The sequence below is a fragment of the Lutra lutra genome, unplaced genomic scaffold, assembly GCF_902655055.1.
Source record: "Lutra lutra unplaced genomic scaffold, mLutLut1.2, whole genome shotgun sequence".
Taxonomy (NCBI): domain Eukaryota; kingdom Metazoa; phylum Chordata; class Mammalia; order Carnivora; family Mustelidae; genus Lutra; species Lutra lutra.
The window spans coordinates 72,757-144,845 of NW_025923841.1; the positions used below are offsets into that span (position 1 = coordinate 72,757).

The 72,089-nt window shown below is 41.0% G+C and overlaps 1 protein-coding gene across 2 annotated transcripts; it reads right to left on the reverse strand.

Moving 5' to 3' along the window:
• Positions 1 to 2,211: 2,211 nt before the first annotated feature.
• Positions 2,212 to 37,269, reverse strand: LOC125092680 (cilia- and flagella-associated protein 251-like). 2 transcript variants are annotated; one of them, XM_047717040.1, is made up of 5 exons: positions 36,942 to 37,269; positions 30,582 to 30,662; positions 24,344 to 24,421; positions 18,384 to 18,434; positions 2,212 to 2,291 (listed from the first exon to the last, which is right to left on the reverse strand). In XM_047717040.1, the coding sequence occupies exons 1-5, from the start codon at positions 36,957 to 36,959 to the stop codon at positions 2,274 to 2,276; spliced, it is 246 nt and encodes an 81-aa protein (XP_047572996.1). In that variant the 5' UTR covers positions 36,960 to 37,269; the 3' UTR covers positions 2,212 to 2,273. The 2 variants fall into 2 exon arrangements, with proteins under 2 accessions (XP_047572996.1, XP_047572995.1); XM_047717039.1 differs by lacking the exon at positions 2,212 to 2,291 and having other exon boundaries at positions 18,315 to 18,434.
• Between the last annotated feature and the right edge of the window lie 34,820 nt (positions 37,270 to 72,089).

Below are 72,089 nucleotides of genomic sequence, written 5' to 3' on the forward strand. Positions count from 1 at the left end.
CGAGTTCTCACCACTGACTGCGGCAACTGCCGTGCCAAGTTCTTCATGTCTGTTCATCCCTATCCAGTCCTCAGAGGCACATTAAGAAGGAGGGAGTCTTCTCTTCCCTGTTCTGTAGTTGGGGATGCTGAGACACACAGATGATTCACCGCCTGTCCCAGGTCACCCAGCTGGTAGGCTGGTGCCAGCCTGAGTCCATGCTGAGAGCTGGGTCCTAGAGGCTTGTAGGTCTGGCTAGAACTCAGCCCTGACATTCCCTCATCCGTATAGGTCTTAGAGCTTGCTGGAGAAGGGTGGGAATGGGGAGAAGGTCCTGACCAGTCCCCACACTGGGACTGGGGCCTGAGCGGGGCCTGTTCCCTGTACCCTGGCCCTGACCCCGAGAGCTATATTTGCAGTGCGGCCCATAGGCCAGGTGGACCCCTGTCCCCCACAGGGACCCCTTTGCCACTCTCCCAGGAAGTATGGCTTGGGCTTTAATGATGCTGGCCTGAGCATGCAAGAAAGGTGGCCTGGGGGCTGAGAGATGACGCTGACTGCTGTGGACACAGGGGCAGGTAGTTGGGAAAAATGGGGCAGCAAGCAGACAGAGAAGCAGAGAAGGGGCAGCACTGCAGAAGGAGGTGGGAGGGGAGAGGAACAGAGGAGACTGACAACACACACACACACACACACACACGCACATGCACATGCACACACAGAGATACAGGGCAGATAGGAAAGAGGGGACGAGCAGCGACCCAGGGATACAGTGACGCCATCTAGATCCTGCCCTTCCTCCTTGCTGCATGTCAGGTCCCCAGTGGGCAGGTCACCCCCGCTGTGTCCTAGTCAGTCTCTTTCTCATCTGCATAGCAGTTTGGTGGGACCCTGTTCCTGCTTGCATGAGTAGGTGGCATCTACCATCCCCTGTGTCCAGTGGGCTGGCCTAGTACCAGAGTTTTCATCTGTTCAGGGCCCAACCCACACCAGGGGCACACAGAGAAACTTCAAGCAATCACAGCTCCTGAGGCCACAGACATGCTGCTGGGGGCTCAGGAGCCTGAAATCTTGGCCTGGGAAGAGAATTTCTTTCCCTGGCGGTTTGCTGCTGAAAACGATTCCCCCCCAGGCCAGGAGCCAGCTGTGTTCTTGGATAGTCTGTGGTCATGGAGCAGCAGGACAACCCCCCACCCCATTTGGGAAGCCTGGGAGGTGGGTTTCTGAAATACTGAACTGTAATCCCATCAGTAATAGTCCAACCATTTGCTTTGACCAAAGATCCTCTGTATTTGAACATGCTTTCCAATTGTTCAGTAATGGGAGTCCCAAGATAACATTGCTCACATATCTTTATATGTGGGTATAGATTTTTATTTATCCGTAAAGAAAAATGACAAAATTCTTTGTTTTTAGAGGTTATTTCTCATACCTGAATTCATCTCTACACCCAGGGTGGGACTCAAACTCACAACCCTGAGACTAAGCATCACACACACCACCAAATGAGCCATCCAGGCAGCTCATCTTTTTAAAGGTTATTTCTAAAATTCTGCCTTAAAATTTTTTAAAGATTTTATTTACATATTTGTCAGAGAGAGATGGAGAACACAAGCAGGAGGGAGGGACCGAGGCAGAGGGAGAAGCAGACTCCCATTTAAGCAGCGAGCCCAATGCGGAACTCCATTCCAGGACGCCGGCCTCATGACCTGAGAAGGCAGATGCTTAACACACTGTACCAGTCAGGTGTCCTGAAAATTCTGCTTTGAAATGTAACCTGGGCATTATCAATTAATTAATTATTATTATTATTAATTTTAATATTTTATTTACAAATTATTTTATTTTATTAATTTTATTTTTAAATTTATTTATTTCATCATTCATTTTTATTATTTATTTATTTATTTAAGATTTTTGAAATTTATTTGACACACAGAGAGGGAGCGGTCACAGTAGGCAAAGAGGCAGGCAGAGGGAGACAGGAAGCAGGCTGCCTGCTGAGCAGGGAGCCCAATGTGGGGCTCGATCCCAGGATCCTTGGATCACGACCTGAGCCGAAGGCAGAGGAATAACCCACTGAGCCACCCAGGTGCCCTACATTCATTAACAAGTTACCTTACAATAAAAAGGTCACCTTTTAGAGTGCAGTCTGGAGGATAGTTTGATTTTTCGGTGGGGATGCTGTTGGGGCCTTGGAAAATGACAGGGTCCTTATGGAGCTCAGTCTGAAGTTGCTTTATCAGGTAACAATGGACAGGGTCCAATTGTAGAACTTAATGTTACCTCTATTATCACCTGTGACAATATAGCTGAAATGGAGAAAAAACATCTGTTTGGGAATGAACAGTAGTAAGTACCATCTCTTGAACATTTTGTGTCCGGCTCTGGACTCCAGCTGTTGTACAAATTTCACTTTAATACTGTCCTATGAGGCTGATTTTACAGTTGTTCCACTTTACATCTGGGAAACCAAGGCTCAGAGAAGTTGAGAAATTTGCTCAAGACCGGGGGTTGCCAGATTTAGCAAATAAAAAATGCAGGATGCCCAATGAAATTTGAATTTCAGTGAAACAAGCAGTAAGTATAAGTATACTTTCAGTATACTTTCAGTAGAAGTATATCCCAAATACCGCTGGGGACCGACTTACACATGGCAGCCCCATCAGGCCCCGTGGCTACACTGTGCAGGGACCCAGGTGTACCTAATGCAAGGCACACGTTCTGTCTTGCTCTCCTCTCCCCGCCCTCTCCCATCAGCCACATGCAGTGGCAATGGACGTTGATTGACATTCTCTGCCACAAGACCACAGAGGACACCAGAGTCCATCCACCAGCCCTCTGAAATCACACAGCTTGGCAAAAGCACACAATCCACTTTACAGGAGGGCACTGCTCTCAGAGCCATATAAAACCCTGTCCAGTGGTCACAGCCAAAGGTAGTGTCATGTGACATAATGGCTTTTATTTCCAGTTCTCAGATCCATCCCAAATGGGTTTTTTTTTAAGCTCTGGCATAAGTCTAATCACGGTGTGTGTGTGTGGGGGGGGGCAGAATGGGAGGTGAATTTCCTCTTATAGGTGCAAGTGATTAAATGCAGTTTCTGATTGATGAGCAAGGCAGGTGGGCAGAGTAATTGGCGAGAACATCTTTCACTGCCCTCTGCTGGAAAGAAATGGCAAAACAGGCCAAGTGTTTTCAAGATCCTTGGTGGGCTCCCTGGACCTGGCTGGGTTTTATTTACCATGGAGAGAGGGGAGTATAGGCCTGGTCTTCACTGGGCCCTAGCCCCCCAACTAATTATAGGCTGATTCATCATCAGCTGTAATTATTCTACTGTATTTTCCACACCCCTGAGTGAGGACAATTTGCATTTCTCTTTGTAAAGACATGCCAGGACCTCACCGCTCTCTGTATTAAAAGAAATGAAAAAAAAAAAAAAAAAAGCAGGGCTTTTGGAAAACAGATGGCACAGTGACTCCAAAAACATGCGCATGGTCCCTGTCATGGGGCAGAGTCCTCCGTCCCTGTTGGGAACTTCTCAAGCATACTAATAACGATGATTTCATCTAGAGCTCCCCTGTGCCAGACAAAGTGCTAGAGTTTTACGTGGCTTGTCTCACAAAAATTCTCATAAAATCACTCTGAGGGAGAGTGTTGTCATGCTCACTTTGCACGTGGAAAAATGGAGGCTCAGCCAAGTTAAGTCCCTTGCCCCAAGTCATTCAGCAAGGCAGGGATATGTCTGGGACTTGAACCCCTTTCTGTCTGAGACTAAGGCCTTTAATGACCCTCTCTGAGCCCCCACAGTCTCTTCAGTCCGCAAACTTTATAAAATTCTGTTTTATTTCATCTTTTCATAATGGGTAAGTGTTGTTTTGTAATCAGAAGAAACAATATAGTTATTTATGTCATTTCTTTAAAATTAAAGTACATAATATTTAGGGTTAAAAGGACTCTAATTAGTGTGGAAGGAAAAAACCAAGTTTTTGTTTCACCAACACAAAGGGGTTCTTTAAAAGTAATACATGGCCATGATTAAAAAAAAAAAAAAAAGGCAAACCAGGGAGGAGTCAAGATGGCAGAGAAGTAGCAGGTTGAGGCAACATCAGATAGCAGGAGATCAGCAAGATAGCTGATCAAACCATCCCAAACACCTACAAATCCAACAGGAGACCAAATAGAAGAAGAACAGCCATTCTAGAAACAGAAAATCGACCACTTTCTGAAAGGTAGGACCAGGGGAGAAGTGAATCCAAAGCGATGGGAAGATAGACCACAGGGGGAGGAGCCGGCTCCTGGCAAGTGGCAGAGCAATGGAGCACAAAATCAGAACTTTTAAAAGTCTGCTCCACTAGTGACATCTCTCCAGAGGCTAAGCCAGGGTGAAGCCCATGCCAGGAGAGCGTGGCCTCAGGTCCCTCAGGCTCACAGAAGGATCAGGGCTGTCTGAGTGTTGCAGAGTTCATAGGTATTAGAGTGGGGAAGCCGGCTACAGAGATGGAGTTGAGGAGCGAGCCCTCAATTCGGGATTTCCTTATCGTGATCTGTGGTACAGGCCACTGCTCTGTGAGCAGGGACCCCACAGTATCCGGGGAGACCCCCCTAGAAGAACTCAAGGATCAGCGAGGTTCAGAGACTCCAGGCAGGGCTGTGTGCCAGAGACAGAGAAGCTTGGTCACAGGTTGGAGGCCAGGGAGACAGGAGTGATTGAGCGCTATTCTCCAATGGTGCACTGAGGAGTAGGGCCCTGAGCTCTCGGCTCCTCTGGGCCAGAGATTGGGAGGCCGCCATTTTCATTCCTGACCTCTGGAACTCTATGGAAAGCATTCAGGGGTAGTGAACCCGAGCGGATTACTTAGCCTTGCCCCTGGTAAGGGCGGTGCATTTCCACCTTGGGCAAAGACACTTGAGAATCACTATAATATGCCCATCCCCCAGAAGGCCAAAAAGAAATCCAGCCAAGACTAAGTTCATGTACCAAGAGAACAGCGGAATTCCAGAGGAGGAGAAAGCAAAGCATGGAATTCATGACATTCTCCCCATGATTCTTTAGTATTGCAAAGTTAATAAGTTTTTTTTTAATTTTATTTTTTTCTTCTGCTAATTTTTTTTAAATTTTTTTTATTTTTTCAGCATAACAGTATTCATTATTTTTGCACCACACCCAGTGCTCCATGCAATCCGTGCCCTCTCTAATACCCACCACCCAGTGCCCCCAACCTCCCACCCCCCACCCCTTCAAAATTCTCAGATCGTTTTTCAGAGTCCATAGTCTCTCATGGTTCACCTCCCCTTCCAATTTCCCTCAACTCCCTTCTCCTCTCCATCTCCCCTTGTCCTCCATGCTATTTGTTATGCTCCACAAATAAGTGAAACCATATGATAATTGACTCTTCTTCTAATTTTTTTTAACTTTTACCCTTTCCCTTTCCTCTTTTAACGTTTTTAACTAGTTTCTCTTAACAATACCTTTCATAAAAAAATTTTTTTGGACCTTCTTTATTAAAGTCATATTTTATCCTTCATTGTATCTAACTTTATTTTTTGTTTACACATAGGGTTTTTTCTTCTAAAAAAATTTGGATTACAACTTCTTCTAATAGATCAAAATACACCCTAAATCTAGCACAGGGCTTTGTTATAGTCTCCAGCCTGAGCAAATTGTCTCCAATTTCTTTTTCTTTATTCTCCCAACCAATTTATCCTTATCAACTCGTTTTATAGAAATTAAAAAAAAAATTCATCTTTATAATCATATTCCATCCCTTCATTGTGTTTACCCTTATATATGTTTTTCATTCTTTAAAATTTTGGGAGGTAATTTCTTCTAAGAGACCAAAATACTCCCCAAATTAAGTGGGTGACCCTGTTCTATTCAACAGTCTATTTTTTTTCTTTATTTGTTTACTGTTTAAATTTTTTTTTCTGAACTTCTTTTTACCCCCTTTCTTCCCCCCATGATTTGGGGTCTCTTCTGATTTGGTTAAAGCACATTTTCCTGGGGTCTTTGCCACCCTTTTAGTATTTTATTCGCTCCTTCATATATTCTTATCTGGATAAAATGACAAGGTGGAAAAACTCACCACACAAAAAAAATAACAAGAGGCAGTACCAAAGGCTAGGGACCTAATCAATACAGACATTGGTAATATGTCAGATCTAGAGTTCAGAATGATGATTCCCAAGGTGCTAGCCAGGCTTGAAAAAGGCATGGAAGATATTAGAGAAACACTGTCTGAAGAAATAAAAGCCCTTTCTGGAGATATAAAATAACTAAAATCTAACCAAGTTGAACTCAAAAACGCTGTTAATGAGGTGCAATAAAATAATGGAGGCTCTCACTGCTAGGATAAATGAGGCAGAAGAGAGAATTAGTGATATAGAAGACCAAATGACAGAGAATAAAGAAGCTGAGCAAAAGAGAGACAAACAACTACTGGACCATGAGGGGAGAAATCGAGAGATAAGTGATACCATAAGATGAAACAACGTCAGAATAATTGGGATTCCAGAAGAAGAAGAAAGAGAGGGGGAGCAAAAGGTATATTGGAGAGAATTATTGTAGAGAATTTCCCTAATATAGAAAAAAGGAACAATCATCAAAGTCCAGGAGGTGCAGAGAACCCCCCTCAAAATCAACAAGAATAGGTCCACACCCTGTCATCTAATAGTAAAATTTACAAGTCTTAGAGACAAAGAGAAAATCCTTAAAGCATCACAGGATAAGAAGTCTGTAACATACAATGGTAAAAACATTAGATTGTCAGCAGACTTATTTACAGAGACCTGGCAGGCCAGAAAGGACTGGTATATTCAGAGCACTAAATGACAAAAACATGAAGCCAAGAATCCTATATCCAGCTAGGCTATCATTGAAAATAGAAGGAGAGATAAAAAACCTTCCAGGACAAACAAAAACAAAGAATTTGTAAACACCAAACCAGCTCTACAGAAAATATTGAAAGGGGTCCTCTAAGCACTGAGAGAACCTAAAAATAGTAGACCAGAAAGTAACAGAGACAATATATAGTAATAGTCATTGTAGAGGCAATAAAATGGCATTAAATTCATATCTCCAGATAGTTACCTGGAATGTAAATGGGCTAAATGCCCTAATCAAAAGACACAGGGTATCAGAATGGATTAAAAAAAATCAATAGGTTGTCTATGAGAAACTCATTTTAGACCCAAAGTCACCACCAGATTTAAAGTGAGGGGTGGAAAACAATTTACCATGCTAATGGACATCAAAAGAAAGCTGGGGTGGCAATTCTTATATCAGATCAATTAGATTTTAAGGCAAAGACTATAGTAAGAGATGAGGAAGGACACTATATCATACTCAAAGGGTCTGTCCAGGAAGAAGATCTAACAATTTTAAATATCTATGCCCCTATCATGGGAGCAGCCAACTATATAAACCAATTAAGAACAAAATCAAAGAAACACATCGACCATAATACAAAAAGAGTAGGGGACTTTAACACTCCCCTCACTGAAATGGGCAGATCATTCAAGCAAAAGATCAACAAGGAAATAAAGGCCTTAATGACACACTGGACCAGATAGATATCACGGATCTATTCAGAACATTCCATCCCAAAGCAACAGAATACACATTCTTCTCTAGTGCACGTGGAACATTCTCCAGAATAGATGACATCCTGGCCCATACATCAGGTCTCAACTGTTATCAAAAGATTGGGATCATTCCCTGCATATTTTCAGACCACTGCTCTGAAGCTAGAACTCAATCACAAGAGGAAATCTGGAAAGAACCCAAATACATGGAGACTAAACAGCATCCTTCCAAAGAATGAATGGGTCAACCAGGAAATTAAAGGAGAATTGAAAAAACTCATGGAAACAAATGATAATGAAAACACAATGGTTCAAAATATGTGCGACAGGTGCGCCTGGGTGGCTTAGTGGGTTAAAGCCTCTGCCTTCGGCTCAGGTCATGATCCCAGAGTCCTGGGATCGAGCCCCACATCGGGCTCTCTGCTCAGCAGGGAGCCCGCTTCCTCCTCTCTCTCTCTGCCTGCCTCTCTGCCTACTTGTGATCTCTTGTCTGTCAAATAAATAAATAAAAATCTTTAAAAAAAAATCTGGGCGACACAGCAAAGGCAGTCCTGAGAGGAAAATATATAGCGATAAAAGCCTTTCTCAAGAAACAAGAAAGTTCTCCAATGAACAACCTAACCCTATACCTAAAGGAGCTGGAGAAAAAACAGCAGAGAAAGCCTAAACCCATCAGGAGAAGAGAAATCACAAAGAGCAGAGCAAAAATCAATGAAATAGAAACCAGAAAAACAATAGAACAAATCAATGAAACTAGGAGCTGGTTCTTTGAAAGAATTAGTATCAATTCTAGTAATTAACTATTAATATTAATTAATATCAATAAATATTGATAGGTCTCAACTGGTATCATATCAATAAATATTGATATTAATTAATATCAATAAAACCCTGGCCAGACTTGTCAAAAAGAAAAGAGAAAGGACCCAAATAAATGAAATCATGAATGAAAGAGGAGAGATCACAACCAACACCAAAGTTATACAAACAATTATAAGAACATATTATGAGCAACTCTACGCCAACAATTTGACAATCTGGAAGAAATGGATGCATTCCTAGAGATATATAAACTACCACAACTGAACCAGGAAGAAATAGTAATCCTGAACAGACACATAACCAGTAAGGATTTAAACAGTCATCAAAAATCTCCAAAGAAACAGATAGGAGTCAAGATGGCGGAGAAGTAGCAGGCTGAGACTACTACAGGTAGCGGGAGATCAGCTAAATAGCTTATCTAAAGATTGCAAACACCTAGAAATCCAACGGGAGATTGAAGAGAAGAAGAAAAGCAATTCTAGAAACAGAAAATCAACCACTATCTGAAAGGTAGGACTGGCGGAGAAGTGAATCCAAAGCGAAGGGAAGATAGACCGTGGTGGGGAGGGGCCGGCTCCTGACGAGCGGGGAGCAACGGAGCACAAAATCAGGACTTTTAAAAGTCTGTTCCGCTGAGGGACATCGCTCCAGAGGCTTAACTGGAGTGAAGCCCAGGCGGGGTCAGCGTGGCCTCAGGTCCCGCAGGGTCGCAGAAGGATTGGGGGTGTCTTGAGTGTCGCAGAGCTTGCCGGTATTAGAATGGGGAAGCTGGCTACAGAGACAGAGCCGAGGAGTGACTCTCAGCTCGGGGTTGCCTTGAACCGGTCGCAGGCTCGGGCAGCTCGGAGCGTGGCCAGAGGCCAGGGTGAAGGGAGTCATTGGGCGCTGTTCTCTGAGGGCGCACTGAGGAGTGGGGCCCCGGGCTCTCGGCTCCTCCGGCCCGAAACCGGGAGGCTGCCATCTTCACTCCCGCCCCCCGGAACTCTACGGAAAGCGCTCAGGGAACAAAAGCTCCCGATAGCAAACCCAGCAAACCCGAGCGGATTACTCAGCCCGGCCCCGGGTAACTCTGCCTGGGGCAAAGACGCTTGAGAATCACTACAAGAGGCCCCTCCCCCAGAAGATCAATGAGAAACCCAGCCAGGACCAAGTTCACCTACCAAGGAGTGCAGTTTCAATACCAAGGAGAGCGGCGGATTTCCAGAGGAGAAGAAAGCAAAGCACGGAACTCATGGCTTTCTCCCCATGATTTTTTAGCCTTGCAGTTAAATTAATTTTTTTTTCTTTTTAAATTATTTTTCTCTTCTTCCTCTAAATTTTTTTTAACTTTTACCGTTTTCTTTTTAAATGTTTTTTATTTATTTTTATTTTTTTTAAAGATTTTATTTATTTATTTGACAGACAGAGATCACAAGTAGTCAGAGAGGCAGGCAGAGAGAGAGAGGAGGAAGCAGGCTCCCTGCTGAGCAGAGAGCCCGATGCGGGACTCGATCCCAGGACCCTGAGATCATGACCTGAGCCGAAGGCAGCGGCTTAACCCACTGAGCCACCCAGGCGCCCTTTTAACGTTTTTTATTTTTTATTTTTATTTTTTATTTTTTTTTAAAGATTTTATTTATTTATTTGACAGAGAGAAATCACATGTAGGCAGAGAGGCAGGGAGAGAGAGAGGAGGAAGCAGGCTCCCTGCTGAGCAGAAAGCCCGATGTGGGGCTTGAACCCAGGACCTGGGATCATGACCTGAGCCGAAGGCAGCGGCTTAAACCACTGAGCCACCCAGGCGCCCCTAACGTTTTTTAAATAGTTTATCTAATATATATATATATTTTCCTCTTGTTATATTTTTTCTTTATCGGCTTTCTCTTTTTAATAGTTTCTTTTTTTCTTTCTTTCTGAGCCCCTTTTTATCCCCTTTCTCCCCCCTCACAATTTGGGATCCCTTCTGATTTGGCTAAAGCATATTTTCCTGGGGTTGTTGCCACCCTTTTAGTATTTTACTTGCTCCTTCATATACTCTTATCTGGACAAAATGACAAGGCGGAAAAATTCACAACAAAAAAAAAGAACAAGAAGCAGTACCAAAGGCTAGGGACATAATCAATACAGACATTGGTAATATGTCAGATATAGAGTTCAGAATGATGATTCTCAAGGTTCTAGCCGGGCTTGAAAAAGGCATGGAAGATATTAAAGCAACCGTCTCGGGAGATATAAAAGCCCTTTCTGGAGAAATAAAAGAACTAAAATCGAACCAAGTTGAAATAAAAAAAAGCTATTAATGAGGTGCAATCAAAAATGGAGGCTCTCACTGCTAGGATAAATGAGGCAGAAGAAAGAATTAATGATATAGAAGAACAATTGACAGAGAATAAAGAAGCTGAGCAAAAGAGGGACAAACAGCTACTGGATAACGGGGGAGAATTCGAAAGATAAGTGACACCATAAGACGAAACAACATTAGAATAATTGGGATTCCAGAAGAAGAGGAAACAGAGAGGGGAGCAGAAGGTATATTGGAGAGAATTATTGGAGAGAATTTCCCCAATATGGCAAAGGGAACAAGCATCAAAATCCAGGAGGTTCAGAGAACCCCCCTCAAGATCAATAAGAATAGGTCCACACCCCGTCACCTAATAGTAAAATTGACAAGTCTTAGTTACAACGAGAATATCCTGAAAGCAGCCCGGGAAAAGAAGTCTGTAACGTACAATGGTAAAATTATTAGATTGGAAGCTGACTTATCCACAGAGACCTGGCAGGCCAGAAAGAGCTGGCATGATATATTCAGTGTACAAAATGAGAAAAACATGCAGCCAAGAATACTATATCCAGCTAGGCTATCATTGAAAATAGAAGGAGAGATTAAAAGCTTCCAGGACAAACAAAAACTGAAAGAATTTGCAAATACCAAACCAGCTCTACAGGAAATATTGAAAGGGGTCCTCTAAGCAAAGAGAGACCCTCAAAGTAGTAGATCAGAAAGGAACAGAGACAATATACAGTAACAGTCACCTTACAGGCAATACAATGGCGCTAAATTCATATCTCTCAATAGTTACCTGAATGTTAATGGGCTAAATGCCCCAATCAAAGGACACAGAATATCAGGATGAATAAAAAACCAAAACCCATCAGTATGTGGTCTACAAGAAACTCATTTTAGACCCGAAGACACCTCCAGGTTTAAAGTGAGGGGGTGGAAAACAATTTCCCATGCTAATGGACATCAGAAGAAAGCAGGAGTGGCAATCCTTATAGCAGATCACTTAGATTTTAAGCCAAAGACTATAATAAGAGATGAGGAAGGACACTCTATCATACTCAAAGGAACTGTCCAACAAGAAGATGTAACAATTTTACATATCTATGCCCCTAACGTGGGAGCAGCCAACTCTATAAACCAATTAATAACAAAATCAAAGAAACACATCGACAAGAATACAATAATAGTAGGGGATTTCAACACTCCCCTCACTGAAATGGACAGATCATCCAAGCAAAAGATCAACAAGGAAATCAAGGCCTTAAATGACACACTGGACCAGATGGACATCACAGATATATTCAGAACATTTCATCCCAAAGCAACAGAATACACATTCTTCTCTAGTGCACATGGAACATTCTCCGAATAGATCACATTCTTGGTCCTAAATCAGGTCTCAACCGGTATCAAAAGATTGGGATCATTCCCTGCATATTTTCAGACCACAATGCTCTAAAGCTAGAACTCAATCACAAGAGGAAATTTGGAAAGAACCCAAATACATGGAGACTAAACAGCATCCTTCTAAAGAATGAATGGGTCAACAAGGAAATTAAAGAAGAATTGAAAAAATTCATGGAAACAAATGATAATGAAAACACCACGGTTCAGAATCTGTGGGACACAACAAAGGCAGTCCTGAGAGGAAAATATATAGCGGTACAAGCCTTTCTCAAGAAACCAGAAAGGGCTCAGGTACACAACCTAACCCTACACCTAAAGGAGCTGGAGAAAGAACAAGAAAGAAGCCCTAAACCCAGCAGGAGAAGAGAAATCATAAAGATCAGAGCAGAAATCAATGAAATAGAAACCAAAAAAAAAACAATAGAACAAATCAACGAAACTAGGAGCTGGTTCTTTGAAAGAATTAATAAGAATGATAAACCCGTGGCCAGACTTATCAAAAAGAAAAGAGAAAGGACCCAAATAAATAAAATCATGAATGAAAGAGGAGAGATCACAACGAACACCAAAGAAATACAGACAATTATAAGAACATACTATGAGCAACTCTACGCCAACAAATTTGACAATCTGGAAGAAATGGATGCATTCCTAGAGACATATAAACTACCACAACTGAACCAGGAAGAAATAGAAAGCCTGAACAGACCCATAACCAGTAAGGAGATTGAAACAGTCATCAAAAATCTCCAAACAAACAAAAGCCCAGGGCCAGACGGCTTCCCGGGGGAATTCTACCAAACATTTAAAGAAGAACTAATTCCTCTTCTCCTGAAACTGTTCCAAAAAATAGAAATAGAAGGAAAACTTCCAAACTCATTTTATGAGGCCAGCATCTCCTTGATCCCCAAACCAGACAAGGATCCCAACAAAAAAGAGAACTACAGACCAATATCCTTGATGAACACAGATGCAAAAATTCTCGCCAAAATACTAGCCAATAGGATTCAACAGTACATTAAAAGGATTATTCACCACGACCAAGTGGGATTTATTCCAGGGCTGCAAGGCTGGTTCAACATCCGCAAATCAATCAATGTGATACAACACATTAATAAAAGAAAGAACAAGAACCATATGATACTCTCCATAGATGCTGAAAAAGCATTTGACAAAGTACAGCATCCCTTCCTGATCAAAACTCTTCAAATTGTAGGGATAAACGGCACATACCTCAATATTATCAAAGCCATCTATGAAAAACCCACCTCAAATATCATTCTCAATGGAGAAAAACTGAAAGCTTTTCCGCTAAGGTCAGGAACAGGGCAGGGATGTCCGTTATCACCACTGCTATTCAACATAGTACTAGAAGTCCTAGCCTCAGCAATCAGACAACAAAAGGAAATTAAAGGCATCCAAATCGGCAAAGAAGAAGTCAAACTATCACTCTTTGCAGATGATATGATACTATATGTGGAAAACCCAAAAGGCTCCACTCCAAAACTGCTAGAACTTGTACAGGAATTCAGTAAAGTGTCAGGATATAAAACCAATGCACAGAAATCAGTTACACTTCTCTACACCAACAACAAGACAGAAGAAAGAGAAATTAAGGAGTCAATCCCATTTACAATTGCACCCAAAACTCTAAGATACCTAGGAATAAACCTAACCAAAGAGACTAAGAATCTATACTCAGAAAACTATAAAGTACTCATGATTGAAATTGAGGGAGACACAAAGAAATGGAAAAATGTACCATGGTCCTGGATTGGAAGAATAATTATTGTGAAAATGTCTATGCTACCTAAAGCAATCTACACATTTAATGCAATTCCTATCAAAGTACCATCCATTTTTTTCAAAGAAATGGAACAAATAATCCTAAAATTTATATGGAACCAGAAAAGACCTCGAATAGCCAAAGGAATAATAAAAAAGAAAGCCAAAGTTGGTGTCATCACAATTCCGGACTTCAAGCTCTATTACAAAGAAATTCAGGAAGACACAAAGAAATGGAAAAATTTTCCATGCTCATGGAGTGGAAGAAAAAATATTGTGAAAATGTCTATGCTACCTAAAGCATTCTACACTTTTAATGCCATCCCTATCAAAGTCCCAACCTTTTTTTTTTTTTCAAGGAAATGGAACAAATTATCCTAAAATTTATATGAAACCAGAAAAGACTTCGAATAGCCAGAGGAATATTGAAAAGGAAAGCCAAAGTTGGGGGCAACACCATTATAGACTTCAAACTCTGTTACAAAGCTGTCATCATCAAGACAGTATGGTACTGGCACAAAAACAGACACATAGATCAATGGAACAGAATAGAGAGCCCAGAAATAGACCCTCAACTCTATGGTCAACTCATCTTCGACATAGCAGGAAAGAATGTCCAATGGAAAAAAGCCTCTTCAACAAATGGTGCTGGGGAAATGGGACAGCCTTATGCAGAAAAATGAAACTGGACCATTTCCTTACACAACACACGAAAATAAACTAAAAATTGATGAAGGACATCAATGTGAGAAAGGAATCCATCAAGATCCTCGAGGAGAACACAGGCAGCAACCTCTTTGACCTCAGCCGCAGCAACTTCTTCCTAGGAACATCGCCAAAGGCAAGGGAAGCAAGGGCAAAAATGAACTATTGGGATTTCAAGATCAAAAGCTTTTGCACAGCAAAGGAAACAGTGAACAAAACCAAAAGACAACTGACAGAATGGGAGAAGATATTTGCAAATAACATATCAGATAAAGGGCTAGTATCCAAAAATCTATAAAGAACTTATCAAACTCAACACCCAAAGAACAAATAATCCAATGAAGAAATGGGCAGAGGACATGAACAGACATTTCTGCAAAGAAGACATCCAGATGGCCAACAGGCACATCAAAAAATGCTCCACATCACTTGGCATCAGGGAAATACAAATCAAAACCACAATGAGATAGCACCTCACATGAGTCAAGAGGGCTAAAATTAACAAGTCAGGAAATGACAGATGCTGGCGAGGATGCAGAGAAAGGGGAACCCTCCTACATTGTTGGTGGGAATGCATGCTGGAGCAACCACTCTGGAAAACAGCATGGAGGTTCCTCAAAAAGTTGAAGATAGAGCGACCCTATGACCCAGCATTTGCACTGCTGGGTATTTACCCTAAAGATACAAAAGTAGTGATCCGAAGGGGCACGTGCACACAAATGTTTATAGCAGCAATGTCTACAATAGCCAAACTATGGAAAGAACCTAGATGTCCATCAACAGATGAATGGATAAAGAAGATGTGGTGTGTGTGTGTGTGTGTGTGTGTGTGTGTGTGTGTGTGTGTGTGTATATATATATATATATATATATATATATATATATATATGGAATGGAATACCATGCAGCCATCAAAAGAAATGAATTCTTGCAATTTGAGATGACATGGATGGAACTAGAGGGTATTATGCTTAGCGAAATAAATCAGTTGGAAAAAGACAACTCTCATATGATCTCCCCAATATGAGAAGGTGGAGAAGCAAAGTGGGGTGTTCGGGGGGGTAGGAAAGAATAAATGACACAAGATGGAACCAGGAGGGAGAAAAACAATAAGAGACTCTTAATCTCACAAATCAAACTGAGAGTTGCTGGGGGGAGTGGGGTAGGGAGAGGGTGGTGGGGTTTTGGACATTGGGGTGAGTATGTGCTATGGTGAGTGCTGGGAAGTGTGTAAACCTGGCGATTCACAGACCTGTACCCCTGGGGCTAATAATGCATTATATGTTTATAAAAATAAAAAAAATTTTAACAAGCAAACCAATTAGTACAAATGAGATCATAAGAAGAGGTGAAGCCACCCCCACCCTTGATCCCACTTCTCTGTTCTTTTCCTCAGAGGCACCAAACATTCCCAGTTAATAAGGAATTTCTCCAGAAATATTCACTGCCTGTACAAAATATGTGTATACATCCAAAAGGGTTGTAATATACTTTGGTAATCACTGATAGCTGCTTTTTTATTAAGTTAATTACAGATCCACTGTAGTGAGCACAGTGATGCCCTCTTTCTGAAAATGAACCAATTTATAAGGTTTGATTTGAGGAAAGCCCACAGAGGCGGATATAGGCTATGGTGGGTGGTGGATTTCCCAGACAACCAGCTTCCCTTCCATTGTCGTGGAAAGTATTTGTGTTAAATTCAAATGAAAGACTGACTGGCTCAATTTTCCCATGAGCTTGCATTTCAGAAGACAGATTACACATTACGTTGGTGATAAATATAAAACAAAGCATTTGTCAGTATAGCATATTTTATAATATTACATTGATTTGCAGTAGGAAAAAAGATAAAATAAGAAAAAATCACTAGGAAATCTCTTCCCCATGAATTGCCATGGTGCAGGCCGTTCTGCACCTCTGAAGGTTTGCTAGGAGCAAGTGAAGGGCTGTGTATGGAGTTCATTAAACTGTTTGCTTCAAGCAAATGAATAAGTGTTTAACCACTTGTTTATACCTGTTCAACTTCTCTTACCAAGGTTTCAGAGACTGATAAAAGAAACTAATGTCTGTCTTGTGCAAAAGCATGCTCCAGTTATAAGATATCAGAATAATTATCCCAGGCTTATAACTATAAACTTTTCCCATAAACTATTTTCCCATCAGTAGAAATTAGGTACTGTACACAGACATGCCCCTGACACCTCATGAAATCTGTGCTACATAAAATAAAGCACGAGAGCCATCTTTCTTAGGCAATGTCTTGGAGACAAATTGTAGAAAGAACCTAGAGTGGTGAGTGGAGCCCCACAATGAATGTACAGCAAATGAATCAATCAAATAAATGTCTTCATTTCTCACATGATACAGCACGTTTCCTGCCCCATTCTCTAACGACACAGAGAAGACCCTAGGGCTCACCTCTTCTGCCCTGAACACAGGCGGGTCAGAAAAACAATAACTGGTCAAGGGAGGCCATCAAGTTCTTCCTAAGAGCTGCTCTACTTCCATACAAGGCATTGTCATGGCTTGTGGGTTCTGTATTTGCAAACTCACCTACTCGCTATAATTTATAACCCCAAAATCAACACTTGTGGCCCTTTCATGATGGTTTTCAGACATGTGCAAATGCGGAGTGGCAAAAATCTGACTCTCCCTGTGCACACGTTCCTAGCTGAGTCCAGTGAGGACATGCTCTGCCTTCTTATTCCAGCTTTCAAACTGTAAACAAGTGTCTTTCCAGGGTCTGCTTAGTGCCACGTGGGTCACGTTTTTGAGGTGTTTTTTGTTGGTGAGGGCAGTATTTAAACTAATGCAAACATGGTACTGAAAGGCAGTCTAGTGATGTACCTTCCAGAGAATATACCTGAGTTAGATAAATGTCATTCAGGCATGCGTTTCAGAGCTGCTGGCTGTGAGTCAGTGCCAATGCATCAACATTATGTATTAAATACGGTGTCTTCAAATGAAAACACACATAAGACAAGATCATGTATCTAATCTGTTGGTGAAACTGTTCTGACCCGAGGCTGGCAGGAACCTAATCCTATACTTCTCCTAGGAGCAATGATTTTGTATTCGCTGAGGTCTGCAGAGACTTTGTGAAACTTAACTGCCACACATAATGATAATTGACTTTATTGTTTGATAACTTTGATTTATGAAAAAGAGGTTTGGACAGAATCATCTTTGTACTCATCCATCTCAAAAAATTTTTTTGCATGCCCTCTTAAAAATAAATTTCTATAAATCCTACCAAGAGTGAAGAAAGAAAGCAGAAGAAATGCCATCAGGTGCTCACTGAGGGCAGCTTACATGGGTGTCAAATGCAGAAATTGTGGCAGGAGACAGGACCCGAGGTCCACCTCAGATGCGACAATGGCTCCAGGTGAGCAGGCTGGCAAGATAACTTGCCTGACACACCTGACGCACCACCTTTGTACTGGCTCTGAAACGTCTAAATACCTAACATCATGTTTTATTATTCTGAAAACCGGGTAGCCTAAAAATGAGCCACTCACGTTCAACTCTTTATTATATCACTCCGAAATAACTTTTCATTATTTGTCATATGCACACATATATTAGTACAGGCATGACTTTTTTGGGGGCATTTTCTCAGGGTACTCAAATTTCTTTTCCATAATATTTTATTTTGAAAAATGGTTCCATTATTTTCAGCTGACAATTCAATACAGCAAAGGACCCAAGTAAAAATGTCAAATGACTTGCCCATGGTGTACTATCAAGACAAACAAAGAGTAGCCCGAGGTGATTAAGCTTACACATATTTACTCTCTACAACATCTGACATACAAAAATGCAGGAAGCATTACTCACTTTTTCTGTTAAACGTGGGGCACTGTGAGCAAGTATATCTCCCTCTTCATACTGAGGGGTACAGAAAAAATAATCACTACAACAAAAAGACTTGGTTTTTAAAAGAAAGAACTAGTATAACCACAAAGTCAAAAGCAATGCATCTAAACAAGGTCAGAGCTTTGCAACCTCCTCAGATAAGAGAACCTGCTTCAAGGAACATCTGAAAGCATTCGGAAAAAAAAGCAAATATGTTTTTAAAAAATGCCACAAATGATTGTGACTTTAAATGGTAGTAAATGGGGCACCTGGGTGGCTCAGTGGGTTAAAGCCTCTGCCTTTGGCTCAGGTCATGATCCCAGGGTCCTGGGATAGAGCCCCGCATCCGGCTCTCTGCTCAGCAGGGAGCCTGCTTCCCTTCCTCTCTCTCTGCCTACCTCTCTGCCTACTGTGATCTTTGTCTGTCAAATAAATAAATAAAATCTTTAAAAAAATAAATGGTAGTAAATGAAAATCTGAATGCTACATTTCTAAGGAATTAAAGCTACAATAAGTACCAGAAGTAACAACTAGCACTGAAAATTGTGATTGAATCAGTGTTTTTGTTTTTGTTTTGCATTTTCAATTGAGGTAAAATTCCATAACATAAAATTAACCATTAATCATTTTATATATTTTTTAAAGATTTTATGCTTTAAATATTTTTAAAATTTAAATTCAATTAATTATAAAGATTTTATTTTGAGGGGTGCCTGGGTGGCTCAGTGGGTTAAGCCTCTGCTTTCGGCTCAGGTCATGATCCCAGGGTCCTGGGATAGAGCCCCGCATCCGGCTCTCTGCTCAGCAAGGAGCCTGCTTCCCCCTCTGCCTCTTGTGACTACTTGTGATCTCTGTCAAATACATAAATAAAATCTTAAAAAATAAATAAATAAATAAATAAATAAATACCGATTTTATTTTGAAGTAATCTCTACACCAAACCACTCCAAGATCAAGAGCCACGTGCTCCACTGACTGAGCCAGCCAGGCATTCCAGCCATTAGTCATTTTAAAGTGTACAATTCGGGGACACTTAGTACACTAACAATTCTGGGCACCATCCCCTCTGTCTAGTTCAGGGCATTTTCATCACCCCAAAAGGAAGACCCCCTCCATTAAATTATCATGCATGCCCCTCCCCCAGGCCCAACAACCACCATTCTGTACTTTGTCTCAATGGATTCTCCTCTTCCAGACATTTCACATCGATGGACTCATATAGCACATGGTTTGTTGTGTATGGCTTCTTTCCTTTACCATGATGTATACGAGGTTCATCCATGTCGTAGTGGGTGTCAGTGCCTCATTCCTTTGTATGGCCGAATCATAGTCCATTGTACAGAGGGACCACATTTTGTTTACGCATTCATTAGCTGAGGTACATGTGGTTTGCTTCTACCTTTCAGTTACTGACAATCATACTGCTGCTATAAATGTTTGTATGTTTGTATTTTTCTGAATGCCTGTTTTAAATTCTTTAGGATTTAGGAACTCCACTGGGTCATGTGGTAATTTTATGTTTAAATTTGATGTTTTTTAATCTCATGATTCTGACCTGTGTCAGTATATACATTGCTGATCTGTTTGCTAATTCCTTTCTAAAAGGGGGTAAAAACCAACGTCTTGAAAAACCCTGTATTTTTTTAAACATGTTAAATACATTCAAATAAATATTTGACTCATGGGGAGAGGAGTCAAGATGGCGGAGAAGTAGCAGGCTGAGACTACTTCGGGTAGCGGGAGATCAGCTAAATAGCTTATCTAAAGATTGCAAACACCTACAAATCCAACGGGAGATTGAAGAGAAGAAGAACAGCGAGTCCAGAAACAGAAAATCAACCACTTTCTGCAAGGTAGGACTGGCGGAGAAGTGAATCCAAAGCGACGGGAAGATAGACCGCGGGGGGAGGGGCCGGCTCCCGGCGAGCGGTGGAGCAACGGAGCAAAATCAGGACTTTTAAAACTCTGTTCCACTGAGGGACATCGCTCCAGAGGCTTAACTGGGGTGAAGCCCAGGCGGGGTCAGCGCGGCCTCAGGTCCCGCAGGGTCGCAGAAGGATAGGGGGTGTCTGAGTGTCGCAGAGCTTACCGGTATTAGAACGGGGAAGTCGGCTGCAGAGACAGAGCGGAGGAGTGACTCTCAGCTCGGGGTTGCCTTGAACCGGTCGCAGGCTCGGTCAGCTCGGGCCGTGGCCGGAGGCCAGGGTGACGGGAGTCATTGGGCGCTGTTCTCTGAGGGCGCACTGAGGAGTGGGGCCCCGGGCTCTCGGCTCCTCCGGGCCAGAGACCAGGAGGCCGCCATCTTTATTTCCGTCCTCCGGACTCTACGGAAAGCGCTCAGGGAACAAAAGCTCCCGAAGCGAACCCGAGCAGATGACTCAGCGCGGCCCCGGGTAAGGGCGGTGCAACTCCGCCTGGGGCAAAGACGCTTGAGAATCACTACAACAGGCCCCTCCCCCAGAAGATCAACGGGAAACCCAGCCAGGACCAAGTTCACCTACCAAGGAGAGCGGCGGAATTCCAGAGGAGAAGAAAGCAAAGCAGGGAACTCATGGCTTTCTCCCCATGATTTTTTAGCCTTGCAGTTAATGTAATCTTTTTTTCTTTTTCAATTTTTTTTTCTTTTTCTCTTCTTCTGCTAATTTTTTTTAATTTTTACCGTTTTCTTTTTTTAACGTTTTTTAAATAGTTTATCTAATATATATATTTTTTCCTCTTTTTATATTTCTTCTTTATCGGCTTTCTTTTTTTTTAATAGTTTCTTTTTTTTTCTTTCTTTCTGAACCGCTTTTTATCCCCTTTCTCCCCCCTCACAATTCAGGATCTCTTCTGATTTGGCTAAAGCATATTTTCCTGGGGTTGTTGCCACCCTTTTAGTATTTTACTTGCTCCTTCATAAACTCTTATCTGGACAAAATGACAAGGCGGAAAAATTCACAACAAAAAAAAGAACAAGAGGCAGTACCAAAGGCTAGGGTACTAATCAATACAGACATTGGTAATATGTCAGATATAGAGTTCAGAATGATGATTCTCAAGGTTCTAGCCAGGCTTGAAAAAGGCATGGAAGATATTAAAGCAACCCTCTTGGGAGATATAAAAGCCCTTTCTGGAGAAATAAAAGAACTAAAATGTAACCAAGTTGAAATCAAAAAAGCTATTAATGAGGTGCAATCAAAAATGGAGGCTCTCACTGCTAGGATAAATGAGGCAGAAGAAAGAATTAGCGATATAGAAGACCGAATGACAGAGAATAAAGAAGCTGAGCAAAAGAGGGACAAACAGCTACTGGACCACGAGGGGAGAATTCGAGAGATAAGTGACACCATAAGACGAAACAACATTAGAATAATTGGGATTCCAGAAGAAGAGGAAACAGAGAGGGGAGCAGAAGGTATATTGGAGAGAATTATTGGAGAGAATTTCCCCAATATGGCAAAGGGAACAAGCATCAAAATCCAGGAGGTTCAGAGAACCCCCCTCAAGATCAAAAGAATAGGTCCACACCCCGTCACCTAATAGTAAAATTGACAAGTCTTAGTGACAAAGAAAAGATCCTGAAAGCAGCCCGGGAAAAGAAGTCTGTAACATACAATGGTAAAAATATTAGATTGGCAGCAGACTTATCCACAGAGACCTGGCAGGCCAGAAAGAGCTGGCATGATATATTCAGAGTACTAAATGAGAAAAACATGCAGCCAAGAATACTATATCCAGCTAGGCTATCATTGAAAATAGAAGGAGAGATTAAAAGCTTCCAGGACAAACAAAATCTGAAAGAATTTGCAAATACCAAACCAGCTCTACAGGAAATATTGAAAGGGGTCCTCTAAGCAAAGAGAGACCCTAAAAGTAGTAGATCAGAAAGAAACAGAGACAATATACAATAACAGTCACCTTACAGGCAATAAAATGGCACTAAATTCATATCTCTCAATAGTTACCCTGAATGTTAATGGGCTAAATGCCCCAATCAAAAGACACAGGGTATCAGAATGGATAAAAAAACAAAACCCATCTATATGTTGCCTACAAGAAACTCATCTTAAACCTGAAGACACCTCAAGGTTTAAAGTGAGGGGGTGGAAAAGAATTTACCATGCTAAAGGACATCAGAAGAAGGCAGGAGTGGCAATCCTTATATCCATCAAAATCCTCGAGGAGAACACAGGCAGCAACCTCTTCGACGTCAGCCACAGCAACATCTTCCTAGGAACATCACCAAAGGCAAGGGAAGCAAGGGCAAAAATGAACTTTTGGGATTTTATCAAGATCAAAAGCTTTTGCACATCAAAGGAAACAGTGAACAAAACCAAAAGACAACTGACAGAATGGGAGAAGATATTTGCAAATGACATATCAGATAAAGGGCTAGTGTCCAAAATCTATAAAGAACTTAGCAAACTCAACACCCAAAGAACAAATAATCCAATCAAGAAATGGGCAGAGGACATGAACAGACAATTCTGCAAAGAAGACATCCAGATGGCCAACAGACACATGAAAAAGTGCTCCATATCACTCGGCATCAGGGAAATACAAATCAAAACCACCATGAGATATCACCTCACACCAGTCAGAATGGCTAAAATTAACAAGTCAGGAAATGACAGATGCTGGTGAGGATGCGGAGAAAGGGGAACCCTCCTACACTGTTGGTGGGAATGCAAGCTGGTGCAAACACTCTGGAAAACAGCATGGAGGTTCCTCAAAATGTTGAAAATAGAACTACCCTATGACCCTGCAATTGCACTGCTGGGTATTTACCCTAAAGATACAAACATAGTGATCCGAAGGGGCACGTGCACCCGAATGTTTATAGCAGCAATGTATACAATAGCTAAACTATGGAAAGAACCTAGATGTCCATCTACAGATGAATGGATAAAGAAGATGTGGGATATATACACAATGGAATACTATGCAGCCATCAAAAGAAATGAAATCTTGCCATTTGCGATGACGTGAATGGAACTAGATGGTATCATGCTTAGCGAAATAAGTCAATCGGAGAAAGACAACTATCATATGATCTCCCTGATATGAGGGAGAGGAGATGCAACATGGGGGGTTGAGGGGGTAGGAGAAGAGTAAATGAAACAAGATGGGATTGGGAGGGAGACAAACCATAAGTGACTCTTAATCTCACAAAACAAACTGAGGGTTGATTGGGGGAGGGGGTTGGGAGAGGGGGTGGGGTTATGGATATTGGGGAGGGTATGTGCTATGGTGAGTGTTGTGAAGTGTGTAAACCTGGCGATTCGCAGACCTGTACCCCTGGGGATAAAAATATATGTTTATAAAGCTGTAAAAAAAAAAAAAAAGAAAAAAGAAAGGATGAATACCCAAGTTTTGTAGCAACATGGACGGGACTGGAAGAGATTATGCTGAGTGAAATAAGTCAAGCAGAGAGAGTCAATTATCATATGGTTTCACTTATTTGTGGAGTATAACAAATAGCATGGAGGACAAGGGGAGATGGAGAGGAGAAGGGAGTTGAGGGAAATTGGAAGGGGAGGTGAACCATGAGAGACTATGGACTCTGAAAAACGATCTGAGAATTTTGAAGGGGTGGGGGGTGGGAGGTTGGGGGCACCAGGTGGTGGGTGTTGTAGAGGGCACGGATTACATGGAGCACTGGGTGTGGTGCAAAAATAATGAATACTGTTATGCTGAAAAAATAAAAAAATTAAAAAAAAATAAAAAAAATATTTGAGTCATTACCTTAAAAAATTAAATGAAATTTAAATTATCTACTTCTGATTTAATACACTAGGTTCCAATGAGACTAAAGTAAATGCTATAATTAAATCAAAACTTTTTAACACATTTATTGCTTCCTAAGTAGATACTGTACGGTTACATTACCAAAACATCTCTACTGGGAGAATGAACATATACTTGTCCCTACATTTAAGACAAATCAAAATATTTCTACTTACCCACAAATAATATATTGCCTGTGTTTTACTGTTGCTCACCAATTCTTTATTATTTGTTGGATTAAAATTAAGATAGTTCTGAAATATAAAGTATGGAAATATATTATATTTTCACAAATTTTCTGTTTCTCTCTGGCTAAGCTAAACGTTAAAAATAAATAATATTTATATTATATTAAATAGCTGAGTAGGAATATAAAACAGAAAAGACAACAACATTTTGCAAGCAATAGGAATAGAATTGAAACCCTGAATGTTAAAAGTAATGGTCTCAAATGTGTCCCCTTTCTTATTTAGTCTTATTTATTATAATTCATCATCTGTAAATTGGAACAAGCAAAAGTAGCACAATATTCGCTGATAACCTTTACTCTGTGTCCTTTTGGACAAAAACTGCTCCATACACATTTCTAAATTTGACAAGGCCACAAGGTAACTCGGAGTGAATGCCAAATACTGGAAAAGAGTTTCTGATTCCTGCCAACACGGTGAATAGCATGGACTGCCTGGCTCTCTTCCCATAAATCAACCCTGTGGTAACTATGCAAGTGAGGAAACCACAAAGTGCAGAAGCTGAACAACAGCCACACCACCACGGAGCTCCCTGGGGAGCCTGAGGCACATGTCCTGTGGGGGTATGTGTGTGGGAGGGGGTGGCTGCTGCCTGACGTGAAGGGATGCGGGGGGCAGCCCTGGGAGACAGCTTCTAGAAACATGACTTATGTTCCCTTCCTGCCACCTCCACACCATCACCTACTCCTTGCCTGCTCCAGGAATGTGAAGGAACAGTGTCAATGTTTGAGAAGTAATTTCAGGACAGCTCAACGGCCTCAGCAGGGGCGGGGGGGTGGCCAGGAAGGGTGGCCGGGGGGGCAGAACTGTTGGAAGCAAATGCATGGACAAGTCCTCAAAAAGGCTGGAAATCAGCTTCAAATCACTGCGATTTGTGATGCGATTAATCAGTTAATCTCCTTAACTTTGCCAGGCGCCAACAAGAAGAAAAAGTGAGTCTTCCTTGAAGGAAGGTACCAAGCTGAGCCTCAAATTATTCCTAGACTTCTTAAAGCATGACACTGGGCATCAGATGAAACACAACTAGGCATATGAAAGAGACATTTCCAAACAACTGACAACCGAGAGGGAAGCAATCATCAGCAATAGACCCCAGGAAATGCAGGCATAACATCGACACATGCAGACTTGACAATAACTGTGGTCATGATGTGCCAGAGAGTAGAGGGCAAGATGGGCAATCTCAGCAGTGACTCTATTTTTTAAAAGAATCAAGCGGAAATTCTAGATCTGGAAAAAAAAACTGATTAAAAAACTTCAAAAGATAATTTAACAGAATTTAAAATATCGCCAAAGAAATAATTAGTCGGTACAATGGGAAGATAAATTGTAGGAGAAAATGTCCACACTGAAGGATAAAGATGCAAAAGAACAGACAATATAGACAATAAGAGACATAGAGAACAAGACGGGTCTAATGTCTGTATAACTAGAGTACCAAAAGGAGAGGAAAGAACAAAAGGTGATAAAAGTGATGTTAAAAGAAGTAGTGGGAGAGAATTTTGTAAAACTGAAGAAAGATATGATATTCCAAGTTCAAAGAACTCCAGAAGATATGCTTTTGTTTTTATTTTTGTTTTTTAGATTTTCATTTTTATTTATTTTTCCTTTTTTTGTAAGTAATCTCTTTTCCCAACATGGGGCTTGAACTCACCAGCCAAGATCAAGAGTCACATACTCCACTGACTGAGCCAGCAAGGCACCAATTTTGAATTTTTTAAAAAATCAACTACATATCCATATACAAACAGACACATCCTTAAAAACTGCTAACAATTGGCAGAAAACCTTAAAAGCAGCCAGAATGGGACAGGAGGGGAAAGACATACATAACTTTCAGAAGAGAGAACAATAAGATTGATAGTTGACTTCTCAATGGAAATGGTGTTAAGTCTGAAGACAATAATATCTTCAACGTATGGAAATAACTACCACCCTACAGCCCTATAGTTAGGGCAAATTGTCTTCAGAAACAAAGATAATTACCAAGAGAAATGAAGGCATACATCCTACAAAGACTTGTGCATGAAAGTTCATGCACCTTTGTTTTCAACAGCCACAATCAGGAAACAGAGCAAATGTCTTTTAACAGGTGAGTCAGCAAATTGTGACATATCCATTCAATGACTACTCAGCATTCACATTTTAAAGGACACATAAAGAGGCATAAAGAGGAATAAACTATTTTTGCATACATAAATGGATCTCAAAAATTAAATCAAATAAAAAAATTAAATTGAATAAAAGAAGTCAGCACCCTCCACAAAAAGAGTCCATTTCTGTAAAATGCCAGGGAATACAAATGGACAGACATTAATAAACAGAAGGGTAGATGCTGGAAGATGGATGGAAGGGAAGCTTAGTTTTATCCCCATCACCAAGGAAAGCCACTCAAAGACTTTAAGTAAGAGAGTGATAGGATCTGTCCAGCTCACTTAAGAACTGTTGCTCTGGCTGCTGCAGGAAGGCAGGAAGGCAGGAAGGACTGGGACAAGAGTGAACACAGCCCAGCTGGAAGGATGTTGTAGACATGCAGGGAGCTTTGGTAGCCGTGGAAATGGAGAGGGGAGGAAGGATTTCGGGTGCATCTTGGGAGGGCACGGGACTTAAAAGTCACAGGAATGGATGAGAACACCCAGGAAGAAGGTGTTGCCATAAGAGGAGCTCCCACAACTCAACCCTGAGGATGGCCAGCATTTAGAAGGTGTGCAGTCAAAGAGGACAAGCCCACAGAGGAGCCCAGGAAGGTTGTGAGCCCAGGGAAGGTGTCTTCAGCACCCACTGGGAATGGTGCTCGTGCCAATGTAACAGTGCTCACTTCACTTGGAAATGCCAGTGACTGTGATAAGCACAGACTTGGTAGAGCTGTGGGTAGGTGGAAGACAGATCAGAAGAACCAAAATGTTCACCATCAGTAGGATAGATAAATGAGCTATATTATACTCAGAGTAGAAGAGACTAGATAGGCATGAAAATAGTGAATTATAGCTCAGTAATCAAAATGGATGAATCTCAGAAAGAAGGCAGACAAAATGAAGCAATTATGATTCCCGATATGCACTGAACAAAACAGGTAAAACAAAATAGGATAGTGCTGAGGGAGGGAGCCCGGCTGGCTCAGCCAGTAGAGCCCACAGCTCCTGATCTCAGGGTCCTGAGTTCCAGCCTCATTCTGGCTGTGGAGCCTACTTTTAAAAAAGTGGTGGTGGGGACCCGGGTGTCTCAGTTGGTTAAGCATCTGACTCTTGATTTTGACTCAGGTCAGAATCTCAGAGTCCTGAGTTCAAGCTCCACATCAGGCTCTGCAGTCGGCATGGAGTCTGCTTGAGAGTCTCTCTCTCCCTCTCCATCTGCCTCTCCCTGCTCACGTTCTCTCTCTCTCACTCAGAAAAAAACAACAACAAAAAAGGAAAGTACTGTGAGATACTTGCTAGACAAAAATATACAGGAAAGCATGGGAATGTGTAACACAAAATCTGGGACACTAGTTAACTAGTTAACCCTAGTTAACTTGGAGATGGGATTGTGGAAGGAGGACAAAGGGATTTCTAGGGTTTGGGTGATGTTCTTTCTTGATCGGGCAGTAAACACACAGGTATCTTTTGTTTCATGCCTTAAAATGTACACATTTTGGATGTATGCCTCCTTTAGCAATGAAAATATAAAGAGATAAAATATTTTGGGCACAAAAGAATAAATGAAACATGATGAAGTCAGAAAGTGGCACAGACAACACCTCAGAGACATGTAATTGTGAAGAGGCACAGAGAGCCTCTTCCAGAGAGCTGGAAGGAGACACGCCATGAGTGGTGTCCCCCAGAGAAAGGGTAAATGAACGCATGTGTGTCTGCTCAGGGTATAGCCACCCAGCGGAGGGAGAGCGGATTGTTGCAGGAGAGGGCCTCGGGTGCCTGAGAGGAGTGGCATCTCGGGCACTGGCTGCTCTTACATGCAGAGGGGCAGGAGACGGTGGTGAGGATGAAGCAGGTTGTAGACTGGGAGTGAGAACAGGCCAGTGTTTGTATCTGATGGCCCCCATTCTCTCAACACAAAATGAGAGAGGTCATCAGCCAAGAGGAAGAGGAAGGGATGGGGAGGGATGAAGAGAAGGTGTGAGACAGTTCACTCTAGAAACGAAACAGCCAGCCTACTAGAAAGCTGGGCTGTGCTGAGAACTCGCTCACCCTTTGTGACTCAAGCCCAAGTTGAAGGGCTCGGTCCAGCTGGGAGGGCAGGAATGCAGAGCAGGCAGAAGATGGCAGAATCCTTCCAGACTTGGGGCCTTGCAGCCCTGTCCACAGCACATTCCTCTGGGACCGAGATGTTGGTTCATCTGTTCTGTCTAACCTGGCAGCCACTGGCCACAGGTGGCTGGGGAGTACTTGAAATGTAGTGACGCCAAGGAAATGAATCTGCAGATTTGTTTGTTTGTTTTTGCTTTGTTTTAAAGATTTTATTTATTTAATTGACAGACAGAGATCACATAGTGGGCAGAGAGGCAGGCAGAGAGAGTGGGGAAGAAGGCTCCCTGCTGAGCAGAGAGCCCAATGTGGGGCCCAATCCCAGGACCCTGGAATCATGACCTGAGCCAAAGGCAGCAACTTAACCCACTGAGCCACCCAGGTGCCCCTGAACCTCTAGTTTTATCTCACTCTAACTGACTTAAATACAAGTAGCCACATGTATTCAGCAAAGTTTCGTGACACAAAATCCTACACATAGCAGTTTTGTTTCTATAGACTAGCAATGAAAACCCACGGAAGGAATGAAGAACACCAATCCACTTATGATAGCATAGTAAGGCCTAGGAATAAACCTTCGGTGGAGGATTTGTTTGCTGCAAAGAACACTGCTGAAGGAAACTCAAGAAGATGTAAGAGAATGGAAAGATAGCCTGTGCCCATGGATTCTTTTGTTTTTTGTTTGTTTGTTTGCTTTAAAGATTTTATTTATTTATTTGACAGACACAGATCACAAGTAGGCAGAGAGGCAGGCAGGAGTGGGGGGGAAGCAGGCTCCCTACTGAGCAGAGAGCCTGATGCAGGGCTCGATCCCAGGACCATAGTATCATGGCCTGAGCAGAAGCTCAGAGACTTTTTTTTTTTTTTTAAGATTCTATCCATTTATCCGACAGAGATCACAGGTAGGCAGAGAGGCAGGCAGAGAGAGAGGAGGAACCAGGCTCCCCGTCAAGCAGAAAGCCTGATGCAGGGCTTGATCCCAGGACCCTGGGATCATGACCTGAGCTGAAGGCAGAGGCTTTAACCCACTGAGCCACCCAGGTGCCCCAAAGTTCAGAGGCTTTTACCCACTGAGCCACACAGGTGCTACTGTGCTCATGGATTGTTAAGAAGACAACTGCCCAAAGCAGTCCACAGATTCAGCACAAGCTCTAAAAAGACCCAGAGCAGTTTCTTGCAGCAACAGAAAAACTCACTATGGCCGGTGGCTACTGTATCAGCTCAGCTTATAAAAGCTCTGAGGAAATTTTTTGCAGAGACCTAGAGGGATGATGAGGGGCCAGAAGGAGAGACTTGGACATGAAGCTGCAGCATGACATGTGCCCGGCTGAGCCCAGTCACCCAGGCCCTCTGACTGGGTTCTGGGTCCTGCACCCAGGTGAGCACTTTTCACTGTCTGGCACATTGTAGGGATTGAGCAGCCATGTGGTGAGCAAAGGGTACAAGGGTGAGTAAGACGACACAGAATGGAAGAGGAGACTTGATGGGTGTCCTTGGCAAATCACTTCAGGCAAACTGAGACTAATAATTTCTGGGTCTCAGGAGCAGTTAAGAGCATGTCTAGAACAGGAAAGGCCACTGGCCCATGACTTCAGACAAATTACCTAGTACTTAACAGAAGCAGTCCATTGTGTTACTAAAGAACTCCTTCCCAGCACATTTGCATGGACTGTGGGAGATACTTGGTGTAACACACTTAGCAGAACCTGGCACATAATACATGCTCAAAAAAATATTGCTCACTATCAAGAAGAGTAAAATGAGATCAAGGATACGGCCATGTTTTTTGTTTGTTTGTTGTTGTTGTTGTTGTTGTTTAACAAGTACTAGTGTACCATAACTGAACACCAGCAAAACCAAAAGTAGGTTTGGACCTGGGCTCGGTGTGACTGTAGACTAACTTTGCACACTCAAACTGAGCTCACCTGAACACCATACTCTTTGAGAAGGTTGAGGGTACATGCTGGCATTTCCATGGCTAAGGTCCACCTCCAGATGCAAACGTCCTGTGAGTGACAGCAGATGAAGGAGAATGAGAAGGTTCCTGAAGGCTGTTGACAAACACGACACCTCTCGTGGTAGCTATGTAACTTTGGCTCGGGAACATGGCACCGTGAGATAAATCCCAGGAAGAGAACCCCCAACGAAGGGCCATGGGGTCTGGTCCTTCCCTGAGAGCATCACATCACCACGTGGCCCGAGCAGAGCTGCTCACCAGGACCCACTTGACAGGCCGGCCAGCCCACTGAGGCCACCTCCACGTGCCCCATACCTGGATTTCAGCATTGGAGATGGCTGCCAGATATTTGGCATCCCGGGTGATGGCTATGGTCCCAATGCCATTGCCTTCTGGGCAGCTGTCAATATTGTGTGCACAGGAATGCTGCAAAACAGGACTAGGGAACACCCATTTGTGGAGGTCTGCCTTGCTTCTCTGAGGGACTTGCTTCAAAAGCTATGGAGGAAACAAATGTGGTCCATCCATACAACAGACTGCAATGCAGCCATCAAAGGAAGGAAGTGCAGGCCCCTGCTGTATCAGGGGTGGACCCCTCAAAACATCACGTGAAGTAGAGAAGCCTGACACAAAACCCACATGTTGTTCAAGCTCATTGATATGAAGTGTCCAGAATTAGAAAATCCTCAGGGACGGACTGGCATGTCAGTGGCTGTCAGGGGGAATGGGAGGGATTACTGATGGCTTTAGGTTTTCCTTTTGGGGTTTTGGAACTAGGGGCACCCAGCGGTCTCAGCTGGTGGAGCATGTGACTCCTGACCTCGGGTTTGTGGGTTCCAGCCCCACGTTGGGCATAGAGATTACTTTAAAACAGCAGTTGGAACTAGGTACAAGTGGTGATGGCACAACATTGTAAACATGCTCAATGCCACTGAATCACAGGCTTCACAATGGCGAATTTTACCTTATGGGAATTTTACCTCATTTTAAAAAATAATAAAACTAACTCAGCATTATGCAAACGTGCTCTTTGTTCTCTTCTTGAAGTTGACTGTCACCCACTATTGAGCGCTGATTCTGTGCCAGGCATGAAGGACACAAATAAGGAAAAAAAAAGATGCCTAGGACAATACCCCAGCTCTCGGGAAAATGAACACCCTCCCACCTAAGTGGGAATGAAAATAAGCACAGGCTTTCTAGACAGCAACTTAGCTGCATCTGTCAAAATTTTAAATGCACACACCCGAAGACTCAACAATTCCTCTTCTACAGCTTTTTTCCCAGAAAAATAACAGTGAAATTAAACAGAGATAAATATAAAATCATGTTCATCATGGCACTGCTTTAACGGCAAAAAAAATCACGAAACACAAATATCCACATATGTGGGAACTGTTAAAAAAGAATTATGACATAACCATATAATGAAAAACTAGGCTACTTGCAAAAAGATTGAGGCAGGTGTGCCTGGGTGGCTCAGTTGGTTAAGGGGCTGCCTCCAGCTCAGGTCCTGGGATCAAGTCCTGTATCAGGCTCCCTGCTCAGTCAAGAGAATGCTTCTCCCTCTCCCTCTGCCTGTTGCTCTGCCTACTTATGCTCTCTCTCTCTCTCTGCAAAATAACTAAATAAAATCATTAAAAAAAAAAAAGAATGAGGCTGATGTGGGAAGGTGACCAAAATTTTGTGAAAAAAAGCAAATTTCCAAACAGTGTAGTTAGCTTCATCCTGCATGAGGGAGAGAGAGCGCACACATTTCTGTGCACAGAAGAGTCTAGAGGAACAGATTCTAAACTAAACAAGGGTGACTCTGGAGATGTGTCTGGGTAAGGTATGACTTATTTTTTCTTTCCTCATTCACTACTATACTGTGTCACTGGCAAGACTGTAGAACCCTAAGAAGCAGGAAAAACCTTGTCACATGCAGAATTAAATGAGATACTTAAATATCTAAGCGAGCCAGAGAAACACAACAGAAGCAAGGCTGTGGTGATGTGAGTGGGCAGCAGCACGGGAGTCGGGGGAGTGAAGGCCAGTGGTAGGACATCCTAATCCAGGACCATGGGCTGGTGGTTCCCCATTGTTTTTCATTACAGAGCCCTTGTTCCAGGAAATATCAGCAGGCCTTATAGGTCACTCTGGTGCCCCAACTGGCTGGGACCAAATCTGTGCCCCAGCTGAGGACCTGGCTCGGTCTCTGTCACCAGAGAAGACTTCAGCCCCCTGGGAGCTAGCCCCCAAAATCATTTGAGAGAAGGCAGTCCTAACATTGCTGTGAATGACAACGTGATGTCCTTAATGGGGAAAAGCATCTTATCCCTGTGGCTTTCCAGAATTAAACAGAGAGCCAGTGATGTCAGCTGGGCCTGTTCTGTAAACATAATGGTGGAAAGAGAATCTGTTTATTTTGCATAGTAATGGGTGGTGTTTAAAAGAATTTAACATATCAGAGCCTCTGATGGATTAAATTTGTGACTCTAATTTAAAGCCCATCATTAATTCAGAATCGTGATTTTACATTCAAAGCACACTGGTTTATAAACACTATTAGAATACTTATGAGAACTTAAGATTTGCCATAGTTATGTCTAATTTATTAGATTTACAATAATTCTCTAAGTATGGGTGAAGGGTTTATTTTTAAATCAGACTACCAAAGAACTTAGAGATAAAACCAAATATATTCAATTTCTAAGTGCAGTTTAAAAATGTTTAAAAGGAATTAATAATCAAATTTGTGAGTTGGGCCAAACATTAATCAAAACCCCCTTAAAGGCAATTATAAAAATCTGCTAGATTTATAATAGGAGTAACATTTATAAGTTGAATAAAAAACTTAAGGGAAAACTATGGTTCTTAGTTTATAACTTTAATAAAGTGAATATTAATTCTAAAACCAACTAATCTTTTCTGGGTCCCAAATTCATCATTTACTATATCATGAAACTCACATTGACATAATTGTTAACCAAAGATGCACTTTACTTTGCAATTAAAAAGAAAAAAAAATCACTGCCAGATTTACCCCTAGTCTAGTCGGGGAGACAGTTTTATAAGCAAGAGAAAATCAAAGAGGGGAGCCTGGGTGGCTCAGTCAGTTAAGCCTTCAGCTCGGGTCATGATCCCAGCATCCTGGGATCGAGCCCCACATCAGGCTCCCTGCTCGGCAGGGAGTCTGTTTCCCCCCCCCCTCTCTCTCTGCCTGCCTCTCTGCCTACTTGTGCTCTCTACCTTGTCAAATAAATAAATAAAATCTTAGAAGAAAGAAAGGAAAAAAAAAAGAAAAGAAAAGAAAAGAAAAAGCAAAGAATAAATCCTTTTTACGGGGCCAGCCGCCCCTGGGGAAGGAGAGCTACTGGCAAGAGTTTCAGAGAAGAGATACACGTGAAGTGCCCACCCTTCCTGCCTGTGGACTCTGTCATGGGATAGAACAACTTTCACTGATGTGTAAGTTGGATATCCCACTACTTGCAGCTGGAAGCATGTGACAGCCACAGGTGACAACCAGGCACACGGAAGGGGAATTCCACTTTCTGGGGGACGAGTTCCCATGACTAGGATGCAAGATGCATTTTCCCCTCTATTTCAGGCTGGGTTGGCAAGAGGGAGCCTCTGAAGGGTGTTCAGCAGGGGAGTAACACAAACAGATTTTGCCTTTGGGAAAAGGTCACACTCAAAATGCTGTGGAAAACAACCACACGATGCTACACGCTGATGTCCATGTATCTGTATTTAGGAAAACAGCAAATGTTCTGGAAGGAAACATACCAAATTGACTACCTCCAGGAAGAGGGCGAAGATTGGTGATGGTGGCCAAAGGAGACCTTAGCTTTCAATTAAAAGATTATTAAAAATCAACAAATGAGGGGTGCCTGGGTGGCTCAGTGGTTGAATCCTCTGCCTTTGGCTCAGGTCGTGATCTCAGGGTCCTGGGATCGAGCCCCGCATTGGGCTCTCTGCTCAGTGGGGAGCCTGCTTCTTCCACTCTCTCTCTATGCCTACTTGTGATCTCTGTCTGTCAAATAAATAAATAAAATCTTTTAAAAAATCAACAGATGAGTAGATAAGCAGAATCAGTATATCCATGTGATAGAATCTTGAAAACAAAGGAAGCACTGACTGATGCCACAGCACGGGAGAACTCTGAAAATGTTATGCTGAGAGAAAAACCAGACATAAAAAGCTACATATGATTCACAGACCAAAATGATGACAGGCAAACCTATAGAGACAGAAAGTTGATGAGGGGCAGAGAGAAAGGAGAATGGGGAGCTCACTGTCACAGAGTTTCTGTTTGGGGTGATGAAAATGTTCCAGAAATAGTGCCGATGGTCACACAACATTGTGAATGTAATTAATGCCACCAATTAGACGTCTAAAAATCATAATATGGGGCGCCTGGGTGTCTCAGTTGGTAGAGCGGCTGGCTCTTGGTTTCAGTGCAGGTCATGATCTCAGGGTCCTGGGATCGAGCCCCATGTTGGGCTCTGCACTCAGCGAGGAATCTGCTTGAGTATTCTCCCTCCCTCTCCCTCTGCCCTTCCCCTATTCACACTCTCTTATTCTTAAATAAATGATAAAGAAATCTTTTCTAAAAATGTGAAGATGGTCAATTTCATGTTATGTGTATTCTAAATCACCACCCTGGAGGTTGGGTTGCAGAATGAAGCTGCAGAGGAGGAGGCTAGCCAGGTTGGGAGTGGGTGGGCAAGGGCAGCAGAGGTGGCTTTAGAAGGCCTCTGGGAGGAGATGCAGCAGGGCTTGGGGACATTTTAGCAGGAGATATCCACGGGACATCGGGACATCCAGGTGGAATGTTCTCCAGCCGCTTCCTCATCCATGAAAAGAGGAATTATGAGGTGGTTAGGGTGATGAAGATGGTGTGGTTACCACAGGTCTGCTCCCTCCTGACTGAAGAAAAGGGCCAACCGCATCCTCCTCACCATCTTGGGCCAGAGGAAGCAGAGTCTCAGAAGGCAGATGAAAACCAAGGGGACGTGGTATCAAAGAAGCCAAGGAAATGACAAGTGTCAAATGCCACTGAGACATCTAGTAAGATGAGGACCAGGATTAAGTAACAGGGCCCTAGGATGTTACCAGTAACCTGGGGACCTGTATCTTAGAACATTCAACCTAACTTTCCAGAACACCCAAGAGCTTTAAGCAACTTCTTACTACTTGTCCCCAACTGGACTCATCCACCCCCATGTCACCACCCCCACAACTCAACCAGGGCCTTACAATCTTATCAATTAATCTAGCACTGCACTCTGCCTCTAGGACCAGGAATGAAGAAAGAAAACACACATGAACATCTATCATGGGCCACGTACTATGCGCTACTGGTCTTTATGACAGTCCCGTAAGGTAAGTGCAGTGTGTTGATGGCCTCCTCAGAAGTCAGGTCCACCCAGAGCCTCAGGATGTGAGCATTACATGGGAATACGGTCCTTGCAGATGTATTAGTTCAGATGAGGGTGGATTAGGATGGATCCTAAAACCAATGACTGCTGAACTCATAGAAGAGCAGACACAAAGAGACACACAGGGGACAACGCCATGTGAAGACAGAGACAGAGATAGAGTGATTAGTCTACCAGCCAAAGAACATCAAGGGCTACCAACAGCAGCTGGGAGAGAGGCCTGGAGCAGGTTTTCCCTCAGAGCCCCAGAAAGAACCACCCCTTAGGGCACCCTAATTTCAGACTTCTAGCCTCATGAACTGTGAGGGAGTAACTTCCTGTTATTTTAAGCCTCTCAGCATGTGGTAATTTTTAGAAAGATTTTCATTATCTATTTGATGGACAGAGATCACACAAGTAGTCAGAGAGGCAGAGAGAGAGAGGAAAGCAGGATTCCTGCTGAGCAGAGAGACAGATGCAGGGCTGGATCCCAGGACTCTGGGGTCATGAGCTGAACCAAAGGCAGAGGCTTTAACCTGCTCAGTCCCTCAGGAGCCCCAGGGTGTGGTAATTTCTTAGAGCAGCCCAAGGAAACGAAAACAGTGGGTATGATTAGCCTCTTTTTTGTAGATGGGGATAATCACTTCACTTCTCTAGGCCTCTAAGCTGGGTTAGTGTTAACCTCCCTCATCTGGGACATCGCCAAACCAAGTTTCTCGGCCTAAAGGTCCAAGAATTGTAATTGGGGAAATTCATGAAGGTAATGTCACTTGACCGGGCCTCAAGGCAACAGGACGGGCAGCCTCCCCAGGCCGCTTCACCCTCACCCGGCATCCCACCACTGGCTTCTGCATGCCCAGACCAGCATTTCTCATTTGTTGCAGATATGCTACACTGAGAAGGGAAAAAGAGGCTTGTGCCATGCCTACCCTCTGAAGGAGTCCCATGTGATTATCAGGCAGTCGGGCCCTTTGTCGGCCGTGGCAATCCACCGCCTGTCTTCCCTGATGCAGAGGCAGGAGATCACGTTAGCGAGGCCCTGCAGAAATGCAGAGAAAATGCTCTGAAACATTCAGGACGGCCAGAGAGGCTGGAGCCCACAGAGAGAACTAAGCTTCCCTTCCAGGTTCATCGGGCTGAAAATTCCACTCCTATGGCCTTTCCCTGGCATTTCTCCATAACCAGTGGTTTTCCGATTTTCTCTCCCTCAAAACCCCTGAAGGGTAAGCCACGTTCCCCACAAGGACAAGGGCTCCCTACAGATCTAGGCATGTGCCCAACTGTGAACCCAGGTGGGGAATAAATGTTGGGGTTCTGCCCCACCTGAGCCCCCTTGAAGCCTTGCTGGCCTCATCTCCCTTAAACAGTGTCCACTCAGGCCACTGAGCAGATCTTGAGTAAAAGCCTCTCTGCTGGTCTCTCTGCTTTCGTTCCCATACCCCCACTATCCTTTCCCAGTAACTCAGGGACCTTCTGGAAACAAACAAAATGCTAGTGCTCCCTGCCAGAAAATAGCCCAATCTATTGCCTTTTTTATTTGCCTAGATCCAGATAAAATATAAGTGTAGTATTATGTAAGCTCTCAGACACAGAAATAAAGTAATAGTTTATTTATTTATTTTATTTTATTTTATTTTATTTTTTTAATTTTATAAACATATATTTTTATCCCCAGGGGTACAGGTCTGCGAATCGCCAGGTTTACACACTTCACAGCACTCACCATAGCACATACCCTCCCCAATATCCATAACCCCACCCCCCCTCTCCCAACCCCCTCCCCCCATCAACCCTCAGTTTGTTTTGTGAGATTAAGAGTCACTTATGGTTTCTCTCCCTCCCAATCCCATCTTGTTTCATTTATTCTTCTCCTACCCCCTCAACCCCCCATGTTGCATCTCCTCTCCCTCATATCAGGGAGATCATATGATACTTGTCTTTCTCTGATTGACTTATTTCGCCAAGCATGATACCCTCTAGTTCCATCCACGTCATCGCAAATGGCAAGATTTCATTTCTTTTGATGGCTCAGGGAAATACAAATCAAAACCACCATGAGATATCACCTCACACCAGTCAGAATGGCTAAAATTAACAAGTCAGGAAATGACAGATGCTGGCGAGGATGTGGAGAAAGGGGAACCCTCCTACACTGTTGGTGGGAATGCAAGCTGGTGCAACCACTCTGGAAAACAGCATGGAGGTTCCTCAAAATGTTGAAAATAGAACTACCCTATGACCTAGCAATTGCACTGCTGGGTATTTACCCTAAAGTAATAGTTTAAAAGAGAATTAAGAGATTCTGAAAATCTTACAGAGTTAAATGTCTTGTAGCTATTTTCTCTCAATAGCTATAAGGACACAAGTACATTTTGTTTTATTTTTACTTTAAAAGTCAGTGTATAAAAGTAGACAATGTTAAACATTGAATATAGGTTAAGTGAATAAAAGTTAATCTTGTAAAGGGAATACTTTTAGGACATTTAAACAGTATAAATTATTTGAATATAAATTAGTAATTTCCTGGAGCTAAGGGGAAAGGATTCTGGGAAGTAACTGCTAATGGGAATAGGATTTCTTTTTGGAGTAATGAAAATGTTCTGGAATTAGATAATTCATGGTGACTGTTGGACACCCTTTTGATACCTAAAAAAAAAAAAAATAAAAAAAAATAAACAACAACAACAACAACAAATCACTGAATTGTACACTTCAAAAGGGTAAATACTATGTAAAGATTTGTGAATTATAACTCAACTTTTAAATAATGCTAAAAAAGTCAATTATCATAGAATCCTCAGATGTGAAAGGTAGGCCAGGTCACAGGAATGGAATTTTGGAGCTGGAATCAATAAAGGAATCTTACCACACACACACACACACACACACACACACACAAAGTTCATGAAGCTCAATAAACTGGAAGAACACAATTAATCTGGGGTTACTCATGATTCAAGGGCAATCTATTCAGAATGACCACATTTTCCAAAACAACAACAAAAAATACTCCAGGGGATGAAACAAAGCCCTGACAACACCCACTCATGGTTAAAAAGTCGCAGTGAACTAGAAATAGTGGGGAACTCTCTTGACTTGATAAAGACTAGCTACCACTATGCTAACATCATACTTAATGATGAGAAACTGTAAGCTTTTCCACTAAGATCAGATAAAAGGCAAGGAGGCCCCCTTTCACCACTCCTTGTTACCATCATACTGGAAGTCCTTGCAAATGCAATTCAGTGAGAAAAGGAAATAAAAGATACACAAATTGGGAAGAAAGATAAAACTGTGTTTGTTCACAGATGACATGATTGTCTATTTGGAAAATCTGAAAGAACAGAAAAATCACTGGAACTTATAAATAAGCAGTTTTAACAATGTTGTAGGATACAAGGTTAATATACAAAAGTCAATTGCTTTCTTCTATACCAGCAATGACCAAGTGAAATTTGAGATTAAAAACAAGACCATAGGGGTGCCTGGGTGGCTCAGTGGCTTAACTGTCTGATTTGATCTCAGTTCAGGTCTTGATCTCAGGGTTGTGAGTTCAAGCCCCACACTGGGCTCCATGCTGGGTATGGAGCCTACCTAATAAGAAAAAATAAAAAGCTACAACAACCCCCTCATACCATTTATATTAGTCCTCCCCAGAATGAACTACATAGATATAAGCCTAACAAGAGATATAGAGAATTTTAAGAGGGACACTACAACACTTTGGTGAAGGAAACCAAAGAAGAACAAAATAAATGGAGAGATAGTCGTGTCTCAATATTGTCAGGATCCTCGTTCTCCCCCATCTGATCTGTAGAATCAGTGGCATCCCAATCAGAATACCCATTTAATTTATGGATATCAACAAATGCATTAAAGTTATGGGGAGAGGCGAAAGACCCGGACGGGGCAACATAATATCGAAAACAGAGTTGGAGGGCTGACACTGCGTGGCTTCAGGACTTGCTGTAAAGCTACAGTATCGAGACTGTGGTATTGACTCAGGAGTAGACAAATGGGTCAGTGGAACAGAATAGGGAACCCAGACACAGACTCCCCGTCAGTATTGTCAGCCTATCTCTGACTAAGGAGCAAAAGCAATAGAACGGAGCAAAGATGGTCTTTTTAATACGTGGCGGTGAGACAACTGGGCATCCAGAAGCAACAAAAATATGAATCTAGACACAGACCTTACAGCCTTCACAAAAATTAACTCAAATTGGACCAAAAATCTAAATGCAAATGCAAAACTATTAAACTCCTGGTAGGTAACAGAAGAGAAAACCTATATAACCCTGGGTCTGGTGATGCCTTTTAGGATATACTATCCATGATGCGATCCATGAAAGAAATGATTGACAAGCTGGAATTGAATCCAAGTAAAACTTATGCTCTGGGAGAGAAGAGTCAAGATGGCGGAGAAGTAGCAGGCTGAGACTACTTCAGGTAGCAGGAGATCAGCGAGAGCGCTTATCTAAAGATTGCAAACACCTACAAATCCAACAGGAGATCGAAGAGAAGAAGAACAGCAATTCTAGAAACAGAAAATCAACCACTTTCTGAAAGGCAGGACTGGCGGAGAACTGAATCCAAAGCGATGGGAAAATAGACCGCAGGGGGAGGGGCTGGCTCCCTGCAAGCGGCAGAGCAACAGAGCACAAAATCAGGACTTTAAAGTCTGTTCCGCTGAGGGACATCGCTCCAGAGGCTTAACAGGGATGAAGCCCACGTGGGGTCAGCGTGGCCTCAGGTCCCACAGGGTCACAGAAGGATCGGGGGTGTCTGAGTATTGCAGAGCTTACAGGTATTAGAACGGGGAAGCTGGCTACAGAGACAGAGCCAAGGAGTGAGCTCTCAGCTCGGGGTTACCTTGAACCGGTTGCAGGCTCGGTCAGCTCGGAGCGTGGCAGGAGGCAAGGGTGATGGGCGTAATTGGGCGCTGTTCTCTGAGGGTGCACTGAGGAGTGGGGCCCTGGGTTCTTGGCTCCTCTGGGCCGGAGACTGGGAGGCCACCATCTTCATTCCTGTCCTCTGGAACTCTACGGAAAGCGCTCAGGAAACAAAAGCTCCCGAAAGCAAACCCGAGGGAATTACTCAGCCCGGCCCCTGGTAAGGGTGGTGCAGTTCTGCCTGGGGCAAAGACACTTGAGAATCTCTACAACAGGCCCTCCCCCAGAAGATCAACAAGAAATCCAGCCAGGACCAAGTTCACCTAACAAGAAGTGCAGTTTCAATACCAAGGAGAACAGCGGAATTCCAGAGGAGGAGAAAGCAAAGCATAGAATTTGTGGCTTTCTCCCCATGATTTTTTTTTTTTCAGCATAACAATATTCATTATTTTTGCATCACACCCAGTGCTCCATGCAATCCGTGCCCTCTACAATACCCACCACCTGGTGCCCCCCAACCTCCCACACCCCACCCCTTCAAAATTCTCCGATCGTTTTTCAGAGTCCATAGTCTCTCATGGTTCACCTCCCCTTCCAATTTCCCTCAACTCCCTTCTCCTCTCCATCTCCCCTTGTCCTCCATGCTATTTGTTATGCTCCACAAATAAGTGAAACCATATGATAATTGACTCTCTCTGCTTGACTTATTTCACTCAGCATAATCTCTTCCAGTCCCGTCCATGTTGCTACAAAACTTGGGGATTCATCCTTTCTTTTTTCTTTTTTTTTTTTACAGCTTTATAAACATATATTTTTATCCCCAGGGGTACAGGTCTGCGAATCGCCAGGTTTACACACTTCACAACACTCACCATAGCACATACCCTCCCCAATATGCATAACCCCACCCCCTCTCCCAACCCCCTCCCCCCATCAACCCTCAGTTTGTTTTGTGAGATTAAGGGTCACTTATGGTTTGTCTCCCTCCCAATCCCATCTTGTTTCATTTACTCTTCTCCTACCCCCTCGACCCCCCATGTTGCATCTCCTCTCCCTCATATCAGGGAGATCATATGATAGTTGTCTTTCTCCGATTGACTTATTTCGCTAAGCATGATACCCTCTAGTTCCATCCACGTCGTCTCAAATGGCAAGATTTCATTTCTTTTGATGGCTGCATAGTATTCCATTGTGTATATATACCACATCTTCTTTATCCATTCGTCTGTAGATGGACATCTAGGTTCTTTCCATAGTTTGGCTATTGTAGACATTGCTGCTATAAACATTCGGGTGCACGTGCCCCTTGGGATCACTATGTTTGTATCTTTAGGGTAAATACCCAGCAGTGCAATTGCAGGGTCATAGGGTAGTTCTATTTTCAACATTTTGAGGAACCTCCATGCTGTTTTCCAGAGTGGTTGCACCAGCTTGCATTCCCACCAACAGTGTAGGAGGGTTCCCCTTTCTCTGCATCCTCGCCAGCATCTGTCTTTTCCTGACTTGTTAATTTTAGCCATTCTGACTGGTGTGAGGTGATATCTCATGGTGGTTTTGATTTGTATTTCCCTGATGCTGAGTGATATGGAGCACTTTTTCATGTGTCTGTTGGCCATCTGGATGTCTTCTTTGCAGAAATGTCTGTTCATGTTTCTGCCCATTTCTTGATTGGATTATTTGTTCTTTGGGTGTTGAGTTTGCTAAGTTCTTTATAGATTTTGGACACTAGCCCTTTATCTGATATGTCATTTGCAAATATCTTCTCCCATTCTGTCAGTTGTCTTTTGGTTTTGTTCACTGTTTCCTTTGCTGTGCAAAAGCTTTTGATCTTGATAAAATCCCAATAGTTCATTTTTGCCCTTGCTTCCTTTGCCTTTGGCGATGTTCCTAGGAAGATGTTGCTGTGGCTGACGACGAAGAGGTTGCTGCCTGTGTTCTCCTCGAGGATTTTGATGGATTCCTTTCTCACATTGAGATCCTTCATCCATTTTGAGTCTATTTTCGTGTGTGGTGTAAGGAAATGATCCAATTTCATTTTTCTGCATGTGGCTGTCCAATTTTCCCAACACCATTTATTGAACAGGCTGTCTTTGTTCCATTGGATATTCTTTCCTGCTTTGTCGAAGATGAGTTGACCATAGAGTTGAGGGTCCATTTCTGGGCTCTCTATTCTGTTCCATTGATCTATGTGTCTGTTTTTGTGCCAGTACCATGCTGTCTTGATGATGACAGCTTTGTAATAGAGCTTGAAGTCCGGAATTGTGATGCCACCAACTTTGGCTTTCTTTTTCAATATTCCTTTGGCTATTCGAGGTCTTTTCTGGTTCCATATAAATTTTAGGATTATTTGTTCCATTTCTTTGAAAAAAATGGATGGTACTTTGGTAGGAATTGCTTTAAATGTGTAGATTGCTTTAGGTAGCATAGATATTTTCACAATATTTATTCTTCCAATCCAGGAGCATGGAAGATTTTTCCATTTCTTTGTGTCTTCCTCAATTTCTTTCATGAGTACTTTATAGTTTTCTGAGTATAGATTCTTAGTCTCTTTGGTTAGGTTTATTCCTAGGTATCTTATACTTTTGGGTGCAATTGTAAATGGGATGGACTCTTTATTTCTCTTTCTTCTGTCTTGTTCTTGGTGTAGAGAAATGCAACTGATTTCTGTGCATTGATTTTAAATCCTGACACTTTACTGAATTCCTGTACAAGTTCTAGCATTTTTGGAGTGGAGTCTTTGGGTTTTCCACATATAGTATCAAATCATCTGCAAAGAGTGATAGTTTGACTTCTTCTTTGCCGATTTGGATGCTTTTACTTTCCTTTTCTTGTCTGATTGCTGAGGCTAGGACTTCTAGTACTATGTTGAATAGCAGTGGTGATAACAGACATCCCTGCCGTGTTCCTGACCTTAGCGGAAAAGCTTTCAGTTTTTCTCCATTGAGAATGATATTTGAGGTGGGTTTTTCATAGATGGCTTTGATAATGTTGAGGTATGTGCCGTCTATCCCTACACTTTGACGAGTTTTGATCAGGAAGGGATGCTGTACTTTGTCAAATGCTTTTTCAGCATCTATGGAGAGTATCATATGGTTCTTGTTCTTTCTTTTATTAATGTGTTGTATCACATTGATTGATTTGCGGATGTTGAACCAACCTTGCAGCCCTGGAATAAATCCCACTTGGTCGTGGTGAATAATCCTTTTAATGTACTGTTGAATCCTATTGGCTAGTATTTTGGTAAGAATTTTTGCATCTGTGTTCATCAAGGATATTGGTCTGTAGTTCTCTTTTTTGTTGGGATCCTTGTCTGGTTTTGGGATCAAGGTGATGCTGGCCTCATAAAATGAGTTTGGAAGTTTTCCTTCTATTTCTATTTTTTGAAACAGTTTCAGGAGACTAGGAATTAGTTCTTCTTTAAATGTTTCGTAGAATTCCCCCGGGAAGCTGTCTGGCCCTGGGCTTTTGTTTGTTTGGAGATTTTTGATGACTGTTTCAATCTCCTTACTGGTTATGGGTCTGTTCAGGCTTTCTATTTCTTCCTGGTTCAGTTGTGGTGGTTTATATGTCTCTAGGAATGCATCCATTTCTTCCAGATTGTCAAATTTGTAGGCGTAGAGTTGCTCATAGTATGTTCTTATAATTGTCTGTATTTCTTTGGTGTTCGTTGTGATCTCTCCTCTTTCATTCATGATTTTATTTATTTGGGTCCTTTCTCTTTTCTTTTTGATAAGTCTGGCCAGGGGTTTATCAATCTTATTAATTCTTTCAAAGAACCAGCTCCTAGTTTCATTGATTTGTTCTATTGTTTTTTTTTTGGTTTCTATTTCATTGATTTCTGCTCTAATCTTTATGATTTCTCTTCTCCTACTGGGTTTTGGGTTTCTTTCTTGTTCTTTCTCCAGCTCCTTTAGGTGTAGGGTTAGGTTGTGTACCTGAGAACTTTTTGTTTCTTGAGAAAGACTTGTACCGCTATATATTTTCCTTTCAGGACTGCCTTTGTTGGGTACCACAGATTCTGAACCGTTGTGTTTTCATTATCATTTGTTTCCATAAATTTTTTCAATTCTTCTTTAATTTCCTGGTTGACCCATTCATTCTTTAGAAGGATGCTGTTTAGTCTCCATGTATTTGGGTTCTTTCCAAATTTCCTCTTGTGATTGATTTCTAGCTTTAGAGCATTGTGGTCTGAAAATATGCAGGGAATGATCCCAATCTTTTGATACCGGTTGAGACTTGATTTAGGACCAAGAATGTGATCTATTCTGGAGAATATTCCATGTGCACTAGAGAAGAATGTGTATTCTGTTGCTTTGGGATGAAATGTTCTGAATATATCTGTGATGTCCATCTGGTCCAGTGTGTCATTTAAGGCCTTGATTTCCTTGTTGATCTTTTGCTTGGATGATCTGTCCATTTCAGTGAGGGGAGTGTTAAAATCCCCTACTATGATTGTATTCTTGTCGATGTGTTTCGTTGATTTTGTTATTAATTGGTTTATATAGTTGGCTGCTCCCACGTTAGGGGCATAGATATTTAAAATTGTTAGATCTTCTTGTTGGACAGTTCCTTTGAGTATGATATAGTGTCCTTCCTCATCTCTTATTATAGTCTTTGGCTTAAAATCTAATTGATCTGCTATAAGGATTGCCACTCCTGCTTTCTTCCTATGTCCATTAGCTTGGTAAATTCTTTTCCACCCCCTCACTTTAAACCTGGAGGTGTCTTCAGGTGTAAGATGAGTTTCTTGTAGGCAACATATAGATGGGTTTTGTTTTTTATCCATTCTGATACCCTGTGTCTTTTGATTGGGGCATTTAGCCCATTAACATTCAGGGTAACTATTGAGAGATATGAATTTAGTGCCGTTGTATTGCCTGTAAGGTGACTGTTATTGTATATTGTTTCTGTTTCTTTCTGATCTACTACTTTTAGGGTCTCTCTTTGCTTAGAGGACCCCTTTCAATATTTCCTGTAGAGCTGGTTTGGTATTTGCAAATTCTTTCAGTTTTTGTTTGTCCTGGAAGCTTTTAATCTCTCCTTCTATTTTCAATGATAGCCTAGCTGGATATAGTATTCTTGGCTGCATGTTTTTCTCATTTAGTACTCTGAATATATAATGCCAACTCTTTCTGGCCTGCCAGGTCTCTGTGGATAAGTCTGCTGCCAATCTAATATTTTTACCATTGTATGTTACAGACTTCTTTTCCCGGGCTGCCTTCAGGATCTTTTCTTTGTCACTAAGACTTGTCAATTTTACTATTAGGTGACGGGGTGTGGACCTATTCTTATTGATTTTGAGGGGGGTTCTCTGAACCTCCTGGATTTTGATGCTTGTTCCCTTTGCCATATTGGGGAAATTCTCTACAATAATTCTCTCCAATATACCTTCTGCTCCCCTCTCCGTTTCCTCTTCTGGAATCCCAATTATTCTAATGTTGTTTCGTCTTATGGTGTCACTTATCTCTCGAATTCTCCCCTCGTGGTCCAGTAGCTGTTTGTCCCTCTTTTATCAGCTTCTTTATTCTCTGTCATTTAGTTTCTATATCGCTAATTCTTTCTTCTGCCTCATTTATCCTAGCCGTCAGAGCCTCCATTTTTGATTGCACCTCATTAATAGCTTTTTTGATTTCAACTTGGTTAGATTTTAGTTCTTTTATTTCTCCAGAAAGGGCTTTTATATCTCCCGAGAGGGTTGCTTTAATATCTTCCATGCCTTTTTCATGCCTGGCTAGAACCTTGAGAATCATCGTTCTGAACTCTATATCTGACATATTACCAATGTCTGTATTGATTAGGTCCCTAGCCTTTGGTACTGCCTCTTGTTGTTTTTTTTTTGTTGTTGTGAATTTTTCCGCCTTGTCATTTTTTCCAGATAAGAGTTTATGAAGGAGCAAGTAAAATACTAAAAGGGTGGCAACAACCCCAGGAAAATATGCTTTAGCCAAATCAGAAGAGATCCCGAATTGTGAGGGGGGGGAAAGAGGATAAAAATGGGTTCAGAAAGAAAGAAAAAAAAAAGAAACTATTAAAAAAAGAAAGCCGATAAAGAAAAAATATAAAAAGAGTAAATATATATATATATATATATATATATATATATATATATTAGATAAATTATTTAAAAAACGTTAAAAAAAGAAAATGGTAAAAGAAAAAAAAATTAGCAGAAGAAGAGAAAAAGAAAAAAAATTGAAAAAGAAAAAAAAATTAAATTAAGTGCAAGGCTTGCAGAAAGTGGTTGATTTTCTGTTTCTGGAATTGCTGTTCTTCTTCTCTTCAATCTCCCGTTTGATTTGTAGGTGTTTGCAATCTTTAGATAAGCTATTTAGCTGATCTCCCGCTACCCGAAGTAGTCTCAGCTGCTACTTCTCCGCCATCTTGACTCCTCCCTCTCCCCATGATTCTTTAGCCTTGCAGTTAATTTTTTTTTCTTTTTGAATTTTTTTTCTGTTCTTCTTCAAATTTTTTTTAACTTTTACCCTTTTCTTTTTTTAACATTTTTAAACTAGTTTATCTAATATACATATATTTTTTTTCTTTTTTGTATTTATTCTTTATTCGTTTTCTTTTTTTAAGTGTTTCTTTTTTTTCTTTCTGAACCTTTTTTTTATCCCCTTTATCCCCCCTCACGAGTTGGGATCTCTTCTGATTTGGTTAAAGCATATTTTCCTGGAGTCTTTGCCACCCATTTAGTATTTTACTTGCTCCTTCATATACTCTTATCTGGACAAAATGACAAGGCGGAAAAATTCACCACACAAAAAAGAACAAGAAGCAGTACCGAAGGCTAGGAACCTAATCAATACAGACATTGGTAAAATGTCAGATCTAGAGTTCAGAATGACGATTCTCAAGGATCTAGCCGGGCTCGAAAAAGGCATGGAAGGTATTAGAGAAACGCTCTTGGGAGATATAAAAGCCCTTTCTGGAGAAATAAAAGAACCAAAATCTAACCAAGTTGAAATAAAAAAAGCTATTAATGAGGTGCAATCAAAAATGGAGGCTCTCACTGCTAGGACAAATGAGGCAGTAGAAAGAATTAGCGATACAGAAGACCAAAATGACAGAGAATAAAGAAGCTGAGCAAAAGAGGGACAAACAGCTACTGGACCACGAGTGGAGAATTTGAGAGATAAGTGACACCATAAGACAAAACAACATTAGAATAATTGGGATTCCAGAAGAAGAGAAAGAGAGAGAGGAGCAGAAGGTATATTGGAGAGAATTATTGGAGAGAATTTCCCCAATATGTCAAAGGGAACAAGCATCAAAATCCAGGAGGTTCAGAGAACCCCCCTCAAAATCAATAAGAATAGGTCCACACCCCGTCACCTAATAGTAAAATTGACAAGTCTTAGTGACATAGAGAAAATCCTAAAAGCAGCCCGGGAAAAGAAGTCTGTATACAATGGTGAAAATATTAGATTGGCAGCAGACTTATCCACAGAGACCTGGCAGGCCAGCAAGAGCTGGCATGATATATTCAGAGCACTAAACGAGAAAAACATGCAGCCAAGAATACTATATACACCTAGGCTATCACTGAAAATAGAAGGAGAGATAAAAAAAACTTCCAGGACAAACAAAAACTGAAAGAATTTGCAAACACCAAACCAGCTCTACAGGAAATATTGAAAGGGGTCCTCTAAGCAAAGAGAAACCCTAAAAGCAGTAGATCAGAAAGGAACAGAGACAATATACAATAACAGTCACCTTACAGGCAATACAATGGCACTAAATTCATATCTCTCAATACTTACCCTGAATGTTAATGGGCTAAATGCCCCAATCAAAAGACACAGGGTATCAGAATGGATCAAAAAACAAAAACCATCTATATGTTGCATACAAGAAACTCATCTTACACCCGAAGACACCTCCAGGTTTAAAGTGAGGGGGTGGAAAAGAATTTACCATGCTAATGGACATCAGAAGAAAGCAGGAGTGGCAATCCTTATAGCAGATCAATTAGATTTTAAGCCAAAGATTATAATAAGAGATGAGGAAGGACACTATATCATACTCAAAGGAACTGTCCAACAAGAAGATCTAACAATTTTAAATATCTATGCCCCTAACGTGGGAGCAGCCAACTATATAAACCAATTAATAACAAAATCAAAGAAACACATCGACAAGAATACAATTATAGTAGGGGATTTTAACACTCCTAAATCAAGTCTCAACCGGTATCAAAAGATTGGGATCATTCCCTGCATATTTTCAGACCACAATGCTCTAAAGCTAGAACTCAATAACAAGAGGAAATTTGGAAAGAACCCAAATACATGGAGACTAAACAGCATCCTTCTAAAGAATGAATGGGTCAACCAGGAAATCAAAGAAGAATTGAAAAAATTTATGGAAACAAATGATAATGAAAACACAACAGTTCAGAATCTGTGGGACACAACAAAGGCAGTCCTGAGAGGAAAATATATAGCAGTACAAGCCTTTCTCAAGAAACAAGAAAGGTCTCAGGTACACAACCTAACCCTACACCTAAAGGAGCTGGAGAAAGAACAAGAAAGAAACCCTAAACCCAGCAGGAGAAGAGAAATCATAAAGATCAGAGCAAAAATCAATGAAATAGTAACCAAAAAAACAATAGAACAAATCAACGAAACTAGGAGCTGGTTCTTTGAAAGAATTAATAAGATTGATAAACCCCTGGCCAGACTTATCAAAAAGAAAAGAGAGAGGACCCAAATAAATAAAATCATGAATGAAAGAGGAGAGATCACAACGAACACCAAAGAAATACAGACAATTATAAGAACATACTATGAGCAACTCTACGCCAACAAATTTGACAATCTGGAAGAAATGGATGCATTCCTAGAGACCTATAAACTACCACAACTGAACCAGGAAGAAATAGAAAGCCTGAACAGACCCATAACCAGTAAGGAGATTGAAACAGTCATCAAAAATCTCCAAACAAACAAAAGCCCAGGACCAGACGGCTTCCCGGGGGAATTCTACCAAACATTTAAAGAAGAACTAATTCCTATTCTCCTGAAACTGTTCCAAAAAATAGCAATAGAAGGAAACTTCCAAACTCATTTTATGAGGCCAGCATCGCCTTGATCCCAAAACCAGACAAGGATCCCAACAAAAAAGAGAACTACAGACCAATATCCTTGATGAACACAGATGCAAAAATTCTCGCCAAAATACTAGCCAATAGGATTCAACAGTACGTTAAAAGGATTATTCACCATGACCAAGTGGGATTTATTCCAGGGCTGCAAGGTTGGTTCAACATCCGCAAATCAATCAATGTGATACAACACATTAATAAAAGAAAGAACAAGAACCATATGATAATCTCCATAGATGCTGAAAAAGCATTTGACAAAGTACAGCATCCCTTCCTGATCAAAACTCGTCAAAGTGTAGGGACAGACGGCACATACCTCAATATTATCAAAGCCATCTATGAAAAACCCACCGCAAATATCATTCTCAATGGAGAAAAACTGAAAGCTTTTCCGCTAAGGTCAGGAACACGGCAGGGATGTCCGTTATCACCACTGCTATTCAACATAGTACTAGAAGTCCTAGCCTCAGCAATCAGACAACAAAAGGAAATTAAAGGCATTCAAATCGGCAAAGAAGAAGTCAAACTATCACTCTTCGCAGATGATATGATACTCTATGTGGAAAACCCAAAAGACTCCACTCCAAAACTGCTAGAACTTGTACAGGAATTCAGTAAAGTGTCAGGATATAAAATCAATGCACAGAAATCAGTTGCACTTCTCTACACCAACAACAAGACAGAAGAAAGAGAAATTAAGGAGTCCATCCCATTTACAATTGCACCCAAAACTATAAGATACCTAGGAATAAACCTAACCAAAGAGACTAAGAATCTATACTCAGAAAACTATAAAGTACTCATGAAAGAAATTGAGGAAGACACAAAGAAATGGAAAAATGTTCCATGCTCCTGGATTGGAAGAATAAATATTGTGAAAATGTCTATGCTACCTAAAGCAATCTACACATTTAATGCAATTCCTATCAAAGTACCATCCATTTTTTTCAAAGAAATGGAACAAATAATCCTAAAATTTATATGGAACCAGAAAAGACCTCGAATAGCCAAAGGAATATTGAAAAAGAAAGCCAAAGTAGGTGGCATCACAATTCCGGACTTCAAGCTCTATTACAAAGCTGTCATCATCAAGACAGCATGGTACTGGCACAAAAACAGACACATAGATCAATGGAACAGAATAGAGAGCCCAGAAATGGACCCTCAACTCTATGGTCAACTCATCTTTGACAAAGCAGGAAAGAATGTCCAATGGAACAAAGACAGCCTCTTCAATAAATGGTGTTGGGAAAATTGGACAGCCACATGCAGAAAAATGAAATTGGATCATTTCCTTACACCACACACGAAAATAGACTCAAAATGGATGAAGGATCTCAATGTGAGAAAGGAATCCATCAAAATCCTCGAGGAGAACACAGGCAGCAACCTCTTCGACGTCAGTCGCAGAAACATCTTCCTAGGAACATCACCAAAGGCAAGGGAAGCAAGTGCAAAAATGAACTTTTGGGATTTTATCAAGATCAAAAGCTTTTGCACAGCAAAGGAAACAGTGAACAAAACCAAAAGAAAACTGACAGAATGGGAGAAGATATTTGCAAATGACATATCAGATAAAGGGCTAGTGTCCAAAATCTATAAAGAACTTAGCAAACTCAACACCCAAAGAACAAATAATCCAATCAAGAAATGGGCAGAGGACATGAACAGACATTTCTGCAAAGAAGACATCCAGATGGCCAACAGACACATGAAAAAGTGCTCCATATCACTCAGCATCAGGGAAATACAAATCAAAACCACCATGAGATATCACCTCACACCAGTCAGAATGGCTAAAATGAACAAGTCAGGAAATGACAGATGCTGGCGAGGATGCGGAGAAAGGGGAACCCTCCTACACTGTTGGTGGGAATGCAAGCTGGTGCAACCACTCTGGAAAACAGCATGGAGGTTCCTCAAAATGTTGAAAATAGAACTACCCTATGACCCAGCAGTTGCACTGCTGTGTATTTACCCTAAAGATACAAACATAGTGATCCCAAGGGGCACGTGCACCCGAATGTTTATAGCAGCAATGTCTACAATAGCCAAACTATGGAAAGAACCTAGATGTCCATCTACAGACGAATGGATAAAGAAGATGTGGTATATATACACAATGGAATACTATGCAGCCATCAAAAGAAATGAAATCTTGCCATTTGCGACGACGTGGCTGGAACTAGAGGGTATCATGCTTAGCGAAATAAGTCAATCGGAGAAAGACAACTATCATATGATCTCCCTGATATGAGGGAGAGGAGATGCAACATGGGGGGTCGAGGGGGTAGGAGAAGAGTAAATGAAACAAGATGGGATTGGGAGGGAGACAAACCATAAGTGACTCTTAATCTCACAAAACAAACTGAGGGTTGATGGGGGGAGGGTTTGGGAGAGGGGGTGGGGTTATGGATATTGGGGAGGGTATGTGCTATGGTGAGTGTTGTGAAGTGTGTAAACCTGGCGATTCGCAGACCTGTACCCCTGGGGATAAAAATATATGTTTATAAAGCTGTAAAAAAAAAAAAAAAAAAAAGAAAGGATGAATCCCCAAGTTTTGTAGCAACATGGACGGGACTGGAAGAGATTATGCTGAGTGAAATAAGTCAAGCAGAGAGAGTCAATTATCATATGGTTTCACTTATTTGTGGAGCATAACAAATAGCATGGAGAACAAGGGGAGATGGAGAGGAGAAGGTAGTTGAGGGAAATTGGAAGGGGACGTGAACCATGAGAGACTATGGACTCTGAAAATCGATCTGAGAATTTTGAAGGGGTGGGGGGTGGGAGGTTGGGGGCACCAGGTGGTGGGTATTGTAGAGGGCACGGATTGCATGGAGCACTGGGTGTGGTGCAAAAATAATGAATACTGTTATGCTGAAAAAAATAAAAAAATTAAAAAAAAAAAAAAAAAAAAAAAGAAAACCTGAACAGACCCATAACCAGTAAGGAGATTGAAACAGTCATCAAAAGTCTCCAAACAAACAAAAGCCCAGGGCCAGACGGCTTCCAGGGGGAATTCAACCAAACATTTAAAGAAGAACTAATTCCTGATTCTCCTGTAACTGTTCCAAAAAATAGAAATGGAAGGAAAACTTCCAAACACATTTTATGAGGCCAGCATCACCTTGATCCCAAAACCAGACAAGGATCCCATCAAAAAAGAGAACTACAGACCAATAACCTTGATGAACACAGATGCAAAAATTCTCGCCAAAATACTAGCCAATAGGATTCAACAGTACATTAAAAAGATTATTCACCACGAACAAGTGGGATTTATTCCAGGGCTGCAAGGTTGGTTCAACATCTGCAAATCAATCAATGTGATACAACACATTAATAAAAGAAAGGACAAGAACCATATGATAATCTCCATAGATGCTGAAAAAGCATTTGACAAAGTACAGCATCCCTTCCTGATCAAAACTCTTCAAAGTGTAGGGATAGACGGCACATACCTCAACATTATCAAAGCCATCTATGAAAAACCCACTGAAATATCGTTCTCAATGGAGAAAAACTGAAAGCTTTTCAGCTAAGGTCAATAACACGGCAGGAATGTCCGTTATCACCACTGCTATTCAACATAGAAATAGAAGTCCTAACCTCAGCAATCAGACAACAAAAGGAAATTAAAGGCATCCAAATCGGCAAAGAAGAAGTCAAACTATCACTCTTCGCAGATGATATGATACTATATGTGGAAAACCCAAAAGACTCCACTCCAAAACTGCTAGAACTTGTACAGGAATTCAGTAAAGTGTCAGGATATAAAATCAATGCACAGAAATCAGTTGCATTTCTCTACACCAACAACAAGACAGAAGAAAGAGAAATTAAGGAGTCCTTCCCATTTACAATTGCACCCAAAACTATAAGATACCTAGGAATAAACCTAACTAAAGAGGCTAAGAATCTATACACAGAAAACTATAAAGTACTCATGAAAGAAATTGAGGAAGACACAAAGAAATGGAAAAATGTTCCATGCTCCTGGATTGGAAGAATAAATATTGTGAAAATGTCTATGCTACCTAAAGCAATCTACACATTTAATGCAATTCCTATCAAAGTACCATCCATTTTTTTCAAAGAAATGGAACAAATAATCCTAAAATTTATATGGAACCAGAAAAGACCTCGAATCGCCAAAGGAATATTGAAAAAGAAAGCCAAAGTTGGTGGAATCACAATTCCGGACTTCAAGCTCTATTACAAAGCTGTCATCATCAAGACAGCATGGTGCTGGCACAAAAACTAAAACATAGATCAATGGAACAGAATAGAGAGCCCAGAAATAGACCCTCAACTCTATGGTCAACTAATCTTCGACAAAGCAGGGAAGAATGTCCAGTGGAAAAAAGACAGCCTATTTAATAAATGGTGATGGGAAAATTGGACAGCCACATGCAGAAAAATGAAATTCGATCATTTCCTTACACCACACATGAAAATAGACTCAAAATGGATGAAGGATCTCAATGTGAGAAAGGAATCCATCAAAATCCTTGAGGAGAACACAGGCAGCAACCTCTTCGACCTCAGCCGCAGCAACATCTTCCTAGGAACTTCGCCAAAAGCAAGGGAAGCAAGGGCAAAAATGAACTTTTGGGATTTTATCAAGATCAAAACTTTTGCACAGCAAAGGAAACAGTGAACAAAACCAAAAGACAACTGACAGAATGGGAGAAGATATTTGCAAATGACATATCGGATAAAGGGCTAGTGTCCAAAATCTATAAAGAACTTAGCAAACTCAACACCCAAAGAACAAATAATCCAATCAAGAAATGGGCAGAAACATGAACAGACATTTCTGCAAAGAAGACATCCAGATGGCCAACAGACACATGAAAAAGTGCTCCATATCACTCGGCATCAGGGAAATACAAATCAAAACCACCATGAGATATCACCTCACACCAGTCAGAATGGCTAAAATTAACAAGTCAGGAAATGACAGATGCTGGCGAGGATGCAGAGAATGGGGAACCCTCCTACACTTTTGGTGGGAATGCAAGCTGGTGCAACCACTCTGGAAAACAGCATGGAGGTTCCTCAAAATGTTGAAAATAGAACTACCCTATGACCCTGCAATTGCACTGCTGGGTATTTACCCTAAAGATACAAACATAGTGATCCGAAGGGGCACGTGCACCCGAATGTTTATAGCAGCAATGTCTACAATAGCCAAACTATGGAAAGAACCTAGATGTCCATCTACAGACGAATGGATAAAGAAGATGTGGTATACAGAAGAAGAGAAAAAGAAAAAAAAATTGAAAAAGAAAAAAGAAAGGATGAATACCCAAGTTTTGTAGCAACATGGAAGGGACTGGAAGAGATGATGCTGAGTGAAATAAGTCAAGCAGAGAGAGTCAATTATCATATGGTTTCACTTATTTGTGGAGCATAACAAATAGCATGGAGGACAATGGGAGATGGAGAGGAGAAGAGAGTTGAGGGAAATTGGAAGGGGAGGTGAACCATGAGAGACTATGGACTCTTAAAAACGATCTGAGAATTTTGAAGGGGTGGGGGGTGGGAGGTTGGGGGCGCCAGGTGGTGGGTATGGTAGAGGGCATGGATTGCATGGAGCACTGGGTGTGGTGCAAAAATAATGAATACTGTTATGCTGAAAAAATAAAAAATTGATTAAAAAAAAAGATGTAGTATATATACACAATGGAATACTATGCAGCCATCAAAAGAAATGAAATCTTGCCATTTGCGACGACGTGGATGGAACTAGAGGGTATCATGCTTAGCGAAATAAGTCAATCGGAGAAAGACAACTATCATATGATCTCCCTGATATGAGGGAGAGGAGATGCAACATGGGGGGTTGAGGGGGTAGGAGAAGAGTAAATGAAACAAGATGGAATTGGGAGGGAGACAAACCATAAGTGACTCTTAATCTCACAAAACAAACTGAGGGTTGATGGCGGGAGGGGGGTGGGATTATGGACACTGGGGAGGGTATGTGCTATGGTGAGTGCTGTGAAGTGTGTAAACCTGGTGATTCACAGACCTGTACCCCTGGGGATAAAAATATATTATATGTTTTTAAAAAATAAAATTAATAAAAAAAAGAAGCATAACTGGTTTGATCTAACAAATAAGGAGCCTAGAAATTGTCACTCCATCCTAACATGCAAAAAGCTGAAAAATAAGCAACTCTCCTTAGACTTTTTGGAGTGAGTTCATGGACAAATCCCTGCTCCTAAAACTGGATACAGAGACAGGCAGATATAGAGAATTAGAATCTTCCAGAGCAGAAACTTCCACAAAAACCAGTCATGGGATTGGGAAACCTAAACTGTAATTAGTGTATTCCTTTAAGTTTTAGTGTGGTTATGACTCAGATAAGAACTCTATGTGGTGTGTGTGTGGGGGGGAAATCCCCCAAAACAAAAAGCAACTGCATGGGGATCCAACCGTAGGGATCCTCCATACATCTGTGAGTTTTACCTCCAGGATCTCTACCATAGTTAATAGTGGAGAAAAATTTCCTCATGCCTTTAGCAGGAGAAAGGAAAAAATATCTATTTTGAAAAATACTCCTTTTATATATAAGAACAATTCAAAGTGCTGGTGGAAAGTATCATTGAACAAAGGAAATTGAGAGACTCCATATTCATGGATAAAATGATTCAATATGGTCAAGATGTCAGTTCCTCAAAATTGGTCTATAGATTCCACACAATCCCTATCAAAATCTCATCAAATTAATTTAAGGATATCAGCAAACTGATTCTAAATTTACTTGAAAGGGCTGAAGATCAAGAATAGCCCACATACTACTGAAGAAGAATAAAGTCAGAGCACAGGTCAAACTCTTCTTCAAGATTTACTATAAAACTCTGTAATCAAGATAGTGTGGTTATGGGTAAAAGAATAGAGTAATGGAATGGGGTAGAGAACCCATAGATAGATCCACAGAAGTATGTCAACTGATCGTTGACAAAGGAGCAAAGTTAATATACTACAGAAATGAAGGTCTTGCAACTAGACATTAACATGGGAAAAAATAGACACAGACCATATACCCTTCATGAATATTAACTCAAAATGGATCACAGACCTAAATGTAAATTCAAAAGTATAGAATCCTACAATATAGTATAGGAGAAAATCCATGGCCTGGGGTCTGATAATGATTTTTAGATACAACATTAAAGTCATGGTCCGTGAAAGAAACAATTGATTATGTGGACCTTATTAAAATTAAGAATTTCTTCTTTGGGGGCTCATGGGTGCCTCAGTGAGTTAAAGCCTCTGCCTTCAGCTCAGGTCATGATCCCAGGGTCCTGGGATCGAGCCCTGCATCAGGCTCTGCACTCAGTGGGGAGCCTGCTTCTCCTTCTCCCTCTGCCTGCCTCTCTGATTACTTGTTATCTCTGTCTGTCAAATAAATAAATAAAATCCTTTAAAAAGAGAACTTCTTCTCTGCAAAAGACAATGTCAAGAGAATGAGAAGACAAGCAACAGACTGGGAGAAAATATTAACAAAAGACACATCTGATAAATAACCATTATCCGAAATATACAAGAACTCTTAAAAATGCAACATTAGAGGGGCGCCTGGGTGGCTCAGTGGGTTAAGCCGCTGCCTTCGGCTCAGGTCATGATCCCAGGTCCTGGGTTCGAGCCCCGCATCGGGCTTTCTGCTCAGCAGGGAGCCTGCTTCCTCCTCTCTCTCTGCCTGCCTCTCTGCTTACTTCTGATTTCTCTCTGTCAAATAAATAAATAAAATCTTTAAAAAAAATGCAACATTAGAAAATGAACAACTCGGGGAGGAGTCAAGATGGCGGAGAAGTAGCAGGCTGAGACTACTTCGGGTAGTGGGAGATCAGCTAAATAGCTTATCTAAAGATTGCAAACACCTACAAATCCAACGGGAGATTGAAGAGAAGAAGAACAGCAATTCCAGAAACAGAAAATCAACCACTTTCTGCAAGGTAGGACTGGCGGAGAAGTGAATCCAAAGCGACGAGAAGATAGACCGCGGGGGGAGGGGCCGGCTCCCGGCGAGCGGCGGAGCAACGGAGCAAAATCAGGACTTTTAAAAGTCTGTTCCGCTGAGGGACATCGCTCCAGAGGCTTAACTGGGGTGAAGCCCAGGCGGGGTAAGCGCGGCCTCAGGTCCCGCAGGGTCGCAGAAGGATCGGGGGTGTCTCAGTGTCGCAGAGCTTACCGGTATTAGAACAGGGAAGCCGGCTGCAGAGACAGAGCCGAGGAGTGACTCTCAGCTCGGGGTTGCCTTGAACCGGTCGCAGGCTCGGTCACCTCGGAGCACGGCCGGAGGCCAGGGTGACGGGAGTCATTTGGCGCTGTTCTCTGAGGGCGCACTGAGGAGTGGGGCCCCGGACTCTCGGCTCCTCCAGGCCGGAGACCGGGAGGCCGCCATCTTTATTCCCGTCCTCCGGACTCTACGGAAAGCGCTCAGGGAACAAAAGCTCCCGAAAGCGAACCCGAGCGGATGACTTAGTGCGGCCCCGGGTAAGGGCGGTGCAACTCGGCCTGGGGCAAAGACGCTTGAGAATCACTACAACGGGCCCCTCCCCCAGAATATCTACGGGAAACCCAGCCAGGACCAAGTTCACCTACCAAGGAGAACGGCGGAATTCCAGAGGAGAAGAAAGCAAAGCACGGAACTCATGGCTTTCTCCCCATGATTTTTTAGCCTTGCAGTTAATTTAATTATTTTTTTCTTTTTCAATTTTTTTTTCTTTTTCTCTTCTTCTGCTAAATTTTTTTTAACTTTTACCGTTTTCTTTTTTAACGTTTTTTAAATAGTTTATCTAATATATATATATTTTTTCCTCTTTTTATATTTTTTTCTTTATCGGCTTTCTTTTTTTTAATAGTTTTTTTTTCTTTCTTTCTGAATCCCTTTTTATCCCCTTTCTCCCCCCTCACAATTCAGGATCTCTTCTGATTTGGCTAAAGCATATTTTCCTGGGGTTGTTGCCACCCTTTTAGTATTTTACTTGCTCCTTCATAAACTCTTATCTGGACAAAATGACAAGGCGGAAAAATTCACAACAAAAAAAAGAACAAGAGGCAATACCAAAGGCTAGGGACCTAATCAATACAGACATTGGTAATATGTCAGATATAGAGTTCAGAATGATGATTCTCAAGGTTCTAGCCGGGCTTGAAAAAGGCATGGAAGGTATTAAAGCAACCCTCTCAGGAGATATAAAAGCCCTCTCTGGAGAAATAAAAGAACTAAAATCGAACCAAGTTGAAATCAAAAAAGCTATTAATGAGGTGCAATAAAAAATGGAGGCTCTCACTGCTAGGATAAATGAGGCAGAAGAAAGAATTAGCGATATAGAAGACCAAATGACAGAGAATAAAGAAGCTGAGCAAAAGAGGGACAAACAGCTACTGGACCACGAGGGGAGAATTCGAGAGATAAGTGACACCATAAGACGAAACAACATTAGAATAATTGGGATTCCAGAAGAAGAGGAAACAGAGAGGGGAGCAGAAGGTATATTGGAGAGAATTATTGGAGAGAATTTCCCCAATATGGCAAAGGGAACAAGCATCAAAATCCAGGAGGTTCAGAGAACCCCCCTCAAAATCAATAAGAATAGGTCTACACCCCGTCACCTAATAGTAAAATTGACAAGTCTTAGTGACAAAGAAAAGATCCTGAAAGCAGCCCGGGAAAAGAAGACTGTAACGTACAATGGTAAAAATATTAGATTGGCAGCAGACTTATCCACAGAGACCTGGCAGGCCAGAAAGAGCTGGCATGATATATTCAGAGTACTAAATGAGAAAAACATGCAGCCAAGAATACTATATCCAGCTAGGCTATCATTGAAAATAGAAGGAGAGATTAAAAGCTTCCAGGACAAACAAAAACTGAAAGAATTTGCAAATACCAAACCAGCTCTACAGGAAATATTGAAAGGGGTCTTCTAAGCAAAGAGAGACCCTCAAAGTACTAGATCAGAAAGAAACAGAGACAATATACAATAACAGTCACCTTACACGCAATACAATGGCACTAAATTCATATCTCTCAATACTTACCCTGAATGTTAATGGGCTAAATGCCCCAATCAAAAGACACAGGGTATCAGAATGGATCAAAAAACAAAAACCATCTATATGTTGCCTACAAGAAACTCATCTTACACCTGAAGACACCTCCAGGTTTAAAGTGAGGGGGTGGAAAAGAATTTACCATGCTAATGGACATCAGAAGAAAGCAGGAGTGGCAATCCTTATATCAGATCAATTAGATTTTAAGCCAAAGATTATAATAAGAGATGAGGAAGGACACTATATCATACTCAAAGGAACTGTCCAACAAGAAGATCTAACAATTTTAAATATCTATGCCCCTAACGTGGGAGCAGCCAACTATATAAACCAATTAATAACAAAATCAAAGAAACACATCGACAAGAATACAATAATAGTAGGGGATTTTAACACTCCCCTCACTGAAATGGACAGATCATCCAAGCAAAAGATCAACAAGGAAATCAAGGCCTTAAATGACACACTGGACCAGATGGACATCACAGATATATTCAGAACATTTCATCCCAAAGCAACAGAATACACATTCTTCTCTAGTGCACATGGAACATTCTCCAGAATAGATCACATTCTTGGTCCTAAATCAGGTCTCAACCGGTATCAAAAGATTGGGATCATTCCCTGCATATTTTCAGACCACAATGCTCTAAAGCTAGAACTCAATCACAAGAGGAAATTTGGAAAGAACCCAAATACATGGAGACTAAACAGCATCCTTCTAAAGAATGAATGGGTCAACCAGGAAATCAAAGAAGAATTGAAAAAAATTTATGGAAACAAATGATAATGAAAACACAACAGTTCAGAATCTGTGGGACACAACAAAGGCAGTCCTGAGAGGAAAATATATAGCAGTACAAGCCTTTCTCAAGAAACAAGAAAGGTCTCAGGTACACAACCTAACCCTACACCTAAAGGAGCTGGAGAAAGAACAAAAAAGAAACCCTAAACCCAGCAGGAGAAGAGAAATCATAAAGATCAGAGCAGAAATCAATGAAATAGAAACCAAAAAAACAATAGAACAAATCAACGAAACTAGGAGCTGGTTCTTTGAAAGAATTAATAAGATTGATAAACCCCTGGCCAGACTTATCAAAAAGAAAAGAGAGAGGACCCAAATAAATAAAATCATGAATGAAAGAGGAGAGATCACAACGAACACCAAAGAAATACAGACAATTATAAGAACATACTATGAGCAACTCTACGCCACCAAATTTGACAATCTGGAAGAAATGGATGCATTCCTAGAGACATATAAACTACCACAACTGAACCAGGAAGAAATAGAAAGCCTGAACAGACCCATAACCAGTAAGGAGATTGAAACAGTCATCAAAAATCTCCAAACAAACAAAAGCCCAGGGCCAGACGGCTTCCCGGGGGAATTCTACCAAACATTTAAAGAAGAACTAATTCCTCTTCTCCTGAAACTGTTCCAAAAAATAGAAATAGAAGGAAAACTTCCAAACTCATTTTATGAGGCCAGCATCACCTTGATCCCAAAACCAGACAAGGATCCCAACAAAAAAGAGAACTACAGACCAATATCCTTGATGAACACAGATGCAAAAATTCTCGCCAAAATACTAGCCAATAGGATTCAACAGTACGTTAAAAGGATTATTCACCACGACCAAGTGGGATTTATTCCAGGGCTGCAAGGCTGGTTCAACATCCGCAAATCAATCAATGTGATACAACACATTAATAAAAGAAAGAACAAGAACCATATGATACTCTCCATAGATGCTGAAAAAGCATTTGACAAAGTACAGCATCCCTTCCTGATCAAAACTCTTCAAAGTGTAGGGATAGAGGGCACATACCTCAATATTATCAAAGCCATCTATGAAAAACCCACCGCAAATATCATTCTCAATGGAGAAAAACTGAAAGCTTTTCCGCTAAGGTCAGGAACACAGCAGGGATGTCCGTTATCACCACTGCTATTCAACATAGTACTAGAAGTCCTAGCCTCAGCAATCAGACAACAAAAGGAAATTAAAGGCATCCAAATCGGCAAAGAAGAAGTCAAACTATCACTCTTCGCAGATGATATGATACTCTATGTGGAAAACCCAAAAGACTCCACTCCAAAACTGCTAGAACTTGTACAGGAATTCAGTAAAGTGTCAGGATATAAAATCAATGCACAGAAATCAGTTGCATTTCTCTACACCAACAACAAGACAGAAGAAAGAGAAATTAAGGAGTCCATCCCATTTACAATTGCACCCAAAACTATAAGATACCTAGGAATAAACCTAACCAAAGAGACTAAGAATCTATACTCAGAAAACTATAAAGTACTCATGAAAGAAATTGAGGAAGACACAAAGAAATGGAAAAATCTTCCATGCTCCTGGATTGGAAGAATAAATATTGTGAAAATGTCTATGCTACCTAAAGCAATCTACACATTTAATGCAATTCCTATCAAAGTACCATCCATTTTTTTCAAAGAAATGGAACAAATAATCCTAAAATTTATATGGAACCAGAAAAGACCTCGAATAGCCAAAGCAACATTGAAAAAGAAAGCCAAAGTTGGTGGCATCACAATTCCGGACTTCAAGCTCTATTACAAAGCTGTCATCATCAAGACAGCATGGTACTGGCACAAAAACAGACACATAGATCAATGGAACAGAATAGAGAGCCCAGAAATGGACCCTCAACTCTATGGTCAACTCATCTTCGACAAAGCAGGAAAGAATGTCCAGTGGAACAAAGACAGCCTCTTCAATAAATGGTGTTGGGAAAATTGGACAGCCACATGCAGAAAAATGAAATTGGATCATTTCCTTACACCACACACGAAAATAGACTCAAAATGGATGAAGGATCTCAATGTGAGAAAGGAATCCATCAAAATCCTCGAGGAGAACACAGGCAGCAACCTCTTCGACGTCAGCCGCAGCAACATCTTCCTAGGAACATCACCAAAGGCAAGGGAAGCAAGGGCAAAAATGAACTTTTGGGATTTTATCAAGATCAAAAGCTTTTGCACAGCAAAGGAAACAGTTAAAAAAACCAAAAGACAACTGACAGAATGGGAGAAGATATTTGCAAATGACATATCAGATAAAGGGCTAGTGTCCAAAATCTATAAAGAACTTAGCAAACTCAACACCCAAAGAACAAAGAATCCAATCAAGAAATGGGCAGAGGACATAACAGACATTTCTGCAAAGAAGACATCCAGATGGCCAACAGACACATGAAAAAGTGCTCCATATCACTCGGCATCAGGGAAATACAAATCAAAACCACCATGAGATATCACCTCACACCAGTCAGAATGGCTAAAATGAACAAGTCAGGAAATGACAGATGCTGGCGAGGATGCGGAGAAAGGGGAACCCTCCTACACTGTTGGTGGGAATGCAAGCTGGTGCAACCACTCTGGAAAACAGCATAGAGGTTCCTCAAAATGTTGAAAATAGAACTACCCTATGACCCTGCAATTGCACTGCTGGGTATTTACCCTAAAGATACAAACATAGTGATCCGAAGGGGCACATGCACCCGAATGTTTATAGCAGCAATGTCTACAATAGCCAAACTATGGAAAGAACCTAGATGTCCATCTACAGACGAATGGATAAAGAAGATGTGGTATATATACACAATGGAATACTATGCAGCCATCAAAAGAAATGAAATCTTGCCATTTGCGACGATGTGGATGGAACTAGAGGGTATCATGCTTAGCAAAATAAGTCAATCAGAGAAAGACAACTATCATATGATCTCCCTGATATGAGGGAGAGGAGATGCAACATGGGGGGTCGAGGGGGTAGGAGAAGAGTAAATGAAACAAGATGGGATTGGGAGGGAGACAAACCATAAGTGACTCTTAATCTCACAAAACAAACTGAGGGTTGATGGGGGGAGGGGGTTGGGAGAGGGGGTGGGGTTATGGATATCGGGGAGGGTATGTGCTATGGTGAGTGTTGTGAAGTGTGTAAACCTGGCGATTCGCAGACCTGTACCCCTGGGGATAAAAATATATGTTTATAAAGCTGTAAAAAAAAAAAAAAGAAAGAAAGGATGAATCCCCAAGTTTTGTAGCAACATGGACGGGACTGGAAGAGATTATGCTGAGTGAAATAAGTCAAGCAGAGAGAGTCAATTATCATATGGTTTCACTTATTTGTGGAGCATAACAAATAGCATGGAGGACAAGGGGAGATGGAGAGGAGAAGGGAGTTGAGGGAAATTGGAAGGGGAGGTGAACCATGAGAGACTATGGACTCTGAAAAACAATCTGAGAATTTTGAAGGGGTGGGGGGTGGGAGGTTGGGGGCACCAGGTGGTGGGTATTGTAGAGGGCACAGATTGCATGGAGCACTGGGTGTGGTGCAAAAATAATGAATACTGTTATGCTGAAAAAAATAAAAATTTAAAAAAAAAAAAAAAAGAAAATGAACAACTCAATTAAAAATTGGACAAAGACCTGAACAATGACCTGAACCAAGATTTATAGTTGGCAAGAAAACAGATGGAAAGATGTTCAACTTCCTCTGACAGCAGGAAATTGCAAGTTAAAGATGAGATGGCACCACCTACCTGTGAGAATGGACACAATCCAAAACAGATAATCCTAAAAGCTGGAAAAGGTATAGAAAAACAGAATCTCTGGGGCGCCTGGGTGGCTCAGTGGGTTAAGCCGCTGCCTTCGGCTCAGGTCATGATCTCAGGGTCCTGGGATCGAGTCCCGCATCGGGCTCTCTGCTCAGCGAGAAGCCTGCTTCCCTCTCTCGCTCTCTCTGCCTTCCTCTCCGTCTACTTCGATCTCTCTCTGTCAAATAAATAAATAAAATCTTTAAAAAAAAAAAAAAGAAAAACAGAATCTCTCATTCATCGATGGTGGGAATGAAATGGTATAGCCACTTTGGAAGACAGTTTGGTGGATCCTACCAAAACTAAACATACTCTTACCATATTACCAAGCAACGACAGTCTTTGTAATTACCTGAATGTGTTGAAAACATGTCAACATACAGACTTGCACATGGATGTTAATGCAGTTTTATTCATAATTGCCAAGAACTTGGAATCAACTAAGATGTCTTTAAGTGGGTGAATAGATTAAAGGGGAAAAAACACACAAAAAAACTTCATTACATCAAATGAGATTCAGTGCTACAATAAATTTGCTATCAAGCCATGCATAGAAGTGGAAGAAATTTAAATACTTACTATTAAGTAAAGAAGACAATATGAAAGTTATATGTGTGATTCCACCATGACATTCTGTACAAATAAGAACTGTGAAGCAGTCAAAGTATCTGTGTTTGCTAGGGTTTAGAGTGGGAAGGAAAGGAGGAACAGACAGAGCAGAGAGGATTTTTAAGGTGACAATGTTCAGTATGATACTATAATGGTAGATACACCTGATTATACATTCATCAAGATCCACATGGTGGATGACATCATTAGTGAAACTTAAGGTAAACTATCGACTTTGGAAGCTAATTACATGTTAACCTAGGTTCATTGGTCATAACAAATGTATCCTATCATGCTAGATATGGATAGTGGGAGAGTTTGTGCATTTGTGGAGATGAGGAATATTTATAAGAATTCTCTGTAGTTTCTGCTCAATTTTCCTGTGAACCTAAAACTATCTTGAAAATACAACCGTTTTGTTTTGTTTTGTTTTAGTTTAAAAAGATAAAGAATGTGCATTCTGCTACTTTTGTATGGTATGTTCTGTAAATATCTCTTAGATCAGTTTGGACTGCATGCGAATGGAACTTTCTTCCTCTCAGCACTTTGGCTAAGTCATGCCATTCTCTCCTGGCATGGAAAGTTTCTGCTGAAAAATCAGATGATTGTCTCATAGGGCTTCCCTTGTTTGTAACGAGTTTTTTTTTTTTTTTTCACTTACCATTTTTAAGATACTCTCTTTAACTTTTGAAATTTTGACTAATGTCTTGGTGTGGATCTCTATACCTTAATTGGAGCTCTCTCTGCTTCCTGGACTTGAATATATTTTTTCTTTACAGGTCAAGGAAATTTTCCATGATTATTTCCTCAAATATGTTTTCTGCCCTGTCTCATTTACTCCTGGAAACCTTATAATGGGAATATTATTCCACTTGATATTGTCCCATAAGTCTCTTAAGCTATATTCACGTTTTAAAGTTCTACTTTCTTTTTGTTCTTCTGTTTGGGTGAATTATGTTGCCCTGTTGTTGAGCTTGCTGATCAGTTGTCTTCATCCAGTCTTTCGTTCAACCTTTCTAATGTACATTTTAGTTTAGTTGTTGTATTCCTCAGACATCTGATTGGTACTTTCTTATATTTTCTTTCTTTTTGTTGAAGTTCTCACAGTGTTCACCCTGTGAGTTTCTCCTGAATTTGGTGAGAATCTTTATAACTGTTACTTTGAATTTTTTATCAAGTAGATTGGTTATTTCCATTAATTTTTTTCCCTGAGCTTGTGTCTTGTTCTCTCATTTGGAATATAGTCATTTCTCTGTCTGTTTATTTTATCTCACTCTCTGTGTCTGTTTCTGTGTATTATGTGAAACAGTTACCTCTCCTAGAGGCGAGGGAGTGGCCTTGTGTAGGAGATGAAATATCATTCAAATTACCTAGCACTTGGTAGTCTCTCAAACCTTTGTGATTGTCTCAGAAGATTCATTTATTCTTCCTAAGTATTAACTGCTGAGTGTGTACCAAGACTTGTAGTGTTCTAAAGGGAAGGATCTCAGTAAAGACTTAGCTTCAGGCTGACTGGAAGCCAGATCTTTAGGCAACTGCTTTTAGCTTGCGTAAACACATATACGGTCCTGTGGGACCACAATCATAGACTCTGCTGATCTTCAGAGCAAAATATCTGGAGGTGTCTTCACCACTTATTTACAAGAATTGGTGTTTCAGAAGAGTGTGTATGTTCCTTTATGGGAGGTATCTCTTTGCTTTGGTAGGTTCAAGGGAGTACACAAAGATGGTGGCTCTCTGCTCACATTCCCTGAGAGCACCTCTGTAGCTTCCAGATGTGTCACATACCTGAAGTTTATATCTTCAGATTGAAGCTTCAGCAGAAATATATATATATATATATATATATATATATATATATATATATATATTTATTTATTTTTAGGTAGACTAAGTGTGCATTTCCATCAGCCTTTGTGCAGTGCACTGGGTGTGATAGCCTATTCTGAACTGACTTCCTGATTATAGCAGTTGCATGGGGCCCAGAAATACACACCTCTCTGACCTCCAGAGCCAGGCATTCGAGAGGCATCAACTGTGTGGACTGCATTTGCCCACAGCAAGACCTTGGGAAAGTGATGACGGTGGGACATATTTGAGGCATCAGTAATACAGGAGAAGAGTGCTAGAGCAGGGGACATCTACTGCAAAGATGAGTACTTATCTAGGCATGCCTGCAGTTTTACCAAGGCTGTGTCTTGGGCACCAGCACTACCAAGACAGAAGGAGAATGCAAAAATGGCACTCACAATGTTCTTCAAAACTCTACTGGTCCCACCCTTCCAGGAGATACTTCAAAATTAGCAAATGCATCTCCTTCACTTACCATCTGGCCACTTCCCAAACTATTGCCTTTGTGCTGAATCCCAGGACAAATGAGTCCATGTAAAAGTCCCTCAAAGTGGGTATCTCAGGGGCAGTTGAGTGGCCCAGTCAGTTAAGCATCTGCTTTGGGATCACCTGCCTTTGGCTCAGGTCGTGATCCTGGGGTCCTGGGATCTGGCCATGGTGGACTCCCTACTCAGTGGGGAGTCTGCCTGTCCCTCTCCCTCTGCCCCTCTCCCCCACTCCCATGATCTCTCTTTCTATAAATAAATGGATACAATTTAAAAAAAAAAAAGAAAAAGGGAATATCTCAGATTACCACGGCCCCTCTGGCCATGTGGGTGTGAGCTTATTTGTTTCTAAAGCCAGACTTGTATTCTGATGCAAGTCTCAAAGTTTGGGGTGCCTGATGTGGGTCACAAACACCTTGTTTCTTGGAGAGAAGTTTCATAACTGTGATCTCCCTCCTTATTGTGTGTCCACGTGCTGGGTTGGGGTTTTAGGCAAGACCTTTTCTCTATCTCTCAGACCCAGCTTAAGGTGGTCCTTTTATCCCTAGCTGTGGAAGGAGCTATTCATCTAGTATCAGTTCTTCTTCAGTGAGAATTATTCCATTTGTAGCTATAAACTTGGTATGTCCTTTTGAGGAGGTGAGTTCATGCTCTTCCTTTGTGTTCACGTTGGATGCCCCCCCCCCATGGTTATCTGCAAAGTTCAACAACAGAGTGTCAAAAGAGCACTACATTTTTTTAGATGTCTCAGCAGACTGTAAACTGATTTTCATAAGACAACCACACAGACTTAATTGTGGTTAATTTATGCAAACCTTTATGTAAAATCCTCTAGTTCTGTGTTTTATCATAGGTAAACTGGGTTATAACAGGAAGTTTCTACACATTAAATGGAACAACACATGGGGAAGCAGTAATATCTGACACATAGTAAGGACTCATATTTCAATTTTTGTTGATATTGATATTAGATCCAATCTGAAGCAGAATTATAGAATAAAAGGGCAATGTGGGCTTTGAAAATCTATAGCTAATGTCTGGGTGATAGCTTGTAATATAAAGATGGATTTATATTTCCCTTATATGATTTTTATTCTCAACTGCAAACACAAAGTACTCCTACACTGAAAGATGATTAACACATCATTTTCAAAGGAAGGTATGGTTTTGCCCCTATAGGTTAATGGCTAGGTCTCAAAATGATTTATCCATTACTACTTTGCACAAAGTTGAGTAGAAGCAAAACAGGAAAGTAAAGATCTTGTTATACCCAAAAGTGTGCTATGTTAAAGGCACACAGAATTTATCAACTTTACAAATGCTTACAGACCAGCTAGTAAATGTGTTCCTCACTTACCCCCCCACTATTATAATGAAACCTATCTATTAAAACATAAAATAATATATCTAGTTCTGAATGAATTCCTTCTGAAGGAATGGAATAGAATCCTAAGTAAATTAGACTATAATGCGTTTTCAACATATTGAGCCATTAAACCCAAAGAAAAACCTCATTCCCACCTGAAAACAATATACCAGGGTTTACAAAAAGTCTTATCCTATGTAAAACAGATTCTAGTTTCTTTTACTACCTCTGAGAAAATGCGTAGGGAATGAGATTGTATTAATGAAAGCAAGCAAATCGTTCAGGTCATAGGTTCACCATGTGTGAGCTGGTACATTCCTTGAAGTCAAATATATAAATGTAAACCTTGGCTCAGGATTTTTCTCACAGGAGATAGATAAACATATGTCTTTACCAAAAGAGATTTCGTCTTTGTGAGAGTGTTAGTAATGCCCCCTCCCTGATCCCTCACCCATCAGAGGTTGGCTGAATGCATACAAATGTAAGATTATCTTGTATCTCTCCTACAGACAGAACAGTGATTTAGCACTTTACCAACATGCGTGTGTGTCATATGTACTGTAAATCACTATTTTATATTGCTATGACCTTGCAAGTTATAAAGTAATGTTAAGGTCATAAATAGCACTTACATAAGTCCTTCTAATCTGCAGAGTTTTGTCATGTGTTACCTCACTTATCTATATTTCACGAGTAGTCAAAATCTCCACAAAGTTCTCAAGATTTTTTAAAATAAAATGCAGTAAATTATTGATGTCCTACTATTGTATCAGCTCCATTCAAACATTATTAATATGAATTTACTCAGTGCTGGAAATTATGTATTGGTATGTTATGTTGTGATGATGATAGTGATGACTGGGATCATATAATGATGATCTTGATTATCATAAGGATGGTAATGCTGATTGTTGCATTTTAAGGATGATTTCCATGTATTATGTTCTTCTTATACATACCAGGATCTATTTCTGTAATCTCGAGTTTGTTTTCACTGCTTTGCTTTCCATTTCAATGCCTTCCAGAGTCTTTTTAATGTGTTGTGATATCTGATAAGAAAGTTTTTGTTCACTATTCTTTTCTGAAAATTTCTCAGTGATTCTTAAGCATTTATTTTTTTAATGGAATCTATAAGGTCCCTTACTAGTCAGTTCTTCTGAAACGCCTTTCCTTCCCCAGAAGTTCAGCTCTATTGCGATTCTATGAGAATGACATTAATGTGTACTCATTAATTTTGGAACAACTGACATATTAATGGTATTAACACTTCCTATTGAAGACTATGATATGGTTTTAATTGGTTCATTTAATTGATTGGTTTTTAATTGGTTCATACCTGTCTTATGTTTTTCAATGAGATATTATACATGTAGATCCTGTGCCTTTACTATTAAATGTATTCACATAGATTTTACAGTTTCTGTCGCTAATATGAATGAGAGATGTTTTCTCCTCTTACTACCCCTAAAAGATTACTGCTGAATTAGAAACATTATTGAGGGGTGCCTGGGTGGCTCAGTGGGTTAACCCTCTGCCTTTGACTCAGGCCATGGTCTCGGGGTCCTGGAATCGAGCCCCACATCAGGCTCTCTGCTCAGTGGGGAGACCACTTCCCCCTCTCTCTCTGCCTGCCTCTCTGCCTACGTGTAATCTCTCTCTGTCAAACAAATAAAATACAATCTTATAAAACAAGAAACATTATTGAATTGCTGATTTTTGTTTATCAACTGTCCAGGAACTTTATTATTTTTTCTATCAGTTTCTTTTTTAACTAGGGTACATTGTTTCTATTTATAAAAAAATCAAACAACCCATGGTTCTTATTACTTACATAAATATTATTATATTTTATAAATATTACTTTATTTCATTGAATGATTGCATTTGCTAGAAACTTTGAGGCAACACTGAAAAATAATTGTGATGGTGCATATTCCTGCATGATTCTTGGATTTAAATGAAATGGTTTTGTTGCCTTTACCTAGAGTAATATTTAATTTTGATGACAACTTTATTATACTTGAGTAATTTTGTTACATTCCAATTTACAATTTTTTAGAAGTTCTTAAAGATTACCATATGTATATTACCTGGTTATATCAATTATATCTTTAAATGCTCTGATGCAGTGAACCATGTGGATAGGTTCTATGATAACATTCCTTAAATTATCCCGTTTTGGTCATGGTATGATGGTCTTTTGATATTTTAGTAATATCTTTTCAAAGTGTTAATTTAAGGGGCCTGGACGAAACTGTAGTAATCTTAGTAGGAGAACTTACCAGGAATACCAGAGCATCTTAACAGAGTCTCACCAAGCTCTGTGGGCAAGTCTTGATCTTGCCAGTGGTGGTGTGAAGACCATCATGCTTGCCTGTCAAAATACCTGTCCCAGATAAATGCAATTCTTCACCTAATCTTGCTTCCCCTGAGCCTTATTATCACTTTCTGTCATGACCGCTAGTCTTCTGTAGGTCTTTAATGTTATCTGGAAGTCCTACTGGAATTCCCTATTTCATTGATTTTACCAGTCTCCTGGCTATCTATTTCATACCTGCTCCTATACCCCCAAACCTAGAATCTTCTCCCAAATATTCATCTCAAATAATTTTGATTGGGTAATAAATGGAAGGATAGTTACATGAAATTCTAAATATTCCCAGAATTTCCTGCTCACAAATGCTCTCAAATATTTTATAGTTTGCTCATTCTAATGTTCAGATAATGAAAAAGGATATACTAAGTCATCGTTTAAGGAAAGTTGATAACATATAAACAGCAAAAAAAAAAAAGTCTCTATTTCATTTCAATCCCTTTAAGCAAGCAGAGCAATCTTCAAAATTTGAACAAATATCATTTAAATTGATTGAATTAAATTTAAATTATTTAAAAATTAAATTATTTAAATTCAATTGAAAATTGGAGACAAATTTGAGAAATAATAGCTAATACAAAACATACGCTTTGTGTGAACAGACATTGTTATAACCACTTTATATATAGTATTTGTCTAATTCAACAGAGTAACTTCAGAAATCAAAAATCGCACATGTCTGCATTGTAGAAGT

What these genes read in the sequence shown, in the direction of transcription:
- LOC125092680 (XM_047717039.1), bottom strand. An exon ending in TCAAAGAGTATGGTGTTCAG is followed by an intron (nt 24,422 to 30,581) that starts GTGAGCTCAGTT and finishes TTTATATTTCAG; the next exon opens with AACTATCTTAATTTTAATCC. An exon ending in AGGCAATATATTATTTGTGG is followed by an intron (nt 18,435 to 24,343) that starts GTAAGTAGAAAT and finishes TGTACCCCTCAG; the next exon opens with TATGAAGAGGGAGATATACT.